Consider the following 72,089-nt stretch of genomic DNA (forward strand, 5'->3'; position numbering starts at 1 on the left):
ATAGAAAACCCTTTTCTTGATTTAGCTACATACATAGTGAATTAATTCCACTTTTCACTCTGAGTTGATCACATAAAATAAGAGTACCAAGATGTTAAAATATGTGGTCTCTTTTCTAGAAATGTTACTGTTTGCTTCATTCATAGTAATGATTTTCCTCTGTTTTGAGAGAAATTATAATAGAACTTGGCATGAGTCTGACTTTTTAAAACCAAAATACTTTGGGTCAATTTATTCCTTTTCTTTGGGATTTATTTAAAAACAAGAGTTGGCTATTTGGTTATTGGTTTAACAAAAAACCCATGTTTAAATTTTATTGTCCATATTTGCTCTCCATATGTATCAATTGAATTAAAGTGACATTTTCCTCTGCCTTCTCTCCAGGGAGCACTGTCTCCATAGAATCAAATGTGACCAACTGTCTCAAAGTAGGGCAGTGCATGACACTATTCTCATCCCACCCTCATCCCTGCCCATACACTTTAACTCTAGCTACCCTGCTAACTGTTGGATGTTTTCTCTCTGCAGCTCTTTGCCCCTTAAAACCTCATTCCACATACTCCAGAGGCTATTCATCTGATAAGACCAAGCAATTCTACAAGTTTTCAGATCTAAATTCTTATCAAGGCTTTGCTTAAGAGTTTAAGTAATCACCTTTGTGACTCTTAAAGATATGAAGTACAGTATAACAAATGTTTATGGACAACAATATAGATTGGTAACTTACTCACACAACAGATAACAGATTTCTATTTAAAATGTTGAAGGTTTGCAGGAAAATTTATGGTCCAGATTTTGTTGATGGTACCAGATACAGTTAACTTACCCACCCAGAACCTTTCTACATGTACATTCCATATGTGATTTTGGATGATACTGGTTAGTCTGAAGTTATTCAGGTTGTGTGTACTCCATTTTCTTAAAGTGTATATTAAATGATGCAAAGACAAGTCAAAACTCCTAGACTCAGAGTCTTAGAACTGAAAACATCTAAAACATCTTCTGGTTTAACCATCTCATCTTAGAAATAGCTTAACTAGTTGTTGAGCCAAGTTTTGTGTCACACACATATTGTCTTGTGCAGTGTAAATGTGCACATGTGTATATGTTATAATAGTATCTGAGCCACTGGTTCCACTATTAGATTGATAGGAATGGCTAAAATGTGAACCAATCTTTAGCTACTTGTAGAATTTTGCCTGGCTGTTTTTCCACTTCAAAGTCTGTTTCATTTTTGGAAACAATATGTTAGCCCATTTATTTCTCATTTCTCAAAGAGCTGCTGGGAAGGACACTACTGTTGTTGTTCTTCTTATGCTAACATATGAGAAAACCAAGTTCACATAGAGCTTGACATTCTTTTCCTGGAACTATATCCTTAAAATAGCCCAAGCCACCCAGCTCTCTGTCACTCTGGTCCCTGCCCTTCTAGCCCTAGGACCTATCCCATGGAAGAAATTGATGGCACAAAGAACTTCACCAATCACCAATCTAAAACCTCCCATGGGACACTGGGAGGCATGTTCCTCACCCCCACCAGCTTCTGTGACTGTTTCTGAATATAGAATTCATTTTAAATGCCTGGTAGATCCAGTTCATCTTTCTAACTAGGGAATTATTAGAAATACAGATCTCTCCCCACCACATAGGCCTTACCCTATGTGGTGTGTCACCATTCTATAATGAGAGACACTCAGGGCCCATTAGACCTTGAGATTGTGCCATCTAGCAACTTAGACTCTATAAGCATGCTGGCATTCATTTCATCAGTATCTGCTGAGGCTCTATTTTGAGATTTATGGCAATCAATATTAAAAAAATATAGATCTGGGAGACCAGAGTGGTAGCATGGTAGGTATAAATCTGCCCTTGTCTTTAAGAAACTCCAAGTACCTGATGCATACTGGTAAGTCAATAGGCGATCTTAATAGGGTGAAGTTCATTGTGACGTGGACAAGAAAGGGCAGTTATTATTAGGCAGTTAGAAAGATTTTCTAGAGGTAGGTCAGAGGGACCATGGACACTGTGTCCATTCAGGCAGTAAAAAAAGAGTAAAAAGAAACAAAAATATAACAGAAGGAAATGAAAAAAATCACTCCGCCTGGAGCAAAGAGTGATCAGGGAGGAAGGAAAGAAAAGAGAGAGATACATAGATAGAGAAAGAAGGAGAATAAGAAGATTGGACCAAGTATCAGGATACTGTTAAAAAGCTGAGTGGGACTATATTTGTGAGAGCTAACTTGTTAGATTCCTTTTGAAATGACTTAACTAATGAATCATTCATTCATTCAATTCACTACATTTTGTCCAGCGTTCACCCAGCACAGCAGCTAGTTTGGGGGATAATAAACGAATAAAGAACATGCTTCTCGGGCCGGGATGGTGGCGCTAGAGATAAGGTGTCTGCCTTGTAAGCGCTACCAAGGAACGGACCGCGGTTCGATCCCCCGGCGTCCCATATGGTCCCCCAAGCCAGGGGCGATTTCTGAGCACATAGCCAGGAGTAACCCCTGAGCGTCAAGCGGGTGTGGCCCAAAAACAAAACAAAAAAAAAAAAGAACATGCTTCTCAAGAAATTTCCATTTCAGGAAAAAAGAAAAGGGCACCAACAAACAAATGATTGCATTGGATATGCAATATGGCAAGAGGTAATAAATACAAAAGAGGGCAAAAACTATATTTCCAGATGCTTCTCATTTCATGTGGAGTCAGTAGGCCTCTTTGAAATTCTGGTGTTCCTGACAGAGCCAAGTGCAGAGGAAGCTATGTAGCTATTTACAATATTTATTAAGGGAGAGAGAACATCATGGAGCTCTGGCTCAGCCACAGTGTATTTGCTGTATTCTTGGGGAATCAGCTAATATCCTGATTTGCAGCAACAAGAGAGGGGATGGAAAATGAAGTCTGCAAAGGGGAACAGGGAGATCATAGAGAGATTTGTTGGATGCCATGGGACATAAAAGGAAAGTTCAATAGACAGATAGCATGACCCCATTTGTATAGTTCTGGCTGCAAGAAGAAAAATAGTTTGAGGCTGGGGATAGAAAAAAAGGGAAGTACAACAGGCAGGGAGAGCAATTCATTGCAGAAAACCAGATGACTAATGATGAGCTGATCATGGAGATGGGATTTGCTCCAAGTTAGAGGCAGCAGAGAAGAATGAAGGAAGTTTGAGATACTTTCCTTTGACTCCACATATCTTTTTTTTTTTTTTATCACAACTTGTACCCTGCCTGATGTTTCCCTTGCATTATCTCATTTCATTTAAAGATTTGAGGAGTGGCAAAGCAATTGCCTTTTGGTTTTATTCCCTCTTAAAACATAGAGTTTAGAAGAAAAAGTAAGTAGCAGAATGATTTATGTCACACAAATGATTTACATACATTAAAAATACATGTACTCAAAATAACGCTTGGGAAGAAGAGCACAACACAAAACCTACACAATACACAGACTAGGATAGTTGTCTGCAGTGGGGAACAGCAAGAACCAGAATGTTAGGAGTTCAGCAAGAGCGATGAGTTTTCTTTGGGTTTCTCCTTCTATCTAACCTTCTGTTTCAACCCTGTTTTTCCAAATGGCATCTTAGTTCAACACTTAAGCACGATTGGAGTGTTTTCTGTGTACAGAGTGTTTCTGTGTACAGAGGAATTTCACCAATTTATTTGGAATGACAAATGTCAGAAAAAATTCTGCAATTGCCACAACTTAACTGTTCCAGAACCTATGAAGAGTTAAATTCCCACAAAAAGAAAGCTTATGGCAGATTAATGGAAAGTTTAAAAAAATGAAAAGAAAAGAAAATCAAAGCAGCCAGTATACTTGGTTTTAATCTGTTTGTGTTGCAGACAATAATTACTCAAAACTTAAGTATCTCTGAATTATTTCTAAAGCATGTTTACAATCATGAGTCTAGTTGACCTCCATAGCCACTTTTCAAGGCAGTGAGTTGTTCTACCAGGGAGAACATGAAAGTTCAGGGCATTTGAATGACTTATTATGCTTGCTTAACTTGTAATCTGTCTTCTGTCCGTGTTTTGAGGTCAGCTTCTTAATATGTCTTTGTTTCCCATAGTGATTTGTTTATACACCTGCCAATTAATTTTATGGAGATGTAGAAATAAGATGATAGTATATGAATGATGTGGTTATTGGAATAATCATGCTGAATATCTTAATGCAGAAGGTTATTTTATAAATTGAGATATTTTTATTATTGAATTTTGACTTACAATTCTTAAAACATTAGATATACTAACATGCATTAGAGTAATATAATTTTAAATTAATGCATACAGGGTATGTTAAATAAGCATATAGAGATAAATTATATATGAATATAGAGAAAGTATATTCTTTGTATGTTTGAAATATTCTTAAGCCCTGCACTGTTCAGGGGCATTTCCCAGTATGTTATTTGAGGTCACTCCTGGTGTTCAAGGACCCTGAAGTAGTGAGGATTAAACACTTTGAGCCATCTCCATAGCCCTGGTTTATTTATTTATTTATTTTAATATTTGCAACTAAGTCTTTGTAGTTAATGAATAGATTTAAAGGTATGATATTTTTTAGGGTCCTGAAACACTGAAACTGGTTCCCCATCAGGCATCTTCTGTGAATATCCAGAAAGTAATTGGGTAAAGATCATCTCACCTATTCTGAAACATTGACCCCAAATTTACTCTCCATAGTGAACTTAGCTGGAATATAGTTGACTTTATAACAACTCTTTGGATCTTGACATTCCATGGAGGAAGACAGAATAATCCAAAGCCCATATGCCAAATTCAAGAGGAAGTATGTGACTAGGGGGGAGAAAGGCAGAATGAACATGGTGTTCTTAATGTACATAGTCTACGTGCCCAATACTCCTGCCAAATAAAGACATAGCATTTGAGCACAAATACATGTGTCTTTTGACTTAAGTCACTAGACCTGGAGATTTAGCCTAATTGATCTTCTTGAACTGGACCATATCTACATGGGTTTTTCTTGAGAGAGTGCTAGGTTGTGAGTTTCTGAAAGTTCTCCTTTGTAACATTTCCCTGAATAAGAACTTGGACCCCCAAGAGCTGAATGATCTCACTGATATGTGATTTATAGAAATACAAGACTAGAAAATGAAAATCATGAAATGATGGCAAACCCTTGGCCCTGGATTACAAAACTGAGATAAACAGAGAGTGGGAAAAGAGAATGACAAGATGGATTGGATATAACACAAGAACATTGAACTCTTAGTATAGAGAGATAACTGTACACCAGAATCATAAATGTTAACACTGTTGTAAACATGTGACCTCAACTATAATAATTGAATTTTTTAATGAGTATGCTGGGCCTAGAGAGATGGTACAGGGATTAAGGCTCTTGCCTTATGTCTAACTGACCCTCATTTAATCAATCAGTGCCCAACATAGCATATGGTTCTCTGAACACTGCCAGGACTTATCTCTGATCACAGATGGAGAATAAGTACAAAGCACCATATAAATTAGTACTAAGACAAAATGTTTTACAACATTTTATAACACCCAACCCAATTCAACCCTTTCAAATGAGTTTTTCAAGGCAGAGAAGGGGAGAACCTTGATGGAGGGAGGCTATTGGAGGGTGTGTGTGAAGCTGAAAAATTCTGTTTCTAAAACAATATTGTAAATCACATTGCCTAAATGATAACTAGTGAGCAAAAAGAAGAATCTCCAAATTTAGAAATGATAGTAGAAAGTTTAAATTCTCAAAAATGCATTTATTTGTTCTGTAACATTTGTGTATGCATTACACTGGGTACTAGGATACAATGGTAAGAGTGTATATGTATGTGTACATATAATATTATACTATATATATTTTTCACACACAAGGAGAGTGAGATTGACTGTGAATAACTAACAAATAAAATGTCTCCTAAAGGATCTACTCAACAGAGTAATTAAAAGGTATAAATATCATCTTTCTAAGAAAATAATTTCTAAGGGCACATATTGGTCAACAATTCCAAAAGATACTCCATGAAAAATAATACATCATCTGGCTAGGAAGATGACTCAGAGGAGTAGGGCACATGCTTTGCATTCATAAGACACCAAGTTCAGTCTACCACTGACCCTGTGAAGTCATCTGGAGTAACCCTGGTGTCCCCTTAAGTATTACTGAGGATGCACCAATAAATAAATATATTACCTTTATATCTTAGGTTGAAAAAAAGAAAAGTTGAGTGTTTTAGAGCTTCTGCAAGAATATACTTAAAATTAAATATCCAAGCCAAAGCAACAACAGTAGAATCAAGAGACCCAAACTTTAGTAATCGAAGCTTAAAATGGGCCCGTTATATTGGCCGGCTAGGGCACAAAGGGGGTTGGAATGGGATGCACTTGGGGATCATTGATGGAGGGAGGTTGACACTGGTGGTGGGATCGACCCTAATTTATTGTATGTCTGAAACTCAACTACAAAGAAACTTGTAAAACACAATGGTTTCAATAAAATTAAAATTGTGAATAGAATATACTCATAATTATACTCTTACAAGTCTACTTTAGAAGTTCTAGCAATAGGCTATCATTCTTCAGATAAAAAGACTCCTATCAAGGGACAATGATTCAGCTGCCTTTCCATACTATCCTCATCCCTCCAAATGGTCGGCCTCTGAACACCTTTCTGTATCCTGAGGAGGAAAAAAATCAACTGGCCTCCTCACAAGATATAACCTTATAATTTATACATTAATTTAGTAACTGGCACTCTAAAATCAAACTCAACTTTCCACTGTCTTTTTATTTTACTGTGGTTATTATTTTCCTCCTTCCAGAAAGATTCATGTGAACCAAATGTCCCCAAAAGTCTATACATGGATGATTCTCTTTCAGGTATGCTTGGTATTTGGAAGTTTGTGGGAGGACTGTAGGCCTTGATTCCCCTCCCCCAGACACCTGCATCTCTTAATTAGGGGAGCAACAATGAAACTCCAAGGCTTCTGGCTTACACCCAAGTCCACACTCACCCTTTCTCCAAGCACTGACTTGAATTCTCCATTGGATACTGGGTTTGTCTTCAGTAGAACACAAATCATTTTGTGTTACAGTTTCTCAATATGTTCTTTGCTTTTAATCATTTTTATTTGTTAGCTTTTTTGGGTCACACCTGGTAATAATTAGGGGACACTCCTGGCTCCATGCTCAGGAATCACTCTTGGCAGGCTTAGGGACCATATGGGATGTCAGGGAACCAAATCTGGGTCAGGTGCATGTAAGGCAAGCACCCTAACCACTGTAGTATCACATCAGCCTTGCTTTTTATTTTTAAATTTCAACTGAAGAGAAGAGAAGAGATATGAAAAGAAAAGGGGAGGAAAATAAAGCTGGTGACTTTGGAAGGGGAAGTTTGGGGCCACACCCAGTGGTGCTTAGAGAACCATGTATTCAAACCTGGATTAGCTGTATGCTAGGAGAGTGCCTTCTCTCCTGTTCCCCTCCAACCTATGGCTGGTAATTTGAAAGAGACCCCCTATCTTGAAAAGTTTATTCTATTCAAATTCCTCAATACTGACTCTTCAGTATGAGCACACCAAATTAGCTGGGAAAGTATCATAGATACCAACTAATTTTAATAAACAAAAACAATACAAAATGCAGAACTATCAACAAATAGCTTAATAAACCCCCCAAAAATGGCTTAATTACACTGTTAGGTAACAAGTTTCACAAATTTTCTCTTACTGAAGTATTTTTTCAGTAATTCCATTAGCACAAGCAATATAAAATAAATTATTTTGTGTTTTTCAAGGGAGCAGGTGAGGGTTGGGAACTGGAAACAATGGTGGAGGGAATGTTATACTGGAGGTAGGAGTGGTGTTAGAACATTGAATGCCAGAAACAACTATATTATGAGTAACTTTGTAAATCATGGTGTTTAAATAAAGTAATAAAAATTAATTAGGTTTTGGATGCACCTGGGGAACATTGGTGGAAGAAGGTCAACACTGGTGGTGGAATTTGCCTTGATTTATTGTATGTCTGAAACCCAACTATGAAGGACTTGTAAATCACAATGGTTTCAATAAAATTAAAATAAAAAAATTAATTAATTAATTAATTAAAGAAGAAATTTTTATCTATCCTGAATATGTCACCAGGGCCTAAGAGAATAATGTGGACTCTCAGAAATGTTTTATTAATAAACTAATGCTGCATGAACTTTTTTTAATTTAAAAAAAATGCATCACATAGTTGTTCATAATACATTTGTTTTCAGATAAGTAAAATCAGTTATTGAAAAAATAAAAAGGAAAAATAAAATGGAAGAGTGGAGAAAAAAGAAAGAAAGAAAAAGTACAGTGTGCAAGAGGATGCAAAGTGATGGTTATGATAGAGTTAGGGGGAGGGAACTGGGCTTGTGTTGGAAGTTACTGTGGAGGTCTGAAAGTAGATGATTCTAGGTAACCTAGAATGCTGAGCCAAGTTTGACTGATCTGGTTGGACATAAGAATTTGAAGATTCCCAAGCAACAAAATTCATGAGTAAAGACAAAGATTGGGAGAAGGGGGTGTAAATATATTTATATGTCTTATCAGAGAACACCTTTGTTGAACTCAGGAGCAAGCACAGATGAGTTTTTTAATCTTTCCCCAAAGAAATGTCTTCCTCCTAGTTTTCCTGGTATGACTCTCACAGTTTAGAATGATGATGTCAATAACTTCATTTCCTTTATGCACTTAGGTATCTACAAATATCTGCCAACAAAAGGCAAGCTGATGATGAAGAGTCCAATAAAGGCTGGTGTGCCTCTTTACATTGCTGGCTGGTGTGCCTCTTTACATTGCTGAGACCTAAAAAAGCACAGAGAAAATGTTATAAACTTCTGTCCCAGGAGTAAATAGATTAACATGTAGCTCACAAAAAAATTAAATATGTTTTATCTCACCTATGTAATTTAATTAAACCTTACTATAATTTAATTAATACAGTTTCATCCTAAGTAATAGTTATGAGAGAGAAGTATAGAGAGATGGAGGGGATGGAGAGAGTCTGGCCACTATGCCAGAAAGGTAAATTGGGCTAGATATCAGTGACAAAAGCTACTGAAGATTAAAAAGAAGAGAAAGAGAGAAAGAAGGAATGAAGGAAAGAAAGAGAAAGGAAGGAAGGAAAGAAAAGAATGAATGAATGAATGAAAAGAAGAAAGAAGGAAGAAAGAAAGGGAGAAGGAAGGTAGAAGGAGAAAGAAGAAAGGAAGGTAAAGAAAGAAAAGGAAATAAAAACGTAATGAAGGATGAAAGAAAAGAGAAATGGAAAACAAAGAAAGAAGGAAGGAAAAAGAAAAGAAAGAGAAAAGAGAAGGAAGAAAGAAGAAAGAAAGAACGAAAAAGAAAGAACGAAAGAAAGAATGAAAGAGAAAGAACGAAAGAAAGAAAGAAAGAGAGAGAGAGAGAGAGAGAGAAAGAAAGAAAGAAAGAAAGAAAGAAAGGAAGGAGGAAGGAAGGAAGGAAGAAAGAAAGAAAAAAGAAGAAAGAAAGAAAGAAAGAAAGAAAGGAAGGAAGAAGAAAGAAAGAAAGAAAGAAAAGAAGAAAGTAAAAAAGAAATAAAGAAAGGAAGGAAGGAAGGAAGGAAGGAAGGAAGGAAGGAAGGAAGGAAGGAAGGAAGGAAGGAAGGAAGGAAGGAAGAGAGAGAGAAGAAGAAAGAAAGAGAAAGAAGAAAGAAAGAAAGAAAGAAAGAAAGAAAGAAAGAAAGAAAGAAAGAAAGAAAGAAAGAAAGAAAGAAAGAAAGAAAGAAAGAAAGAGAAAAGAAAGAAAGAAAGAAAGAAAGAAAGAAAGAAAGAAAGAAAGAAAGAAAGAAAAGAAGAAAGAAGAAAGAGGGGCGGAGAGATAGCATGGAGGTAAGGCGTTTGCCTTTCATGCAGGAGGTCATCAGTTCGAATCCGGCGCCCATATGGTCCTCTGTGCCTGCCAGGAGCAATTTCTGAGCGTGGAGCCAGAAATAACCCCTGAGCACTGCGGGTGTGACCAAAAACCACAAAAAAAAAAAAGAAAGAAAGAAAGAAGAAAGAAAAAGGAAAGAAAGAAAGAAAGAAAGGAAGGAAGGAAGGAAGGAAGGAAGGAAGGAAGGAAGGAAGGAAGGAAGGAAGGAAGGAAGGAAGGAAGGAAGGAGGAAGAAGGAGGAAGGAAGGAAGGAAGGAAGGAAGGAAGGAAAGAAGGAAGGAAGAAAGGAAGAAGGAAGAAAGGAAAGAAACGAACAAACAAAGAAAGGAAGAAAGAAGAAGAAAGAAGAAAGAAGAAAGAAAGAAAAGAAGAAAGAAAGAAGAAAGAAAGAAAGAAAGAAAGAAAGAAGAAAGAAAGAAAGAAAGAAAGAAAGAAAGAAAGAAAGAAAGAAAGAAAGAGAAAGAAAGAAAGAAAGAAAGAAAGAAAGATAAAGAAAGAAGAGAAAGAAGAAAGAAAGAAAGAGAAAGAAGTAGGTGTGGAGCGGTAAAATGTCTGCCTTGCCAGCTCTAGCCTAGCTGTAGTTGAATCCCCCAGCATCACATGATCCCTCATGCCAGGAGCGATTTCTGGGCCATAGCCAGGAGTAACCCCTGAGTGTCACCAGGTGTGCCCCCCCCCCAAAAAAAAAGAGAGAATGAAGAAATAAAAAAGAAAGAAGAAAAGGAAAAAAAGAAAGAAGGAAGGAAGGAAAGAAGGAAGGAAAAAAAAGTGAGGAGATAGGAAGGAGTGGAGGAAGGAAGAAAGAAGAAGAGAGGATGAGTCTGAGAAGGAAAGTAAAGAATTCAACCCCACAGTCATCTCAAAAGCCCTAAGAAGAGCATGAGGAAAGTTTGCAGTTTGCATGTTCTGGATCCAAGATGTAAGTGGGATCTCATGGAATTATTTTCATCATAAATGAAACTTGGAGAGTTGATGCTAAATGAAAAGAGTGAAGCCAGAAGAAACACACTCAAAAGAACTCTCCACCCCACCAATACTGGGATATGTTTCATAATAGAGCAATGAAGAGTCAAGATCAAGGAGAACACAGAGTGCAGAGAGGGAAAATGAAACAGGCTCAAGAAGAGAGGGTGAAGATGTTAAATTTTCTCTGGTGTCTCCCATGATCAGTGTTTTTGATAGAAAATGATCAAGCCTGTGAAATAGGCTTGGTAGTGAGTTCATTTTCTCAGTTAGATGCATCTATGTTGCACAGTTAGAACTAGCATGCTTAATTAGATTCAATCTATGGTTACTCTTCTATACTTAGTTTTCTTGGTTCCATACATCTGTGTTGCACAGTTAGCTCGCTATTCCAAGCAGCCATCTTTCACCACATACAATCATCCTCAACTATCTCTTTAAAAATGTTTTCTCTTTGCAGGGATCTTAAAAATAGTCAGCACCCCCCAACAGAAATTGCTACCTTCTTGCCTCCCAGTCAGCTAGGTTAAAATTACAGAACCTCACCCAAAATAGATCAAATATTTGAAATGTTTTCTTATTTGTACTCCTCAGAAATATGCCTGCAATTGCAAATCAATTAAGAGATTGACCTGTCCCTGTGCCAGAATGAATAAAGATGTTATCTGCTGGGTTTTGGGAAGATTATGCCACATCTTACCATACGGGTTTTGGTTGGATTTTCAGAGCAACCTTTGTGAAACACATGACAGGAAGAGGGAAGGGCATACAGTTAGGTAAACATGGACAAGCAAGAGAGTGTCTCTTGCACTGGACATTTAGAAATCCATCTGTGTACATCTGAGCTTCTATATTAAAATTAACTAACTATTTGGGCTGGAGAGATAGCGCGGCAGCAGGGGTGTTTGTCTTGCATGCTGATCCAGGATGAATGGTGGTTCAAATCCCAGCATCCTAGATGGTCCCAGGAGCCTCCAGGAGCAACTTCTGAGCACAGAACCAGAGTAATCCCTGAGTGCAGCTGTGTGACTCAAGAACCAAAAACAAACAAACAAACAAAAAATCAAAACTATTCCTTTAAAGGATGGCATGGTGCTTTTGAAAAATTATTAAAATAAAAACCTAACATGTATTATTGCATGTAATAGATGCTCGCGATGTCATTTGGAGTAATGTATGAATAAAATAGCTTACAATTTTCACTACAGCCCTGAATGACCGCAGATACTCGGTGGAGAACAAGAGAATTTCCTATGAAGTGACTTTTTTATTTTCTCCATAGGTAGAGCCAATTTCAATAGCAATGTTTGAGTGGACTGGGAGGAAGGTGGAAACCATAGAAACATCTGGTTGCCACCTTTTAATCCAAGATATAAGGGAGACAGGTATCCCGGCTAGGAACCTTAAGGGAGATGGCCAATCCTGTTCATTGCAAATAGGAAAATGTGACTCTTGCATTCCAAATCTTTGATTGCACTTTCTTTCTACCCAATGTCTCAATAGACCAGCCACTTTTTTCTGAACTTTCATCAGAATGAATCAGTGTTGACTCCACTTCATCTACATCTACTCATAAAAAATTGGCACTAAGGTTCTAAGGCAAGTTATGGCTTTAGGTATCTTTAAATGTTATTGTGATTCTGTGGTATAAAATCTTAATGCAAACGTGTGACTAAGTTGAGGACATTCAGAGCAGGCCTTTACTCTGCATGCTAGGTGTCTCTGAGTGAGTTGCACGGCTGATCGAAGGACACAGAAGTGAGCTTTCCCAGTTCTAGTAGATGACTGGATGATAGTGCCCTAGGGTCCATAGGGAAAAATCTCAGCTGTAGAGTAAATGGGAGAAAGTTCAAGGATAATAGAACCTGGGAGTACATGCCCTGCAAAATGAACTAATGTCATAATTTGGAAAGATCTTCTTTTAGAAGAAGAAATCTGGGTTCTTAAATTTTTATATTGTGCTATTACTCTTCCTGTGAGGGTAACGGCTATCTTGAATTAGATAAAGTTCTAGTTTACTACTGTGTGTCTATAAAATATTTCATTATAAATGGGGATCTTTCCATTCCTATAGGAATATAAGTTTTTGGAAACTCCAGAATACATTTTAGCAATAAAATTAATATTCCATCTTAATATAATAATCTGTATTTTCTTCTCCCCTGATTATTGTTATTATGATTTTCCCCATACTAGTCCTATTACTGGTGGGCATCTCAAATGATTAAACCTTTTACATTTTCTTGCTGAAAAGGTATGGGAGTTTCCAATAAGTATACATCTAAAATTAATGTTTTTAAATATAGAATGCATGTGACCATCACTAAATATTGCCAATTCATTATAAAATTGACTGTACCAATTTCTCTCTTATTCTAATACTTTGAGAACTTTTTATGTACATCATTAATAATAATTCTGCAAGATTCATTTTCTTGTTTATTAGTTTGGGTGATTGTAGACTGTATCACTTGCATTTCTGAATTACTAATGAAGTTGAACATCATTTCAAATTGTCTTTGTATCTTTTCCATGTAAATTTATCCTATTCCATCTGTTTAAAAATACCATATTATCTCTTTTTCTATGCCTGAGACTCTTTTTCTTGATTAAGCATTCATTAATCAATGCTTAATCCTAAATTCTAAATTCTAAGACTTTGTTTTAGACATTGCGCATTTTTCTCTTTCCTTTTCTTTCTACTTTGCAATGGTGTTTCACCAAACAGATTATTTTACATATCAGTTAATCAAAATCTCTTGAGTTTAATGTTCTTTGGTTTAAGTCTTAATGCATATAAATCTCAAGATTTTATTGGTTAAAAAATAATCTTCAGGGCCAGAGCATAGCACAGTGGGTAGGACATTTTGCCTTGCAGGTGGCGTGATCTGGGTTCGATTCCCAGCATCCCATATGGTCCCCTAAGCTTGCCAGAAATAAAATCTGAGCACAGAGCCAGGAGGTAATTTCTGAGTGCTGCCAGGTGGTGGCTATAAAAAAACTTCCAAAATCTCAGAGAGTAACAACAGTAATCACTTCTTACAACCTTGATATGAAGTCCTGTTGCAGTAGCCTCTCATGTGTCCTGGCTGGACTCACTGACCCATCTCAGTAACCATGTCTCTTCTTGTAGCAGAACTCAGTCCTGAAAAAAGTGGCCACAATCTGGAGTATTTTACTTTCCTATGGCTGCTATAACGAATTATGACATACTGGGTTGACTTAAAACAATAAGCAATTTATTTCTTCTAGTTTCTGGGCCACCAGAAAGTCCAGAATCCCTGTGTTTGACAATGTTGTTGCTTTTCTGGAGACACAGAGGGAGATCTGGTTGTCAAGTCTCTCTGTTAGCTTCAGTTGTCACTGAGTCCTGAGGCTTCCATGTAGGATGCTTCCCTCCAACATTGCCTAGTTTTATTTCCCCTTCTCTGTGTCTTATGAGGCTCATATCTCCCTCTTGCCCCCCCTTTTTTAAATTTTTATTGATTTTATTATGAAATTACACGTTCTTCATAGTTGTATTTTAAGCATAGTGACAGTGAATTAGGGGTCATTCCCACCGCCAGTGTTGATCTCTCTCCACCAAAATTCCAGCATACATCCTACACCTCCACCCTTATCCCCCTGGTCTGCCAGTGTAACCTGCCTTTTTTCTTATAAGAACATTAGTCTTGGGATTTAGAATCACTGGATAGAGATTCAAGTATGATACCTTTATTTTTAAATATATATCAGATTATGACTTCCTTATCCAGTCATGTGTCCATGAGGATTTAGTTGGAGTTCATGTTTATATTACTGTGAATTATGATCCTATTACTAGAGATATGAAAATACCCTTTCAAACAAATTTTTCTATATTCTCTAGATAAATGCCTAGGAATAGTGTTGCAAGATTATATAGAACTTCCCTTTAATTTTTATTTCTTTTTGTATTTTTTTTAAGCCACACCTGATGGTGCTCAAGGCTTACACCTGGCTCTGTGCTCAGGGATTGTTCCTGGTAAGACTTGGAAGACCATATGTGGTTCTGGAGATTGAACCTGGTCTGGCCACATACAAGGCAAACTCTAACCTCACTGTACTATTATCTGGTCTCTCCGTGTTATTTCTTAGGGACTCACCATATTCAGGTTGTCTTGATGAACTCTCTTCCTAAAATTTCCTTTTGCTATTACCATGGGACTATCTTTAAACTCTACTCTGGATTTTATCCTCTATTTTCTGATCCTTATCTTCCTTCTTGGTTCTCTGGTTTCAACCACAACATTACCCTCCCTTGGGGGCCTGGCATATAACCTCAAGAACTTGAACTTCAGAATTAATTTGTTTTTTATTCATTGTTCTGGCCATTTGAATCTAAAACTTGTTTTGAGAAATTTTTATGTATTAACTATTCCTTTAATAATTTACCTTCCTTAATTTTTTTAAATCTTCTCTTCTCTGGAACATTTAGGAGTTGGAGTTTCGATTGAGTCTCTAATCTTATTGTCCTCTTTTGCAAGTGTTGTTTCGGTTTAGAGGGAAGATTTTTCTCAACTTTATTTTCCATTTTTTATAATTTACATCCTATTTATAAATGACATCTTATTGTTCTTTTACAAGTGTTTCTTGCTTCAGAGGGCAGCTTTTTATAGCACTTTTCTTTGATTTGATGCATCTAATAACTTACTTTTCTTTTCTGAGATTAGTAACTACTAGTTAATAATAATTAGTAATTATTCCCTTTCACAGCCAGCCTCACTTTTTGCTGAAATTCATTTTTTCTTTGTTTGAATCTCCCTTTAAGCCTTTTCTTAACTTGATGTACCTGCTTACATGACAGTGCTTTCTGCATTGCCCTTTAATTGTGAGATGAAACTAGAGGATGCTCCACATCCCGACTTCAATGTAAGATATGCAGATTCCAGGATCTTTAATACAGAAACATGATACCAACAACAGAGACTGTGTGAAAAATAAAAGTGTAATGGCACTACAGACAATGACCTGGATTGGACAAACTAGCTTTCCTGGAGCCTAGATTTGGTCTTATGCCAGGAAACTTCAGAGGTAGGGTCTCCTTATATTTAGGCCAAGGTTTTTCCTTTCCATGTCCCTCATATTTTGGTGGGCCTATGCAAACAATAATTGCCACTCTAATACCGTTTTTACTGTGCTCCTTTAACTCTAATCCTTAAGAAAAACCCACTTAACTTTTTAGGTTAACTTAAACTAATATGCATGTGCATGGAAATGTAAAAAATACTATGCCTTTAATGTTTAAGGAGTTACATAAGTTTTATGGCTTTAGATTGCTTTGTGTGCTGCTAGGAAATATTATAGTGTATTACAATTTGGGGACTTGAGGTACAAAGTAATTGTACATGAGTTCTGTTTTATTTATCTTAATGTTCTTTGGCTGAAAGATTAAAGTTAAGATATCAGCAAGGGGACTTCTTCTGAGAATTCTTTGTATGGGTGATTATCCTTCCACTGTAACTTTACCTTGCCCTCTTTCTTTGCATCTTTGTTCTCATAATTTAACATAAAAAATAATGAAATAAAATAAAATAAAAGTGAGGCACTGAACTGCCTATGGGAAGTTTCTGCACAAGTTTACTAAGAGCCTCCGGCTATAGGCCAGATGTTTCAGGTACTTTTTAAAAGTATCTGTGCCTTTAAATCTTTTTTTTTTTTTATCAAAGGCAAGCCAGTTACCCCAGAGTGGAGTCCTCCAATTTTCTTTCTATAGAGCCTAAAGCTGACCAGTGGTGTTCTGGGAGCTACCACAGGGCAAGGAGATAGGGGTGCTTCAGTGCCCATTGTTTCCAGCACCCAGCCTCTTCCCTGCCTTCTGTCAGCCTCTTTGTCTGACATTTTGAGACCAGCTCTTGTCTCCAGAGAATAAACTTTCATTTTCTGTCTAATTGTGGGAGGGATGTTTTTTAGTTTGGCATACCTGGGTGCCTAAGAGCATGTAGTTGGGTCTCTAAGTGTGTCTGACTCAGCTTTTCAGAAAAAACTGATTTCTGCCCCCATCCCTCACCTTCCCAGGTCCCCAGCCTTCTTATTGCTGAATTTTTCCTGATTTTGAAGTCTGTGTCGGCTTTCTTGTCATCTGGCCTTCCACTTCTAGGGCCCGAGTTCAGTTTCCCTGGTCTGCTAAGTCAATTACCAACTTTCCATCCATTTTCCATATTCCAAAATTTAGCTGACAGCTGAACTCCTCTGTTGTCCACTTGCCAGCAGACTTTGCCTTGCAGGATTTATTTATGCTTTTTGAGTCCTTTACTATCATTTTGGTGAGGTTTGGGGAAGGAGCAGAAATAAGTGTGTATACTTGATATATTTGATATGCTGACTCTAACTATATCCTTGAATTTTTCCATTTTTGCCTTCGTAAGGTGTTTTTTTTTTTAATGATTTAGGCATCACTCCATACCGAGTCATGAAAATATTCACCTACAATTTTTCTGATTATTTTAAGTTTATTTTCCACATGGAACCTAGTTTTCCTTTGGTGTGGGCTGGAAACTTAGAGTCTAATTTTATTACTTCCACTTAGTAATCAATTGCAACCTTACCATTAACAGAATAGTCTAACCTTCCATGCCTGCACTTCTATTGTGTCTGTGGTTATTTTAAGTTTACATATATGCTGGGCCTATTTGTAGGTTTTCAATATTAATCTATTAATTTATTTGTCTAGTTTTGTGCCAGTTGTACTTACAGTTGTCCTATAAAAGCCTCAGTACTGGCCCAGAGAATATAGTGGAGAAGGTGCTTGTCCTGCTCATGGTCAACCCGGGTTTGATTCCTAGCACTACATAAATATCAAGCCTTGCCAGGAATGATCCCTAAGCACACAGCCAGAAATAATTCCTAAGCACTTTCAGGTATGTTTAAAATTCAAACAACAAACTTTCTAAAAAGAAACCAACAAAAACAAGACCAAAAAATTCTTTTCACACAATTTTACTTTTGCATACCAATTTTAGGAATATTTTATCAAGTTTTCCAAAGTGTATCTTTCAGGGATTTTAACTGAAATAATATCTGCATAGGTTAATTTGAAAGGAATTTACATCTCCCAATTTTGAGGTTGCTATATTTTTAGCATTTATGCAGGCCTTTATGTCCTTCAATCTATTTTTGTAAATTTTGCACAGATTTATTTTTTATATTTTCATGTAATGTACACATTTGCTTTGCTATAGTGTATTTTCCATTGTATTTTAAAATTAAAATAGACTCATTACAGGAACTCTGAATATTTTCATACTGAACTTGATTTCTTTTTATTGCCAGATTTTAATTTATTGATTATTTTGAATTTTCTATATGCATATCATGCCTTACAAATAAAAATTTTTGTTTTTATTCCTAATTCCTAATAGTCCTCTCTATATTTTTTCCTTCCTTTGTCTTAGGACATCTAGCCCATTTTTTAATTATAGAAGAATAGTAAGTAATTATACTTGTCTTCCATGGATATTATTTATATAATCTATATCCTAAATAGAAACACTTAAACATTTCACCATAAACATGTCTATTCTTAATTTATTAGTAGTATCTCTTGTGTTATTAAATATTTTAGGGCTATAGAGATAAAACCTTGTGTGTGCCCCACCTGACTTCAATTCTCAGCACCACAGATGGTTCCTAAACTCCAGTGGGAGTGATGCCTGAATGTAGAACCTTGGGCAAGTCCTGAGCACTGGCACATGTGACCCCCAAACCAATAAATAAATACAAATAATATTGCTAGTTTTTCAAGGATTTTAAACTGTTTACTAATTTTATCAAGTATTATTCTTTACAGATCTTTGTGTATAGACATATATACATATACATTATATACACATGTATATGTATATACATACATATATGTATGTATATATATATATATATAAAGATTTCAGTGTTAGAGCCTCAGAACTGCACAATAAAGGAGAAGGTTTAAAATAATTAATATTGTATTTTGATGCATTTTTCAGTTTTGAGTCATGTCTCCTGGTCTTATAACATGTTTAGATTTAATATGCTAATGTTTAAATATAACTTCCTAGGTAATCTAATGAGGAAATAAAATATGGCCTATTTTTATTTTATTTTATTTTTATTTTATTTAAACACCTTGATTACATACATGATTGTGTTTGGGTTTTAGTCATGTAAGGAACACCACCCATCACCAGTGCAACATTCCCATCACCAATGTCCCAAGTCTCCCTCCTCCCCACCCGACCCCCGCCTGTACCCTAAACAGGCTCTCCATTTCCCTCATACATTCTCATTATTAGGACAGTTCAAAATGTAGTTATTTCTCTAACTAAACTCATCACTATTTGTGGTGAGCTTCCTGAGGTGAGCTGGAACTTCCAGCTCTTTTCTCTTTTGTGTCTGAAAATTATTATTGCAAGAATGTCTTTCATTTTTCTTAAAACCCATAGATGAGTAAGACCATTCTGCGTTTTTCTCTCTCTCTCTGACTTATTTCACTCAGAATAATAGATTCCATGTATATCCATGTATAGGAAAATTTCATGACTCCATCTCTCCTGACAGCTGCATAATATTCCATTGTGTATATGTACCACAGTTTCTTTAGCCATTCGTCTGTTGAAGGGCATCTTGGTTGTTTCCAGAGTCTTGCTATGGTAAATAGTGCTGCAATGAATATAGGTGTAAAGAAGGGATTTTTGCATTGTATTTTTGTGTTCCTAGGGTACATTCCTAGGAGTGGTATAGCTGGGTCGTATGGGAGCTCGATTTCCAGTTTTTGGAGGAATCTTCATATCGCTTTCCATAAAGGTTGAACTATAACTTCCTATGTAATCTAATGAGGAAATAAAATATGGCCTATTTTCACTTTTTTTTGGGGGGGGCCACATTCGGTGACACTCAGGGGTTACTTCTGTGTGCTCAGAAATGGCTACTGGCTTGGGGGACCATATGAAACTATGGGGGATTGAACCATGGTTTGTCCTCTGCATGCAAGTTTGTCAGCTGCATGCAAGGCAAACACTCTACCACGGCACCACCACTCCGGCCCCCGATTTTTACTTTCTTAAATTGACATAAAGCAGAATCATTGCTCAAGACTGGTGGACATGATTGCAAATATTCCATTGGAGCTGATTAAAGGACATCCAGAATCTTCCGAATGACACTTCAGATTTGTTATGGTTTTTTAAGGTAAATAAACACTATGTTAAATTCTTTTTTTTTAATGCTTGAATAATCTAAGTGAGAAATATATTTCACAAGAGAATTTCTATATGAACTCTGTAATTTTAGTGCTCTTTACTAACAAGTTCTGGACAAATGTAAATACTGTGAAAGTAAATTTATCCATGGCATATTGGATAATATATATATAATATATATATTCTTTTTATACTGTTTCTTTTTTATTCTCTGCTTCTTAGAAAAGTAAAAAGATGGAGAAAAATAATTTTTCAAAGTCATGGTGTATATACATGAGGCTTGTTAAATGATTTTTTCCAACTCTAAAGTTTCTCCACAATATTTCAAATACACAAGCTAAGTCAACTAATTACTTACACCTTACAACTATATATGAGGGATTCAGAATTTATCTACGAGCACATACTTCTATTTTATTATTACATAACCCCAAAATATTTAGCCATTTATCTTTTAAAAGCCATACAAAAATGCATGTCCTTTTCATGTTTCCTGCTGATAATATTTCCCCCATTTCCAACACCCATTTTCTTTTCTCTGGGAGACTGATAATAACTTTATTCATAGATTGAAATTTGTGCTTGATCCTGGCCAACTCAAGGGCATTATGTCTATAGGTAGAGAGAGTGCTTCTTAGGATGTAATTTGCAGTGACCATGGAGAAGAACACTGTGTTAAAACAGTACTCACTAAAACCTGAAGATCATAGGCATCAGAAATGACTGGATCCAGGCATATATTCACACAGATTATCTTGTGTGCAGGACTATGCCTTGCTATCATAATCATGGGCAGTCATTGACCAGAATCTAAATTCTTATTCTATCTTTACAACCTGGCTATGGGATGTACCCTGCAGCAAAACTGGTTATGTTTCAAAAAGTTTATATCCAATCATCTCTTTGGGATCAGGAAACATTTTCCCATAGGAACATGTAATACATTGTGGTGTGTCTCTGCTGTCTGACTGAGCCACAATGTTCTTGAGACACAGTTGTTCTCTTTGGTTCCCACCAGCAATTATTTATCCTGTTTCCCTGGGAAAGTGTATTCTGAGTTCTAAGTTGGGATGCCTGGACCCACTGCTTCCCACTTCCCTGGCAGCCTTAGCTGTAGCTGTTTTGGGGCCTGTGGCAATCAGGATAGGGAATGAGGTAGCCTTCCCAATAAAGAGAGAAAGAAGGGGATACAGAGACCTCTGGATAACTTTCTCAATTCAGAGTCTGAAGAAGGAGAATGTTATGTGGATCAGCAACTCCTTACATCTTCTAAATAAGACACAAAGCTCAAGAACTTTTCCTAAGGAGAAACTTTTTTCTGTTTATTTTTTGAGTCAGACCCAGCAGTGGGCTAATTCCTAGCTCTGTGCTCAAGGATCATTACTGGTGTGGTTCAGAGGAACATATATGGTGCTGGGGATTGAACCTGGGTTGGTCACATGCAAAGCAAGAGCCCTACCTGCTGCACTATTGCTCTGACTCCGGAGAAATGATTTTTTAAAATATAGTTTTAAAAAATGCCACACAATTGACATAGTTGACCATAATACATTTGTTTCCAGAAAAATGAAAGCAAAGTTATTGAAAAAGAGAAAGAAAATAAAAGAAAGAAAAAGTATAGTAGCAAGCACAGTTGTGAACATTATTATATCTCCAATGACATCATTAATACAATGGCAGAAGGTTTAATAAACTCTTGTTAGCTGTCCATTCTGTTAAATTGATGTCTTCCTGAAGTTTGGTCAGATTAGTGTCCTGCAGGAAATGGTAGCGGGCCAGTGATAGGCAGGGCCATTGGGAAAAAAGTGTTTCTGAGTGATGGAGGTAGAGGAGTGGCTTCAGCAGGGCAGGGGCTTGACCCACCCTATCCTCTCAAGATGGCCAGCTTTCTACTGTATGGACCAGTGTACCCAGATCTTTCAAGCTTGGCTTACATCTCTTCTGAGAAAAGAGTGAGTCTATGGAACTGGCTCAGTTTTATTAACACACTATCATGTGCTCAGAGACTGTCAACTTGTTCTCTTCACTACACAGCTTGGCATTGGGATTGGTGACTCTGATGGCCAGCCGGGTCACTCTTTCTACAATTACTTTTGTGATTCTTGGAGACATTGTGAGTGATCTAAGCACAAACATTGTGTTTATTGCACATAAGCACCTCTAGATTCTTGACATTGTAGACCAGGAACTCCTGGAAGCCACTAAGACAGCATGTACTTCATCTTCTTGTTGCTGATGTTGGACATCAAGAGGTAGCCCTTGAATCTTCTGCACATCCTACTGTCAATGCCTCTGGGCTTTGTGACATAGTGGTCGGAATAGTGGCTGATGAACTTCTCGGTCCTCTTTTTGATGACCTTGGGCTTCACTAACCGTCTGAGGGTGGCCACGGTGACTTCTAGCAGCAAATGGCAGCCACCTTCATAGCAGTGCCAAGGAAGGGAAGGGACAAAAGGTCATTTCTTTGGGCATCAGTCTCATTCTAAACCAGTCCCTAAGGCAGATGTTCTTCATCTCTTCTTGGAGTGTACACTTTCTAGCAATATCTCCCTGTGTTGATTCTAAGGCAACTAAACACAAGAGGGATAAAGAAGGGTGGGGTTGGGAACCACTGGGTTTTAAGGAAGAGAACTTGATTCATAGACCCTGCTCAGCTAGATTCTGGCAATGCCTCTTTATTCTGCCCAACACCCAAGTCTGTTATTGCTGCTACTGTTGTCAGTTGTACTTTTAACACACATAGACCTATCTGAGGGGATTGTGCCCCGTTCAAATTCAAAGGGAGGCTGTTCACCAGTCCCAGGTGCTTGCCATTTCAGGACACAGCTATTTCCTTTCTCTGTGTCCGTGCCCCCACTTGGGAAAGAAAACCATTCATTAAGGCGCCCTCCGGTAAAGGAAACATCCCCACCCCCAACCCAATAAACTGCTGCTCTTTCTCAACTGACTGTTAACTTGGAGAGTTCCAGAGACGAGACGATTGGGTTGCTTTCTTTTCTTTTCTTCAAGTTTTCGTTGTGTTCCACAAGACAACCTCTTTCTCTAAGATTAACATTGCTTATGATCGTTCCTGACAATGGACTCACTTCCAGAGGCCCTGCTAAGGATCACCAAAAAAGGGCATGCAGCGGGTTTTGGCAGCCTGCTCAGAGTTTCAGAGCTTTTTAGGTCTTGCTTTTTCTGATGAGTGATTTCCTGAGCATGCCTAGGGAATGACAGGCATCTCCACGGGCAGGCTGCATCCACCTCGGCCCGGGGTGTCGTCATTGGCTGCTTATTAGAAAAACTACAGGACAATGCATACCACCGACTGCCGACTGTAAACACAGGGGGATATGTGTTCACTTAGCATGGGCTTCTGGGAGGAGCTAAGGAAGGGCGGTCTGGTGTTTTATTGAATAGAGCTGTGTGTGTTCGGCTGCTTGCCCTCTCGCTGTGCTCCTGCTGAAAGAAATCACTCCTTCCTTGCTGCCTTAGTCCCCGGGAAGAAGTTGCGGCCAGAGAGGTAAGGAAGGGCTTTCTTGGCTCCCTTGGAGAGAGATGGGGGAACTTTTCTCCAGATTTGTCAACATTCAGGCCCAGGTAGTGAACATGGGAGACTGTTAAAGGCCATAAATCATGTAGATTCTGAGAGCCAGATGGGGCTTTACTGCCCTACAGATGTTCTGGGAAGACAAATAGAAGGCAATTCCAAGTTTTGCTTTGAGAGTTAGGAAGAGGGGAGGGGTCCTGGTGGAGACTACTATTCCAGGACCACCATTGGCAACTTTGATTCAGGGAGAGCCTTTGTTTCAGAATCTAGCGGGGAAAGTTCTACCTGAAAGCTCTGGGCCAGTGTCAGAAGCAAGCCAGTATTCTCGTCTTGGACTATCAGAGACAGAAAGAGGTTTTGCTTTTAAAGCAGCAAACTTTTTAGGTGGAGAAGACAAACGGTGCTGATTTCAACCAAAGACTTTTTTTTTAGACTAATTTGTTTTCCTAAAGGGTACATATAGGACTAGACTGGCTCCTCAACCTGCAAGGAAAGGAGGTCTGAGGTATAAAGAACACACGTAGCACTAATTGGGTTGATGTAACTGATCTGATATTTGCTGAGATGGAAGAAGCCTGCCATGATCTGTTTCCTATAAAACCAAATAATGTGAATGTGGCTTTGCTAGTGGGTGTGTTTCTAGAAATTGCCTTGAACATCCTACCAAACCGCTGCTTTAAAAATCTTGGTTTTTGTTTGAAAATGCTGCTGCTGGTGATTGTAGACTCGGAAAAAGATGTAGGCTAGAAATATGTTGCAAAAAGGGAGGAAAGAGACTTTCATTTCAAGATAGTCAGACATATTTGGACTTCTTAAACAGTAGTACAAGACAGCTAGTTGGTTTCTTTTTAAAAAGAGCTGATTGTAAAGGGTGGAGAAATTTAAGTGCTGCCTGAATATGTGGTTTTTAAAAAGTGGATGAGGACAGAGTGCTTGGAATTCATAGATCCCTTCTGTTAACAGGGCAATGCAGATGGATTTAGAAAATGAAATAGTGCAATCTTGCTAGGCTCTCTGGCAAACACGGATGTGTATGGCTAGAACTTAAGTGAAAAGTATGTGGCAATAGAAGAGATCTGACAATATTTTTAAAATAAACTTGGTATTAAAGGTTTCTAGCTCCAAAGGACTAAGTCTGTTTGATTTTATTCCGTGAAGTGATGTGATTCTTTGCTGAAACTCAAGAAATAATCTTTGATCTTTGTATTTAGGAGCTTGGGGATAATTTTCTTGAACATGCCTCCCTTTCCTTCTGAAAGTGATATATGAGAGCAGAATTCCCTGTGAATTTCTTTTCCTGGAACAGTTCTGAGTAAGTGTGAGAGAAAGGCTGCAGGCAAAAGATATAGTTTGATTATTGTCCTTTGCCTTGAAGGGATCAGGTTCCAAACTATTTTCACAGTGTTTTTTAACGTCAATCAAAATATAGAAAGCAAGTTCATTTTCGACTGTTCTCTGAAACCACATAGGGGATGCCGTTTTCAGGGAAATCTATATTCTTGGGATTTGAGGATAAATTCCATTTTGAAACTAACATCTTTGACTCCCTGAAAGTTCAAACTTCACTGTCACCTCTCTTTCCTGCTCTCCTTATATGCTCCCTGCCCACCCAATAACCACAAATCACTTTTTTCCAAAGTTACACTTAGTATTTTGCTATGTATAGTCACAGAACAAACGGATTTGAGATTTAAACTATTAGCAGCGACTTTACTTCTTTTATATATTAGCCAGCGCATATCTCTCCATATAGGGAGGTAAATTGAGGACAGTGAAACTTCAATCAAGAACTTTTATTTGATAACACTTGGGGAAAAAACTACAATGGCAGAAGTCTGGAACAAAAAAAAAATAACTAATAAAAGCTCAATTGCTACACATGTAAGAAATCTATCAATTGATCCATAGGATGTGTTGGGTTGTTTCCATTGTTCAAAACCAATTTAATGTGCAGTTGATATGATTCAGATCAAGTCATATTTAAGTATATAAACACTCTGTTTAATAAATAAAAGAACTAGATTCAAATTGAAGCCTAAAGGATTTAGATAACATATAGGAAAACATTCTGATGGTGAGTTTATTAATAATTATACTTGACTCTTTGTCAAAAAGGTCTCTTGCTCTGGGATGGGTAGAAGAAGTTGGACTTTTGTCCAGTCATGCAAAGTTCTAGAATTCAGACTTGGTAGATAGTTTCTATTTTGGTAAGTCTTCTTAGAAACACATGGAATAGTCTCCATTTACCTATTCTTTGGCAAGACAAAAAAGTGACAAAGAAATAGATATGGAAAGGACTTTTCCTATTTGCTACAGTCTATCATATATCTCTAAAATATGTCACTATGGTGAAGCCATGGTGGGGGACCCCAAGGAAAGTGCTGACCAAGTGGTATGAAAATAGTGTGGTAGGAATATGGAATAGAAAGATTCTGCCAACAAATTTAGAGACTTAAAAATTTTTCTGGATAAATTCTCTCAGAGTCCAAAAATAGAACCACTAGTTCCATACTGAGAGGCTTTCAACTGTCACTCTAACCCAAGTTTGTTATTGGAGAATTGCCCATAGTTCAGAGAACTGAGCAATTTCAAGAGATACAGATCCATTTGGGCAGCATGAAGAGAAATTGGTCCAGTGCGGGTTCCCTTACAAATAGTCCATATCTTGGAAAAAATCATCATCTATAGAATGGGTATTCATATGTTTTTCCTACCTTCCCTAGTGGTTAAGATGTTTAAATGAGATAAGGTCATATGATCATCATATTAGACAACTTCACATCTTATCTAGTGTCTAATTATCTTTTTTACCCTCATGCCCTCAATCCTTGAATAGTGCCTTCTGGATGCTGGTTTCTAGGAGCCTTGAGTTCAGGGCCCAGGGAATACTGGTCTACCTCAGTGTTACCTAAATTTTGTCTTTAATTATCAGCGTTCAGGACAACACATGTATTAGGAGGCAGGTTTACCCAGGAACCAGGAAATCTGAAGATCCAGTTGAGCAGAAGACCAATGACAAGGTGTTGACAACAGAAAGGCCTTGGTAAATGAGGCAGCTTCTCTGCCTCCAGCCAAAAGCATGGAACTAATCCCAGCATGTCAAGCCTGGGCCTTGCAGGGAGGGTGAGGTAATCAGGAGCACCTGGCTGTGGTTCCTGTTGGTAGTGAGACCAGACTGCTTCATAGATCTTGCCTCCTACCTCTGTTTGCTCCCATGTTTCCTGTCCCTGTCATATTCCCCCTTTAACAAATTCTAGTGGCATTTTTTACCCCCAGTGTCCACCTCTACAAGCTTCCTTTCCCGATCCCTTCCAAGCACACACGGAGATTGTTTGAGTCAAAGTGACAACACTCAGCTCTAGCTTGAGGCCAAAGGAATGACAACAAGTTCAACCCCAGATATGCACCTACCAAGGAAAAATTTTACTTTTTTTGACTAGAGAATAGACCTTAGATTTATTTCTGTAGCAAAGAGTTACTCATAGTGGGCCAGAAGTGGATGTGTTGAGATGAGGATAGGATGGAGGGATGATCTTGAGCAGTGAGGAGAAGTGAGGGAGCTGGCTTAGTTGCTTCTTGTCCATGGTGACGGTGGTGATATGGAGCAGAGAATCAGAAAAGATTCTTGGACAGTCTCTTTTAGATTCTTAAGAATCTGAAAATCACTCTAAGCTTTTAGGAGTTCACACCTTTCAACTCTTCTCTTGTGCAAATCCCTTGTGCTAGGAAATGTGGTGAGGAGAGAGGTAAAAAGTCTTGATTTCGGGCCCAGAGAGATAGCACAGCGGCGTTTGCCTTGCAAGCAGCCGATCCAGGACCAAAAGTGGTTGGTTCGAATCCCGATGTCCCATATGGTCCCCCGTGCCTGCCAGGAGCTATTTCTGAGCAGACAGCCAGGAGTAACCCCTGAGCAACGCCGGGTGTGGCCTAAAAAAAAAAAAAAAGTCTTGATTTCAATGTGTGAAGGAGATCTGAGTGCTAGTGGAAGTGTCCTTTCATCTTTCCCAGATTTTTTGGTAACAGGAAAGGATAGTGTACCTACGAGAGTACATAGAAGCAGATTCCCTCCTCTGGTGCTGAAACCAGATTGTTTCATGGATCTCACCTCTGCTGACTTCCGAACTTACTTCCTTATAATCAGCCCCTGCTGACACCTCCAATCTCATGGCCCCCATCTTCCATCTATACCAGCTCCTCCTTTTTCATTTTGAAGACAAAGAAATGTCCTCTTCTCTTGGAAACTGGTAAGGGCTAGTGCAGCCCTGAATGCTGGTGACCTCCTGCTCAGACAGCAACAGAAACTAAATGAAGAGATTGTTAAGGGGTCATGGGGAATCAGTGGCAGGAAGATCATTGTTTTAGATAGTTTAAGTGTTTAATATTTAATTGGGTGCTCTTCATAGGCACTCTTTTTTTAAATTCACAACATGAATACATATGCACATGTCTACTAGTGATAAATAACTTGGTGATCAATTGTTTTTTAATAATTTCCTGAGGCTTCTTGACATGATTTTGTGACTATGCAGATGAAAGCACTTGATGTGAAGGAAATTATTTAACTTGGAGATTATCACATGAAGTAAGAATATATTATTAGGATTAGTGCTTTTCCTCCCACATGAGCCATTCTTTCTCACATGCCTTACAGATTGATTGCTGGGGAATGAGACCAGTTTTGCCTGATATATTAAAGATGGTTAGGACCATTTGTTCTATTGGGCTCAGTAGAAGTAGAAGTCAATGTAAAGAAAAAAAGCTATCTAACTTTGTGTTACAGGAAAGTAAGTAAAAGACAAATAACACAGATTAGAGGCCAGACAGTTGTTTAGAAGAAACCCAGATCATTCTTACTAAATCTGAGCATGATTGAGACTGAGACTTTTGTGGAGCACATGAAATAGGATACTTAGAATCAGTAGATTGGTGTTAATAAGCCTCAATAGCTTTAGCAAAGAGAGAATATTCTAAGATACATGCAGAATAATACAGGGATGGAACTACAAGGAAATCTAAGAATAGAAGCCAAAATGAGTCCAGAGTCTAAAGAGAATGGCGCTGAAACCAAGGTGTGTCAAAAAAATCTCAGCAGAGTTCCAATAATGTGTTTCCAAAAATGTAACTCAGCTAAGACATATAAATTTGCTTTCTGTTGTATTAGTGAGTCAAGGTTTCTTCTGGGGCCAGAGAGACAGCACAGTGGTAGGGTGTTTGCCTTGCAAGCAGCCGACCCAGGACAGGTGTTGGTTCAAATCCCGGCATTCCATATGGTCCCCAGTGCCTGCCAGGAGCGATTTCTGAGCACATAGCCAGGAGTAACCCCTGTGCATTGCTGGGTGTGGCCCAAAAACCAAAAATCAAAAGAAATAAAATAAAAGTTTCTTCAGGGTTTCCAGTTCAAATTCTGAGAGGGGAGATCTCATTAGTTCAGCTAATAACTAAGGTCTTTGGCAATTCCTGATGCTGAAGGGGACTTTAGCAGTTAGCAAAATATCTGGGGAATTACCAATGGGGCTGGAAGCATAATTACTTTTGGATATAAAGGAAACCAAGGTCCAAGAGATAACTTAGAGGTCTGTGTTAATGATTTGTATGCAGAGGGCCCAACTTCTTTCCCTGGCACCACATATTGTCTCCCTACCTGCACCCCATCCTAGCATATCCTGAAGTAACCCTCCAAGCATAAAGCTCAGAGTAGGCTGGGTGTATACACCACTGGGTGTTTTCCACCTCAATTCCCAAAATAAAAAAGAAAACAAGTCTCCTGGAAATTATATTTACAAGAAAAACATTGATGGGTATGGAGACAATATTAGATGAATGTCTGACAGCAATCAATAGATAGCATTAGGATTTTTATGTGATTGAATTCCTAGAAAGGCAAGCAATAGAGTTAGGCTCATACAATGTTTGATGAGATTAGACATTTGTACTACTACTGATAATTGAAAAAGATAACAGTTAACGCATTTCAGAAATACTGCATAAAAGTCCCTAAATGTTTTTGTTGGCAAGAAACTTCAGATGAGTCATAGGAATGATAAGGTTGCCCAAACTAGGTAGTCTTTAAGATTTACTAGGTAATGACTTAATTATAAATAAATAAATAAAATGACTACATTTCAATTTAAATAAGAGCTCTTTAGAAAGCTTAACAAACTGAAGCATAAATACGAGTATATTCCTAACCAGTGGACATTTCAGATCTTGCAATATTTTCATTCTTTCCTTCTCTATTATGTTGTCTATTAAGGCAGGTAGCAGGATTTGTCCAAGACTCATTCTTTAAAAATGCATTGACAAATATACATCAAGAGCTAAATGGTAAAGGCAGAAGGAATCAGAAGAACAGACTATAAGGAGCAGATAAGAGATCTGGAATTGTTTATACCCAAGAAGAGAACATGTCAGGACCACATGGCTGTGATTCAAATATTTGGAGTACTTTTGGGTGGTGTTTCTTGAGACAAGAGAACTGAATACATGGATTCATAGAATTTTCAGGTTGGGCATGGCCTCAGGAGTCATTTAACTTAGGGTTATGGCATATATATTTTTACCTGTTATCTAACTATATTCTCTTAGTAGTGACCATGGTGAACAGTGGGTTGAGAAAAATAGACTGTTTACCTGGGAGAAAATAGTTTTGTTATTGATAGTGGTGTTTGTTGGAAATCTTTCATTTCAGCAACAGCCTGCTTGCAGGGCAGATAGCTCCACATCTAATGGTGTGCTGAAACTAGAGGATGCTCCATATAAGCCTGACTTTGATGAAAGATATGCTAATGGTGTGCTGAAACTAGAGGATGCTCCATATAAGCCTGACTTTGATGAAAGAAATGCATAGAATCCAGAATCTTTAAATATAGAAACCTGATACCAACAACAGCTCTTTCAGATTATTATTGCTCACATCCCACATAGCTTACTCGCTGTTGACCCAACATTATTGCACCACCATGCAGAGTTCCTAACGTACACACCTGAGATCCTAAGGAGACCACAAATTTATTGCAAAAGGCAAACAAATCCATAGATGCCATAGCTATTTTGGCAAACTGCAGTGCACAATATCTGGTGCAAAATTTTGGTGCAAATTTTCTAATTCCAAAATTTTGGTAGGATGAACTATTAATTTATGTAAAGGAGTCTTTCAATCTATAATAATTTGATTTTATAAAGTAATTTTTGATACTTTATTTTCTCAATCAATGGACTTTAAGCATCTATGGTACATGACATGGGAAGGTTGGGTAAGGACTTTGAAATCTTTTTTTTTTTTTTTTTTTTTTTTGGTTTTTGGGCCACACCCAGCGTTGTTCAGGGGTTACTCCTGGCTGTCTGTTCAGAAATAGCTCCTGGCGGGGCCCGGAGAGATAGCACAGCGGTGTTTGCCTTGCAAGCAGCCGATCCAGGACCAAAGGTGGTTGGTTTGAATCCCGGTGTCCCATATGGTCCCCTGTGCCTGCCAGGAGCTATTTCTGAGCAGACAGCCAGGAGTAATCCCTGAGCAACGCTGGGTGTGGCCCAAAAACCAAAAAAAAAAAAAAAAAAAAATAGCTCCTGGCAGGCTCACAGGGGACCATATGGGACATCGGGATTCAAACCAACCACCTTTGGTCATGGATCGGCTGCTTGCAAGGCAAACACCGCTGTACTAACTCTCTAGGTCCAGGACTTTGAAATCTTAAAAGAAATCCTTAAGGAAAAAAAGAGCTAGTATTTTGTTGTTGTTGCTGTTGTTGTTTGTACTTCAGATTAGTTACCTACCCATATCAAGTAAAATTAACATTAATTTGATCAATGTCCATTTATTGGTTGGTAAAATTCCCAAGGGCAGAAAGCCCCTTTTCAAATGTATATACTCACTGCCAGATACATCAAAGTAGCCCAATAAATATCTGTGGAATGAAAGAGCAAACCAGGAGACTCAACTGAGGTCACTAAGTTAATGTGAAAAAGTTTGTCCCAAAATACATAGCTATATAAGCCCTAGACCTAACCAATTCAGTATACTTGATTGCAAAAGAATGTCACATTCATGGATTGGTTTCCTACAGTCCAGCAGTTCTTGACCAGAGTCTCAGTGAGAATCAACTAGAGCTGATTTTCAAAATTTGCACACCCAAGGCCCATCCGTTATAGATTCTGACTCAGTGGGTCTGGGGAGAGGTCCAGCATCTGTAGTTTATAAATAACTCCCTAGTGAGTCCGCTAAAACATTCTGGCTCAGACACAATTCTATATATCTATGCTAAAAAGAACCAATAGTAGACATATAGAATTACTTATTGCTCAGAAGCCCGTTTTTTTCTGTTTTAAATAATTTCTGAAATACTAGTATGTATTCCAAATAATCAATTTTACCTGAATCTCTCTAAAAATGCAAGAATTCTTATCTGAAAATATTTCTAGCCTCCCATGTTTTTTTGATTTGAACACAAAGCAATCAACTCTGTATGGTCTTGCTTTCTGATGAGATTTTCAGCATTTTCTTTTGTACAGCATTGAAATTGTGGCAAGAAGAAAATTTCTCATGGTATTTCCACTTCCTGTTCCAACTATCATTACTAAGTGAAATTTAGGCTTTGAGGAAGGAGAATAAGAGAAAAAAAAATCCTCTTTAAGTATTTCTGTCCCTAAGATGTTCTGAAGATTATTTACTTTAGATATTTAACTTACCAGGAATAACAGAAGATGTTTTTCTTTTTTCTCCACAAAGTGGTAAGGAATGTTTAAATCCCAAGTGAGAAGAGGGAGAAACTTCCTTAGTCCTCACCCTCTATATACTCTTAAATTCATCTGGCCAGGGGAAAGTGGAGGACACTGGGAAGTTTGGACCCATAATAGATTAGAGGACTTGGGTACATGGAAAAGAGAAGAATTTACTTTTGCAGAAAGAAATAAAATGTATTAAGGTTTTTAAGAATTATCTCCTACAAAACCATCATTAACAGTACTGTAAATCATAGAAACAATAAATATTTTTTTAAAGAGTAACTTCCTCTGGGGCTGGAACAACAGAATAGGGCTTAAAGTACTTTCCTTGCTTGATGCAAACTTCAGTTTGATCTCTGGCACTACATATAGTCTGTCAAGCAGTCAGGTCCCTCAAGCAAAGTGACCCCAAAAGCACAGAAACAGGAGTAAATTCTAAGTACCACATGGTGCTTATTCAAAGCAAAGAGTAACCATCTTTGAATTAGGTTGTATTCAGAGCACCAAATTCACAAATTATATTCAATGAGGATTGCTGATCTAAAGTTGTCTGCCTGAGAGGCCTAATACAACAAGAAAATGAGAGTTCTTACTATATTTGTGCCAATTCAATTGATTTATAGAATTGTACTTCCTTTATGTCCATGAAATCTGGACTTGCTGGAGAAGTGCTTTTATCAAGGAAGTAGCAGTAAAATCTACCTAAAGATAAATCCCTGACTTAGTCTCGTTTTCCCTTTGAACCTGTCCCCCAAACAGCAGTGTGGGGCATCAATTCACAAAGTGGCTCCCACTAATGAATTTAGTATTGAGATTTTGAGCAATTTGTATTCAACATGATAATTAATAAGAATACATTTTATAAGTCTATCCTTAATAATTATTTTTGAACACCAAGATAATAGATACTCAAAACTCAACCTTTCCAAATATTATAATATGCTTATTGTCTATGCTCTTGAAGTTAGTTGTATCTTTTATAGCTGTTGGCTGGAAATATTATACAATGCTAAGCAATTAGTGTCTCTTTCCAATTTTTTATTCATTACTGTCTTGTTAGGGGCCCAAGATAAACCATGATAGAAATTAAGCCTTGATATACATTAGCATATGCTAGAATTTAGACTCCCTCTCCCTTGGAAAGGGAATGTTATTGCCAACATTTAGAAACAAATCTCTGACCAGAGAGTTGGTAAAAATTAGCCTCTATACAGATCTTCAGAATACTCTGTTGAGTTGTACCCATATTCATAATATGCACTTATCACTGAATCTTTATTTATGTCTTATGTCCCTAGAGTAGAAGCATCATGGAACAGGGCTTTTCAGTTCTGTGACTTTATCTTAAAATAGTGCCTTCCTCTCATGGAGCTGGTGCTGAATATGGAAGCCACACAAGTAAAGGAATTAACATTAATAATTGCTTCTGACTGAGATAACTAAAGCCATCATTCATACTTTGGCCTCACCAGTTTCTCTCTCTTTCAACACTGAGAACTTAGAATAATGACTGATACATGTTAAGTAGTGTATAGATGTTTATTAGATTTTAAAAATCAGAAAAATAATCAAAAGAAATCATCTTTATCACAAATGTATAGAGGGGAAAAATGAGGAAAGTTATAAGTAGGTAAAGTAATGTATCTAGGTCAGAAACATAGGTTAGAAAGCTAAAAATTGCCCAGGGCCTGGACAGTTGGTATCTCTCTCTCTCTCTCTCTCTCTCTCTCTCTCTCTCTCTCTCTCTCTCTCTCTCTCTCTCTCTCTCTCTCACACACACACACACACACCACCACCACCACCACCACCACCACCACCACCACCACCACCACCACCACCACCACCACCACCACCACCACCACACCAGCAGGAGCTGCTCTGGTCACTATCCTAGGCCCCCAACCCACAATCCAAGTTTTCCTTGAAACTAACTTTGGAATAAGGATGACTTGAGTTTGAATTTTAAGCTTATAATTTTCTTTCTTTCCTTTTTGATTCCCTCCTTACTTTTCCCTGCTCCCCAGTTTTTAGGGTCTATTCTTTGCTCTGTACTGAAGGATCACTCTGGCCAGCTTGGGGACCTCACATGGTCCCCCAGCACCACTGGGAGTGATTCTTTTTTTTTTTTTTTTTTTAGTTTTTGGGCCACACCCGGCGATGGTCAGGGGTTACTCCTGGCTGTCTGCTCAGAAATAGCTCCTGGCAGGCACAGGGGACCATATGGGACACGGGGATTCGAACCAACCACCTTTGGTCCTGGATCGGCTTGGTCCTGGATCGGCTGCTTGCAAGGCAAACGCCACTGTGCTATCTCCCCGGGCCCCTGGGAGTGATTCTTTTTTTTGGGGGGGGGTGGGGGAGTGATTCTTAAGTGGAGAGCCACTAGTAAACCCTGAATATCACTAATGTGATAAAAATCATTTATAAAAGGAAAAAAAAAAGATTTAGTCGGAGAAAAAGAGGGAGAATTCAGAGGGAGAATGAATAAAATAGAATGGCTGCTTATAGCGTGAGCCCTTGTAATTTCTTGAAGTTTGAGAACATAAGCTCGTTCCTTGCCTTTCTGCTCTCTTGACCCTACATGGTTGCTTCAGGGGATATACAGCAAATGAAAGCATTTGCCCAACATCACCCAAGATGTGAGTGGCAGTACTGGTGTGAGGGCTCTGCTGGTTCCAGCCCCCTTCACTTTCCTGCTCTGTGTCTCTCTGAGGAAAAGCCACAGAAGCCTGGGCAGAGGATCGCATAACCAGTCATTATCATTTGTCAGAGAGCCACAAGGCACTTCCAGAGACAAGCTCCTTGTCGTTCCCTGCCATATAAGGCAAAGGGCTAAACACCATTTCTTTCACTACCAACCAGAGGATGATTCAAGTGAGAGACAGGATGAGAATCTAGGCCTACAACAGTTTAAAAAAAAAAAAAAAGAAAAAAAGAAAGTCTCAGCAGCAGGCTGCAGAAATACTTTGGTGTTTTCCTTTCCTGGTAGCAGGAGAATTTAACAAGCAGTTTTTACCCTCTCCTTTCCCTGACTCAAGGGAACAATATTTTGGAATTTGGTATTGAAGGATTAAATTCTTTGTCTGAATCTATCCCACTGTTTCAGTGTTTGCATCTATCAAAATTGCAAATTTAAAAGCCCAAGGCAGAGTGATTCTGAGAGGAGGAAGGGTGGGGTGCCAAGGATATTACCTCTGAAGTGATTGGCTAAAGAATTTAGGGGTCTTCTCCCTGATTCTTTTGCCAGGGCATCTCAGCTAGAGTGTTTATTGTTAAGGCTTTACATTTAAGTTTTACCTCCCTGCCTCCAAACTCAGATATCCTGACTCTTTGCCTTCCTGATCAAGTCACAGTAGTGATTTCAGAATCCTAAATTCAGCCACCACGGAGGGAGAAACTGAGGCCATAGCAGATGAAGCTATCTGACTATGGCTTGGCATTACTATGAGGGATGCCCCTCTTTCAGATAACCAAAGAAAATTTATTTAATCCTCTCAATAAAATGAGAAAATAGGAAGTCTGGTTATATCCTAACTCTATTCTTCAGACAACTTGTTTCTAGGGATATTTGTTTCCCAGAGTATTATATGCAAGGTGGACAAATAAGACTGGGAGGCAGAGATCAATAACTCTCAATGGGGCTTCTTTTTTTTTTTTTTGGTTTATGAGTCACACCCAGCAGTGCTCAGGGGTTATTCCTGGCTCTGTGCTCAGAAATCGCTCCTGGCAGGTTCAGGGGATTTGAACCACTGACTTTCTGCATGCAAGGTAAATGCCTTACCTCCATGCTATCTCTCCAGCCCTTTAAGGCCTTTGAAGCAAGTGATTTCAAGCCTCTGTCTTTGGCCTGCAGGTGGCAGTTTTCAAGTTCGGTGACATAGTCCTTGTCTGTGTCAACGCCCAAGACACTTCCTCTGTTAAAGACTTCTATCTTTTATCTATCAAGGGCCTCTTTCCAATTACAGCCACAATCTGAGGATCTAAGGAGTGGAATTTGCAGTGTAAGAATTTTGAGAGAGGGGCTAATGAGAGATAGTACAGGAGTTGAGCCTGCCTAGCATGAAGTCAACTCTCTTTTTACCTTTAACACTTTTTATGGTCCCCAGCACCTCTAACAGTAATACCTGAGCACAGAGCCATGATTAAGCCCTGAACACCATCAGGTATAGGCCAAACTAACTAAAAACAAAAACAAAAAAAACTCTAATGGTAAGAATTTTGAAAGACAATTAAACCTACATGTAACTCCCAATCAAAATGATGGTAGAAATCCTTATGGCCTCCTTTTGAAACTTGAAAAACCAAAGAAAGACTTTTGCCTTTGGCATTTCATCTTCCCTCTGGGTCTAGAGAATGCTTTGCTAGAAATCCCTTGGCCTTTGAACTTGCCCTTGACTTGGACTCACAGGCTTTCACAACACACAATTCTGATCCAATGAAGAGTCAAAAAAGGTCTCTGAAATGACGCACTGAGGAGCAGCCACACAGGCTGTGGCCACTCTGTGGCAGCCAGTGAAACTGGGTGGCAGACAGTCTGGTATGTGGCCATGAGGAGTGGGGCGGCACTAGGCAGGAGGAGGTGAGCAGTTCAGAGCCTCCAGCTGTGTGTGTGTGGTGGTGGGGGGAGGAGGGTGGGTAGCCACAGAGATAGGATTTGAGTGCATGCTGTAAGCAAGGAGGGGTTTAAGCATTTTCTTATTTGCTAATTACAGTCACTCATTCCCCCCATACCAGGAAAATGTTAGAAACTGGCACATATTTGTGTTCTGAATCATTTGTCTCCTGCTTTTGTATTTTTTCTCTATTCTCTGGTGCCTCTTCCATCCTATACTTTGTTAGACACTTTGCAGGCCACCATGCTGCCAACTTGAACCATGTTGAGCTTGTGGGTGACTAGCACCCTTGTAGATTCTTTAACCATTATTCCCTTTGCCCCCTCAGTTTCTTCTGCATGTTCATTTTCTGCTTCTGTCAGAGGTGGTCTGTAGGGAGAGAGGCTGTCTCGTTCATTTCCCAAGCTAGGATACTTTTGAGAGGAGAAGGAGTCATAAATAATTTCTCTAAAATACCAAGTTTAAAGTGGGAAGGGACCCAGACAATCTGGGAGGGACATTGAGCCCACATGGACTATTGATTTCTGCTTTGCCTTGCTGTTTTGTACCCACACACCTTTGTTATTCTGAATATTTATATTTCTATCCATGAGCCTAAGAGACTTTTGTCAGTATGATTTTCTGTTTTCCCTTTTTCTTCCTCCTTTCTCTTCATCTTTGGATTTTATCACATCATTTCCTCTTCTTCCTACTCCTTCTCTTGTTTTTGGTGTAACATTGGCTGCCTCTCAGGGAGGTCAAGTGTCTGCCATGATATATACAGGACATATGCCCAGAACTTCTGAACACACACACACACACACACACACATACACACACTTGCACACACACATGCATACACAAAACCACCATTGTCTTCAAATATTTCAAGCTGCTTTGGATCTCAGATGAGACCTGATTAGAGTGGCCATTAGTTCAGCGTCCAGAGTCTAGAGTCCAGAGTCCAGAGTCTAGAACATTCTGTGCAACTTAAGCCATAACCAGAACTGTCCTGTGGACATATTCTGTGTCTGTGTGTCTCACAGATTCTGTGTTCTATAAGTATGCATTGCTTGCTTACACTTGAAAATCCATAGCCTGAAAAAAAAATAACATGAAAATGATGGTCAAAGCGAACCAGGCACTTACTGTCTTTCCGGTCATTTGTCATCTGGATTGCTTTTACTTCTAAAGTGGTCCATACCAAAGACTTAAGAAAATAGTTGCTCTGAGTGCAGCATCAGAAAAAATGAATATTTAGACCAGGAGATTGAACAAACATTGTCTTAAGTTCCTTTATGATTCATTCATCTACAACTTACGATTCATTCTAAAAACTATCTTCCGTTGTCAACGAAAACCTTGCAAGTAAGAACTGAAATGCCTTCTCGGGGCTAAAACTTGTTAGAGAGGCAGAATATTTTCTTCTTGAAAATGGCTAGAAACAGACCCAGGGGTGTCTGGAATGCTTGACAATGTAGCCTTGTCAGCTGGAAAAAGCTGTTCCAATTTTTTTTGTTTATTTCCTTGGTGAAGGATTTAAGCATAGTTGCCCCCTCCTCTTACAAGTACCTTGAAAATTAATAAAGGGGGAAATTAGTGAAGAAAGATGTTTTAGGAAAGAATACAACAGTTCTGTTGTGTCTGTTATCTTATCCCTCCTTTCCTTCAATCCATCTTTCTATCCATCCATCTGACAATCCTTCCTCTGACTATCCCTTCTCTTCTCCTTATTCTTTGTTTTCTTTTATTTTCTCCCCATTGAGATGGTTGTAGTTGTAAACCTATTGCTTCTGGGAAGTCATCTGCTTTAAACCATGACCATCTAGATTGTTCACTTAATTCTGTCTTTTAAAAAAGACTGATGATAACCAAAGGAAAAATCAAAATCCTGTACTGAAGGGTAAATACATAGTCATGGCAAAGGCAGATTAGAAATATCACTCTGTTGCAAATATTGGGCAGAGTTTCTATTAGCCATCTGGGTACTATAGACTCTCCCTTGTTGAAATAGAAAATGAGGGGCCGGAGAGATAGCATGGAGGTAAGGCATTTACCTTTCATGCAGAAGGTCATCGGTTCAAATCCCGGCGTCCCATATGGTCCCCCGTGCATGCCAGGAGCAATTTCTGAGCACGGAGCCAGGAAAAAACCCTGAGTACTGCCGGGTGTGACCCAAAAAAAAACACAAAAAAAAAAAAAAAAAAAAGAAATAGAAAATGAGAAGAGGAAGAGTTTGAGGTGTTTTTATTTTTAATTTTTCATGATTTTCAATGTTCTGCTCTTATTACTCTGTTAAAATAAAAATAATTCATTTTTCATTGGAAGTAGTTTTAATCTTGTTAACTCTTTCTCCCGGATTGGTATGAGACTTATAGGTTTTTTGGTTGTTTTTTTGTTTGTTTGTTTGTTTTATTTTGGTTTTGATTTTTGAGTCACACCCGGCAGCGCTCAGGCTCTTCGCTCAGAAATCGCTCCTGGCAGGCTCGGGAACCATATGGGATGCCGGGATTCAAACCACTGTCCTTCTGCATGCAAGGCAAATGCCCTACCTCCATGCTATCTCTCGGGCGCTGAGACTTATATTTTTAATATCTTGGTCCTTATCTTTTGTGGGCACCTCCTACCTAGGTACTGGTCTAAAAAAAAAAATGTGTCCATAGTAGATCACCTATGTGATTTTGAATAGTTCATTCTGTCTCAAGCTTTTAATTCTAAACTGACAATATATATTTTTTTCTTCTCTCTATACTTGGGTAGGAAGCATTGGGTCTTAAAAGTAAAACAAATTTAGGTGTTCATGTCTTGATTTTTGTCACAAAATAAAATTGTGGTCTGAGGGTGAGGGAGCTGGGATGGAAGGGACATTGAGGTAATGGTAGAGGGATCCTGGCACTCTAGTTGTGAGGATGGTATAGCAGTATCCCATGTTGTTTCTTTTTTCTTATTTTGGTTTTGGGGGCTTACCCAATAGTGTTCATGGGCTATTCCTGGTTCTCTCCTCAGGAGTGATCTCTGTTAGTGCTAAGCACCATATGTGTACTGGAACATTGGAACATGGATCAGCCACATGCAGAGCAAGAGCCTCATATCTTATGCTATCTCTCAAGATCCCCAGTATTTTTTAAGGACAGTTGGTAGAGATCTTGAGCATTTTGGAGGGGGAGGAGTGGGTGGTGCAGTAATTTATACATCAAACCTATAAACACTAGCACTATTGTAACCATATTACCTAAAACTACAAAAATATGTTTTAAAAATTTAGGAAGATGTGGTTTCTTTTTCCTTTCCAACAGACCTTTGCTGATTTGGTTTTTTTTTGGGGGGGGGTTTGGTTTTGGTTTTTGGAAGATATAATGCCTATATTCATAAAGGAAACACTCTAGATTCAAAGGTCAGAATCTGAGGTTTCCCATAATTATGCCATGCAGAACAAAGTCAGCTGGGGTGTGCCTCAACTCTAGTTCCAGCCTTCTCCTTCTTCTTTCTTTTCCCCGCCCCCCATTTCTAGGACAAGTATGTTCCTTCCATCCTTGCCTTTAAAAACCATATTGGTCTGGAAAATATTTGAAACTTCAACTGGCTGAATAGGGATGCCTAAGACAGATTCCCACCCAAATAAAACATTTGCTTTCCTTTTATTTTTTTTTCTTTTTGTTTTTGGGCCACACCCAGCAACACTCAGGGGTTACTCCTGGCTCTTCACTCAGAAATCACTCCTGGCAGACTTGTGGGATTATATGGGATGCCAGAGATCCAACACTGGGTGGCCACATACAAGGCAAACACCCTACCAACTGTGCTTCACTTCAGCCCCATTTATTTTAAGGCATCAAAAAAGTGTCAGAGGGTTTAGGAACCACTTCTGACAATATTCACTGCCCAAAGACCAGGCATTTCTGGGTATAAAACTCAGAACTTCACATTCTATACATACACTCCAGCACTTTGATCCCTCTTCCCAGTTCCAGAAAAGTGTTTTTAGACACTTCATCTGAAACCACAGTGCAAGTGAGCATCAGCAGATCTTATAATTTTTGTCACTCTCAGATCCACCTCAATTGTCTTTGCCAGCATTTAAATTTTTAACACCTAAGATCACATATCTGAAAAGCTGTGCTTTATAATCTCTGTGATTACAATATCTATAGCCAAATGCATTAAAGGTTTAAAATGCTCAAGGAACTCAGGAGGAAGAGGAGGAGGAAAGGGTGTTGTTGGTCCTAGCAATTGTGCTTGGGCCAAACTTGCACAAGCCTATGGGTGGGACAAATTGTTTATTCTTAGTGTCTTTAAATAAATTTCATTTCTGCATTGTTTTTAGATTAACAGAAGTTACAAGAATATTATAAGGTTCACACTTGCCCCACACCCAGTTCCTCTGGTTTTAACCCTGTACATTTCCCACATTTTGTGAAAATAATGTCAGAATAATTGTTCAGGGGCCAGAGCCGTGGCACAGCTGTAGGATGTTTGCCTTGCATGCCGTTAACCTAGGACAAACCGTGGTTGATTCCCCATCATCCCATATGGTCCCCCAAGCCAGGAGTGATTTCTGAACGCATAGTCAGGAATAACCCCTGAACGTCACTGGGTGTGGCCCAAAAAGGGGGGAAAAAAGAACACATCAAAAAATAAAGAATAATTGTTCAAAAACAACGTCTTTTTATCTCTTTTTTTTACTTAATATTTTTATTTTTAAAGATCCCTAAGACAACAATATTTTATATGGCAGATGAAGTCACACATTATGGTGATATTGATGGAATTCTGAAAATTGCACTAGAAACTCCTCTTTTCTGGAAAATTATCACTGGACCTACAGCACTAAGAAGTTGTCTTCTGAAATACCCTTGTTCTCTTTGGTCTCTGCTTTGTTTTACTGCAGACCACTAACAGATTGTTCAGACCACTGTACCCGGATACTAGATGCTGAAGCCTCATATCTGCTGTGACTGAAGTTTATTTACAAAATGGAGATCTTCATTATAGTCTGCTGAATCTCTCATTACTATTTTGCTGATTTTAGGCAGCAATATTAGGTTGAAAGATTGACCTGACCACTGTACTGCTCCTATGAAGTTATCCCACACAACAATTACTTGTAGGCGTCTTACACTAACAAAGTCACAAATAATAAAGAGGGCTGGTGTGATAGCAGAGCGGTAGGTTGGGCATTTGCCTTGCACATGGCTGACCTGGGATGGACCTAGGTTTGATCCCCAGCATCCCATATGGTCCCCCGAGCCTGCCAGGTGCGATTTCTGAGCACAGTGCTAGGAGTAACCCCTGAGCACCATTAGGTGTGCCCCCCCAAAAAAAACAAAACCCCACCAAATAACAAATAATAAAGATTCACAACACTAACCAAAGAATAAGAGATAAATAATAATAAAAATATAATTTATGGACCCCCCCCAAATCTTGAAATTGGTTTGGTTCTATTATACTATCCTAACTCTTAAAAAAAAAATGGTGCCCTTAGGTTTCTACAAGCCTATTTTCAGTAACACCACCCCAAGCTACCTGGCCATACCAGAAAAGGACACAAGGGAGCAGTAGGTACCCCTTGACAATAGACAATCATTTTATAGATCATCAAAAAGCTAGAACCCTCTTATATCCCTTTCCTATATAATCCTCTTCATGACATTGGGTGGGGTTCATCTATTTCATGAGATGACCCTGACTGGTCAGCTTGGGGCTATTTATTGGCAGACAGATAAAGTTTTGTTCAACTTTAAAAAAGAATGGTGCCTTGCTATCAAATGAATAATGGAGGGATTTAGTTTATAGATATCATCTCAACAACATCCATTCATAAGCTGTTTCCAAACTTTATTTGACTATGAACTTAAGACAATAGCAGAAAGAACCCGTTTACTTAAATTGATAGCACAGTTCTCTGTAACATTGGTTCCTGTCATAAGAGGCTGTGGACTAGAGAACAAGGAAATGAGTGTATGCTTTCCTTGCTGTAGGCCTAGGTTTGATCCTCAGTGCCACATATCTCCACAAGCACCAACAGGAGCAACCCCTGAGCACATAGCTAAGAGTAATTGCACCCCTTCCCAAAACATAACTTGATGTTTTCCTTCTCCCCACCAATATTTTTGCGGGGGCTAGATACAGCCTATCCTAGTTCTCACACTTGGATTTATGGCTTTCTAACTTTGCTTCCTAAAGTTACTGATCTTTCTGCCAAGATTATTTCTTAATATTTATTGTACATTTACTGACAAATTAAATCAGTATAAAGTTGGGGTGTTAGCAGATTTAATTTCAATAATAATTATGATGAATTAAAGAAAGTAATTATGAGTTAAGTAATTATGATGAGTTTAAGATAAATCAAGAAAGCAATCATTTGATTTATCACAGTCTGTTTGCCTTGAAAGTTGATTCTGTATAGAGATATAATTTAATGCTTACAAATGAAATCAGAAAAATGAAAAATATATTTGTGGAGACATGTATTTTCTATGATATATTCCTTCAAAACTTTAATTGGAAGGATCTTTTTATCAATGAGTAATGTTGACTAGATTCATCTTTAAAATTTTCTATTGTGTTGCAACAAACATTGGAGTGAAAATATACTTTCTGAAAGTCTTTGGGTTCCTGGAGTAGATGACAAGAAGTGGGACTGTTGGCTCATCGGGAGGCTCAATTCCTAGTTGACATTTTCTCTAGCAGTAGATGAAGCTAATTTATTCCCCAAATCAAAATCCACTTCAATACTGGTAGGTTTTTTTAATGTGTTAGTTTCATTGGTGTGAGTTAATATCTCTTATTGTTTTTATATACATTTCCCTGAATACCAGTGCTGTCAAGAATTTTTCATATACCTATTGACCATAAGTTTGTCTACTCTGAGAAAGTTTCTGTTCAATTCTATGCTATATGCTAATACCACACCCTCACCTGAGTGTTGGTTTCTTTCCACCATTGTTTCAGGGTTCCCTCCTTATCCCCCACTAGGTTTCCTCACTATGATAGACTCAATTCTGTAAGACCAGTTCTGAGATTGTTTCTCTTGGCCACTTGTTATTCCCTTACTAATGCTTCTATATCTACCACATGACTAAAATAAAATTTGAAAAACAAAACTTTGTCATAACAACAATATCACTTTAAATTGGGTATCTATGAGAGATAAAGCTGGCCAAGAAAAAAAAGAAGAGGAATGATTGAATTGATTCTCTAATAAGAAGACATCAAAGTCAAAGGAAAGAGTGAGAGATTGGGATGGAAATGGTTACTAGGTTTAACCATCTGCTTTGGTCTTTCCTGTTCCACATGTAGCTATATAGTTTACATGAAAGTATATCTCCAGAGGATCAGAAAAAGCAGATTTATGGAACCAGATGTGGGTTAACATTTCTACAGGTGTGGTTCTGCAGCTGAAAGAACATGTTGTACCAGGGATGGAGTTTCTTATTATGTAATCAATATAAATTACCACTAGACTTTTACAGAGGTTGATAAAGCAAACATGTGTCACTGGATCAGCCTTCTGGTATATAAAGAGAACTTGCTTTACTTGGGGCACACTGTGAAAAAAATGCATAATTTAGTATTTATAAAAGACTTTGTAGAGAATACCATCATGGTGATCATGCAAAATAAATCCAGTTTGCACATAGAGTGAATAGTTGATGAATAAATAGAAATGTTAGTTATGTGTTTTTCTTCGTCAGGAAAGACAGGAGCAATTTGTAAATATTTATGTCTCCCAGGATCATATAGGAAAGAACCTGAGGATGATTAGAAGATGGAGGGCTGGGGGAAAAGGCATAAGAAAAGATGAAAAAGAGACCAGAGTGATAGTACAGTGGGTAGAGCATTTGCATTGCACATGAACAACCCGGGTTCTATTCCCGGCATCCCATATGGTGCTCCCCACCTATCCTGCCAGAATGATTTCTGAGCACAGAGCCAGGAGTAACCCTTGAGTGCCGCTGGTGTTGCCCCAAAACCAAAAGAAAAGAGAAAAATTCAAGATAACAGGATTAAATTGTCAAATATTTTTATTTAAATGATGCCCAAAACCATAGCTATAAAAATTAATTGGGTAAATTCCATAGTATTTCAATTACTGTAATACAAACTTAAAAGAAATCCTAGTCAGCAAGTGTTAAAATATGACTGGCGAGTTTATTTGTGTCAAAATAATGGCACATAAATAGTAACAAAATAATGTAAATGCCTAATTTGTAATGGAGTGTTTGTATGCAAGCTTATATCATGAAAAATAAATACTTCCACTTTATACTTCTTGTTTATTCTAAATTCCTGATTTGTCTTTATTGTGCATTACTCAAACTTATTGCACTTGACTTTTTATTAAGTTTCTCAATCTATTATTCAAGAAAGCTGTGTCAATATCTCCCACAAGAATTAAAGACTTATTCATTTCTTCATAAGTTTTGTCATTATTATACATATATTCAAATGCCATGCTGTTTAATAAGTATAAGTTCATGATTTTTAAATATTTCTGATGTAATACTTCTTTTGTCATTAATTTTCCTAAAATTCTTATTTCATCAGCTATTAAGCTTACTACATCTTCCTTTCTTTTTCTTCCTTTCTTTTTCTTTCTTTCTTTGTTTCTTTCTTTCTTTCTTCTTTTTTCTCTCTTTCCTTCCTTCCTTCTTTCTTTCTTTCTCTCTCTTTCCTTCCTTCCTTCTTTTTTCCTTCTTTCTTCTTTCTTTCTTTTTCTTTTCTCTCTTTCTCTTTCTCTTCCTTCCTTCCTTCTTTCTTTCTTTCTCTCTCTTTATCTTCCTTCCTTCCTTCTTTCTTTCCTTCTTTCTTTCCCTTCTTTCCTTCCTTCCTTCCTTCCTTCCTTCCTTCCTTCCTTCCCTCCCTCCCTCCCTCCCTCCCTCCCTCCCTCCCTCCCTCCCTCCCTCCCTCCTTCCTTCCTTCCTTCCTTCCTTCCTTCCTTCCTTCCTTCCTTCCTTCCTTCCTTCCTTCCTTCCTTCCTTCCTTCCTTCCTTCCTTCCTTCCTTCCTTCCTTCCTTCCTTCCTTCCCTTCTTTCACCACACCTGGCAGCGCTCAGGGGTTAATTCTGGCTCTATGCTCAGAAATCGCTTCTGGCAGGTTCGGGGGAACATATGGGATGCCAGATTTGAACCACCGTTGGTCCTGGGTGGGCCACTTGCAAGGCAAACGCCCTACTGCTGTGCTATCTCTCCGGCCCCAACATATTTCTTTCTTTTATTTAATTATTGCATAAAGTTTAAATTATTCATATTTCTGTGTAATTATTTTTAAAGTATTTTCATACATAGCAAATAGATGTATTCTACATTGACAGTCATGGCACTGTTTAGACATGATTTGGTCAGCAACAGATTAGATATGCAGTAGTGATTACTATATATAGCCCTCTGATGTAATAGATTAAACTGTCTATGTAGTGACAGTCACATGATGAAAAAAATGCCTGACGCATTTATCAAACATATTCCTGTTGTTAAAGTTACGTGATATATATAGTATGGTAGAAAATTTTGTTTCTTCGTATATGAGATAAATCCATCGTAATATTTCTATGCTTGGTGCTATAAAGGATGTTTGAAAACACAATATGTTTCCCGTATTTTCCGGCTTATAAGACGACTTTTGAAACGAAAAAAGTCAGCCGAAAATCAGTGGTCGTCTTATATGCCGAGTATATCCCGAAAAACATTTCGATAAGCCACTAAACAAAAATCGTCTGGATATTGCCATCAAATGATTTTCCAGCTCGATCTTGCACCAATCACTGCCAGGCTGCTCGGACCGCCTCTCTAACTCAGCCAATCCAAGCAGGCTTTTTATGCATGCAAATTAGACAATGTTCTGTACCGAATCTACACTGTCAAAAGCCTACTCAGATTGGCCAGAGTCAGAGAGGAAGTCTATGACAGTATAACCTTTGAACCTTTGCTTGTTGTGATTGGTTCACTGTGGTACATACAGTTGCAGCACAGGAACGTTCTGTCTGATACAGCGAATATAGGCCTAAACCTATGTTTTAACTGCAAAATTAGGGGGTCGTCTTATACGCCGGAAAATACTGTACTTTTAAACAATACATTAGATATATTATTTTCCTATTTTGCTCAAAAATGTTCTTCCTTCCTTCCTTCTTTCTTTCCTTCTTTCCTTCCTTCCTTCCTCCCTCCCTCCCTCCTTCCTTCCCTCCCTCCCTCCCTCCCTCCCTCCCTCCCTCCCTCCCTCCCTTCCTTCCTTCCTTCCTTCCTTCCTTCCTTCCTTCCTTCCTTCCTTCCTTCCTTCCTTCCTTCCTTTCTTTTCTTTTTGTTTTGTGGCCACATTCAGCTGTGCTCAGGGTTTATTACTGACTCTGTGCTTTCAGGGATCACTCCTGAAAATCTTGGGGAACCATATGAGGTCCTGAAGATCAGATCTAGGTTAGCTGCATACAAGGCCTTACTTGCTATCCTATCTCTCTGGCCCTGATCAAATTTTTTTTTTCTAAGCTTCAGATAGCATTTCATGTGACATATCTCTAAATATGAAAAAATTGGATTCGTTAATCTTTAGAAGTATAATAGGGGTCAGGAAATGTGACTCAGTGACAGGTTGCCTGCCTTTTAGGGGTTAGACCATGAATTCAATCCCAGGCAACAATCCACTTATTATTAATGCTTATTAAGATTCCAGTGACACTGCCAGCTGTGACCTTCGTCACTACAACAACGAGTGCATCCATAACACATTACAGCCAAGTACATGGACATACTACAGCTAAATTATGTGTGACTACGAGTGAGCAGTGTAACTATTCATTAGCAAGTACTGAAGTCAAGCATATGTGACCCCCTATTCTTGAGACAGCGAAGAGAATCTGGAATAGTATAATAAATACACTTTTTTCCTGAAATTGTAGATTATTTATAGGACATATTGGATATACTATCTGAAAAATGTTATAACTTATAAAATTGTTAAATCTTTATCTTTAGTAGTAAAAAGTTAATAAACAATGCCTAACATTATCAAAATTATTTTCTCAAGATATAGTAGTCCGGGGGGCTAAGGGTGGAGGTATGGAATGCATGCTGGGAATTATGGTGGAGAGAAGTCAACACTGGTGGTGGGAATGGCCCCAATTCATTGTCACTATATGCCTGAAATACAACTGTGAAAGACTTGTAATTCACAATGATCTTAATAAAATTAAAATATGTATTGCAAAGTATAGGGGAAAAAAGATATTTTGGTATAAGAATAGACAATAGAAGCCGGAACGTTGGTGCAGTGGTAGAGAGTTTGCCTTGTAAGTGACTCACCTAGAATGGACCGTGGTTCGATCCTCCTGCGTCCCATATTGTTCCTCAAGCCAGTAGCAATTTCTGAATGCATAGCCAGGAGTAACCCCTGAGCGTCACTTGTGTGGCAAAAACAAACAAATAAACCAAAAAAAAAAGAATAGAAAAATAGACAATAATAGTGAGTCAGAAGAGAAACTACAGAAGAAACACAGCCTGCCCCATCTTCTCAATGTTAGTATGACAATAAATATTGCTTCTCACTGACTAGATAGTATACTGTGAGTGTATTCCATTTCTTATACTGCTAAATTTCTTTTCTTTTCTTTTCTTTTCTTTTCTTTTCTTTTCTTTTCTTACCCTGTTTCTTTCACCTGCTTCGTTTTCTGCATTAATGTCGGCATTGAAACCTTTTATATACCACTCATGAGGAAATTTAAAGTTATTCTTCTGGAAACTTTTTTGGAATTTCTATATTTGTTGTACAGTTGCCCTTCTGTATCTTTCCTTCACAGTCATCTCAGGAATTTCCTTCCTAGGATTGAAAGGAATTTCCTTTGCATATGGGCAGACTTGAATCTTTGGTTTTCTTTCTCTTTCTCTTTCTTTATACTCCTGTTTTAATGGAGCAAATCATCTGAGAACTTTCTGAGGAGGGATCAGAGAAAGCACAACTCTGTTTTTATTGGTCTTGTACCTGATTATTTGGCTGGTCTTAGAAATTCTAGGCTAGAAACCATTTTCTCTGAAACTTTTCAGAGTCAACCTCCATTTTGTTCTAGACTCGAATGTTGATCTTAATGCCATTTTGATACTTTGACATTTGTATTATGCCTGATACTATTTTTCCTCAGGAATTACTTACGATTTTTTTTCAAGCTTTAATGTTCTAAAATATATGACAACATGCTCTGGGAACATTTGAATAGTAATTCATTCTGTTGGCTTGATCAAAGAAAATATTTTTTATTTAAAACATTTTTAAAGAAGTCATATTTTATTTAAGTGTCATAATTTATAAAACTACCAAATAATTCATTTTGCATTTTTCAAAAACTACACCCATCCCTCCATCAGTGTTTTACCATCCCTTTACCACTCTTTTACTGTCCATTTCTATCTCCCCCTTTCAATTAGCATCTTTAATTTCTGATCATATATTGATCATATGTCAGATTTGTTTGCAGAAAACTAATCTTTTAGTTGCAAGACATTTTTTCATCTTAGTTATTTATTTGTTATAAAATAAAAGTAGTTATATTATTTTAGTTATAATTTCTTTTTCATAATTTTATATAGTTTTCCCTCAGCCCTATCTCCTAAATTATTCTCTGATTTTATATTTTCTCAAATAGTTCTGTTTTATGGTATTTTATTTTATTTTATTTTGGATTTTGGGCCAAAATCCAAAATGAAAACAAAAGGTGAAGACATGGATAGAACGAATTTCATCTAAAGGAGTCTCCTCTTGGTGATTGTTTGCCAAGCTTGCTTCAGAATTTTAGGGGAAATTGTCTGAATTATAGAGGTTTCCCCATGGTATAGTTTTTCCATTTGCTCTCAAGGATTGCTGTCTTTTTCACTGATCTAAAGTTGTTCATATCATTTCTTGGTTGGAGTTTCTAAGCAGAACATTGGGATTCAGGCACCTTTGCTGACACTGAGAAGATATTATCCTTATCCAGCTCAGAGTTACCAAACACAGATCACTTTCTTGCTTATGGATTGCCATGGGAAGAATATTTCTACTGCTGTCATTGATGTGATGTGCCCCTTCTAGATTTTGATTTTTGTGGGAGTCCAGATTGATTTTTCTATCTTAGTAATGGTGAATGCAATCAAGACTAACTTGAGTCAACTTCCCTTTAAATTCCTGCTATATTTTTAAAACTACAGATGTTTTATTCTTGCTTTCAGGCTAATTTCAGTGTTTATGCATGTTTTTCTATAATATGTAGGTAATTGAAGCATATGTTTATCTGGTTAGTCCTCCATGTTGAGGAGAAACCTAATATAATTGATTAAAAACGTGTGTCTTGGAGAACTGGGTAAATTATAATGTCTGTTTGTATCTGTTATCATCCATTAGACTTTACCAAAAATGATTTAATGAAAATCTTTCCTATTGGAATTTTTATTATATTTACCTTTCTTTTTGGGGGGCACACCCTGTGACACTCAGGGTTTACTTCTGGCTATGCACTCAGAAATTGCTCCTAAAGTGTGCAGGGCAAGCACCCTACCACTTGTGCCACTGCTCCGGCCCCTATATTTACTTTTCTAAATATGTCAATTAGTTTAAATTATAAATATGCTAGAAATTTGAGGGTGTTGGTCAAACACCAACAGTGAATCTGATATAAAATTGTAATATTTGTAATTTAATTTGTTTTGTAATATTTTTAAAAACACCTTTTTTTAAAAAAATATTTTATTTAAACACCTTGATTACAAACATGATTATGTTTGGGTTTCAGTCATGCAAAGAACACCACCCATCACCAATGCAACATACCCATTACCAGTGTCCCAAATCTCCCTCCTCCCCACCCCACCCCTGCCTGTACTCTAGACAGGTTTTCTATTTCCCTCATACATTCTCATTGTTAGGATAGTTCACAATGTAGTTATTTCTCTAACTAAACTCATCACCTTTTGTGGTGAGCTTCATGAGGTGAGCTGTAACTCCCAGCCCTCCTCTCTTTTGTCTCTAAAAATTATTATTGCAAAAATGTCTTTTATTTTTCTTAAAACCCATAGATGAGGGAGACCATTCTCTCTCTCTCTCTCTCTCTCTCTCTCTCTCTCTCTCTCTCTCTCTCTCTCTCTCTCTCTCTGACTATTTCACTCAGCATAAAAGATTCCATGTACATCCATGTATAGGAATATTTCATGAAAAGGCACATGAAAGAAATGTTCCACATCACTAATCATCAGGGAGATGCAAATCAAAACAGCTATGAGGTACCACCTCACACCACAGAGATTGGTACACATCACAAAGAATGAGAACAAGCAGTGTTGGCAGGGATGTGGAAAGAAAGGAACACTTATCCACTGCTGGTGGGAATGCCATCTAGTCCAACCTTTATGGAAAGCAATATAGAGATTCCTCCAAAAACTGGAAATTGAGCTCCCATTCAATTCAGCTATACCACTCCTAGGAATATATCCTAGGAACACAAAAATACAATACAAAAATCCCTTCCTTACACCTATATTCATTGCAGTACTATTTACCATAGCAAGACTCTGGAAACAACCAAGCTACCCTTCAACAGATGAATGCTAAAGCAGGGTCTAAAACTCAATTGACCTCGGGGCTGCAGGAGGCAAAGTCAGGGTGAAACAGGGCCACATAAGGGATTTCACACACACACACACACACACACACACACACACACACACACACACACACACACAAAAGTCCTCAAACGTCATTATTAACAGTTCTAATTATTTTTTCTGAGCATGGATAGAACATTGAGTGAAGATCATGAACAGTTCTTCTGAACATGGCCTCTTTTTTTTTTTTTTTGCCTATTCCTTGCTGCCAGAGACTTGACAGCGCTTCTTCTCATAAATCTGAACCACATTTGGCTTTAGAGAGGAAGCAGTTGAGACCCTCAGTATAGCTTAAAGATGATCGTCATTAAGTCTAGACCTGTACTTTGACTTATTGAAGTTCAATGTGGAGAATAACTTTTCACACAAATATGTGCTCCCAAAAAGGTGCATGGTGCACTTGAACATTCAGGAAATCTCAGGGAAGCTGGGGGCCATTTTCTCAAAAATTGCCCATGCATGCCTGCTTTTCCACTAATCTCCCTGAACTTGGCTTTGAGATCAGAGTTGCATTGCAGGTCAATGAGCTCCATTTGAAGCACAGGAGGAGCATCTTGCATATCAAAGGAAAAGGGGTCCACAAAAATTTGGAAAGCGGCTCTGTGCTTTTTCAAGTCTTCAAATCTGTGATCAAATTCCTTCTCTTGCTTAAAAATAGAATCAACATATTTCTCGCCACTGAATGGTATGCCTGCATCCACAAGTTCCTTGCATGCTGGGAAATGGCAAAAGTTTGTCTGAGAGAGCTGGGATATCCATAACACAAGTTTTGTGGAGAATGCTCTCACGTTGTCATAGGCAGCACTGATAAGCTGCCCCGGGCCTTGTAACATCTTGTTTAGTACATTCAGCTTATGTGTGATGTCAATAAGAGCTAAGTCCATGAGCCATTTGTGATCACTCAACTCAGAAACAGCATTCCCATCCTTCTCCATGAAGGTTTTCACTTCTTCTCTCAACTCAAAAAATCTTTTCAGGACATTTCCCCTGCTGAGCCAATGTGTCTTGGTGAAATAGAGCACATCTCCATATTCTGACTCCATTTCCTCTAAAAAAAAGCACAGAATCTCCTGTGCTTTAAGCCCCTTGACCGGATTTGGTTGATACATTTCACAACAACAGACATCACATTGTCACACGGCAGGTATTTACTGCAAATGGGCCTGCTGATGGATAATGCAGTTAAGAGCAATGGCCTTCTCTACACCCTCCTCTTCAAGTTTTTTTTGAACAAGTGCCACCAGTCCATTGTTCCTCCCTGTCATCGATAGTGCTCCATCGGTTATTATTCCAACAAACCTCTTCCATGGCAAACCTGCATTCTCAATGGCATCACATAGATGCCGAAATACCTCATTAGCGGTGGTCTGGCCATGTATTGGAATTATTGTGAGCCGCACCTCTGTCAATTCAAAATTGCAGTCGACACCACAGACATAAATTGTGAGCTGCGCAGTGTCTGTTATATTTGTGCCCTCGTCAAGAGCAACTGAGTATGCATCAAAACATTTGGCTTTTTCACACAGTTGATGATAAATGTCACCTGACATGTCAGAAATGCGCTCTGCCACAGTGTTGGCAGAAAGGCTGATTTTGCTAAACTGACCTTTCTTTTCCGGACAGATAATACTTGCAGCCGGTAACATGCATTTTTTAACAAACTCTCCTTCTGTGAATGGTTTCCCTGCCTTAGCAATCATCTCACTAACCATGGAACTAGCTTCGACTGATGCAACATTCTCTTTGGTTGCTTTCTTGAAGAAATCTTGTTGCCTCATTAGACATGCTTTAAGACTGGCAACCTGCTTGGCTCTCTCATTTCCTTGATATTTTGCACATTCCTCAGCATGTTTAGTTGAATAATGGCATTTCAAGTTGTATTCCTCATGCACAGCAACTTTCTCTGAGCAAATAAGACATGTGGGGATGCCCTGTGCTCAACAAAGAAATACTGCATCTCCCACTTTTTCTAAAATTGTTTGTGCTCGTCATCAATCTTTCTCTTCACTGCAGGCTTTGATGAAGTCATTATGAAGGTATGACAAAATCTAATTCTGTAATAAACTTCTCTCCCTTTTCTCCCTTCTCTCTCTTAGGCCTCCGATAATGCAAGGGACAGTGGACAGGAGCAGCAGAAATGACGTCTGTTCTAGGCGCAAAGTATTAGCGATTATTCGCTTACCAAATATTCGCAATAAAAAATTGCATTAGTAAGAAAAATATCGCAAAAATTGCATTAAACATTTGCAAACCTCGAACGGAACTGCTTGGGGTATGTGAATGTTTAATGCGGTTTTTCTTACTAATGCGATTTTTATTGCGATTATTCGGTAAGCGAATAATCGTGAATACTGCAATATTTGAAGGCCGCCCGCGGGCCACAAAATGTTGTACGGAGGGCTGCAAACGGCCTGCGGGCCACGAGTTTGAGACCCCTGGGCTAAAGAAACTGTGGTACATATACATAATGGAATATTATGCAGCTGTCAGGAGAGATGAAGTCACCTTTTTATGTTTTAACTTTCAGTTTTTTTCACTAATCTCTTCATTAATCTACAAAATTAAGTCAGCCTAAAAGAGATTAGACTTGAACATGTTTCAGAAGGAAATCTGTTGCCTCTCTCTGAGATGAGCACTATGGGAAGTAGAAGATGTGGAGAAAGTTGTTTTCTGTGTACAAGTTGAAGACAACCATGTGATTGGTCTAGAGAGCCTGCCCCTGGATCTCCTATTTTTCCATTCTCAACCTCTTGAATATAAATGATTCTCCTCATGAGAAATAAAAATACTGCTCCTAGAGAATTATGGTCATTATAAGATTCAGAGGCCATGCTTGTATACCAATAGCTGCCCGCCATACAAAATTCTTTTTGTGATAATATACCTGATTAATTAGAGTATTAATTCATTGAGATATAAAAAGGAAGTTATTTGATGAGTGTCCTTATCAGAATCCCTAACTAATCTATGTCCAACTTGCTATTATCCCAGAACATACTAGTCTCTTATTTACCTTTCTGCCACCTTCTAAACTTAAGACAGATAAATGTGTTAAAATTAAAATATCAGCTCAAATCTGATTTAAAACTTTTTAACAACCTACATCCCATTGTCCTCAGAATAGAGTCTAGAGGCTTAGAGTTATATGGCTTGCCCTCTCACACTTCTTCTTCCTTCTGATTAATAGCTTTGGAAATCAGAGGGCAGGGAGAGGAGAGAAGAAAGAAGCCTTACTGGACTCCTCTCATTTATCACTTGATATAAGATGACTCTCACTGATTTCATGTGGTCTTTCTGGTAACTCTGTAGTCTCCAATTATTAGATAAAGACACTACTTCCTGCTAGATAACCTTTTTGAGGTGGTGATTTACAATGGAAACAGGTCTCTAAGGCTGTATTCTGAATACCCACCAACATTTAGTAGTCTGCAGGCACCAAACCATTGCAAAATTTGTTCTGCACAATTGGGAAATTTATCTATTTTTGGAGCTTCTCTGACAAGCACCTTCACCAAAGGCATCACTCTGGCAAATGTGCCAATATTCTGAAAGTAAACTCATCTTCCCATTTAGCCCAGCTCAAATGTTCCACTAAACAGAATAGAATTTGAGCCTTGTGGAAATCCTCCAAATGTAGAATTTGCCAGATTCTTAATCTCTATGCACACAAAGATGGAGATGCCTAGACAGATCTTTCTAGCTAACCTAGTCATGTATATGGAATAGCCCCTCACTTACCAAGTAAAAAATTATTTCCACACTATATATAACAGTGTTTCTTCCTATGAACAACCATGGGCCTCCATATATAACCACCACATATAGATAACCACCATATATATAACCACCATATATAAACATCATATATAAATACCATATATAACAGTGTTTCTTCCTATGAACAACCATGGGCCTCCTCTAATTATCCAAAAGGTCATAGGTTAAAAATCACATAAATGGGACCACACCATAAAAATAAAGGGTCAACAGGAAGGGTCAGAGGAAGGAAATAAGGTTAGAAGGGAACCATAGTGAGGAAGAGGTTGAGAATATGGCTTTATACTCATTAAAAAACTTCCAAGCATGAAAGGAGAGTAGTTTTAAAACATTGGTCCTATATAATGCATACATCCCTCTAGGGTGCATACTCCCAATTGAATTGTTTCTTATACTAATTTATACTTAGTTTGCAAGTTCAAAAATACTTTTTGCACATTAACAATTTCTAGAGCACAGATAAGAGTTAACTTATCCACACATGGACTATCTACACTAATGTAGTTGAAAAGAAATTTTCAATGATATAACATTGGTCAGAACATGGAACCTGAAAGGAAGTCACGAAGGACTTATTTTCCAATGACTTACAAAATTTATTGAAGGTTTTAGGATGAACATAAAATATAGAAAAATGGGACCAGAATGATAGCACAGCAGGTAGGACTTTTGCTTTGCACATGGCCGACCTGGGTTCAATCCCCAACATCCCATATGGTCCCCCAAGCTTGTCAGGCATGATTTCTGAATGCAGAGACATGTATATATATATATATATATATATATATATATATATGTGTGTGTGTGTGTGTGTACACATATATGTATAATTATATACACACAAATAGGAGAAAGACTAATTCAGAGAAAATTACTGTTGGCTAAGGAGATAATAGTAAAGCTAGAATTTTTGACGATTTTGTGTTTTTCTGTCTCAGTTTCTAATGTCTATCAAGTCTTCACCCTATATACCTTTTGTTGTCGCTGTTATGATAACCGTGGTGAGGTACACACACAGCTTGCCACAGTGTTCTCTCACAGAGCTCACTGAAGGGTGCAATCCTGGAATTGTGTTACTCTCACACATTCTACTTGTAGAGCTCTCTAGGTGTAGTACTTATACATACCTGGGTGTACACTAAAGATTGTACACACTTGGTGGCACTGAATGCCCTTACACAGAGCACACTCCTGTGCCTTATTTTCAAGTGAAAATTGTCAACAATTGTTCATGTATCATATTGAGAACACAGATAATATATCTGCTCCTAATCATGCGCCTAGTCTTTGAGCGACATTGTTAATTAAACATAGCATTGTTTCTCATGACTTCAGAATTCTTTGCAGCCCAGTGCTGTAGGCTACAGCAACTGATAGATTAGAACTGACAAGAGAACTTGGTGCCGTCCAGGAAGCAGGGAAGCTGCAGAACTATGACTGTGGTAATATTGTGAACTCTCTTGCGATTCCATTTCCTCTTGATAGAAAAGCAGTGGGTGAGGGTAGGAGTCTGCAGCAGTTCAAAAAAAATATTAGTTCCCTTCCTTTGTAGCCAGGGATTTTTTTAAAGCATGTCAATATATGTTACTTTCAGATCACATCTTTTGCAGGAGAGCACCACTTCATCTAGAACAAAATGTACATTCAACTGGGTAGAGTTGTCTATATTTTGACTGTCAGTTTTAGTCACATCTGTCATTTTTTATTTTCTGACATGAAAAGAGAGGTTTAGAGTAGTCATACTGGAAAACAAAGAAAATAAGATTAAAATTCCCTCAAATCAACTTTGGAGCCACTAAAATATTAATGCCTTGACAGCTTACTCACAATTGCAAAAGGCTGTGAGCCAACATTTTGCTTTGTATTGTAGAGGTGATGAGAACATATTTTCATTGCTAGAAAATAAAATAAGCTATAGAGACAGAAATGGGACATGGGAGCCAATTTCTACAAGAACACCCTCAATTTGAAGGGATTTCCCCTGTCTTTTGACAATATTTAGAAAACCAAAGACTATAAACTTTTAAAAGGAATCTTGGATGGTGTACAGATATAGAAAGGTCACCAAAACACTTCGAAGATATTGAATTTTTACAAAAGTATTTAAATTGATGAATACTATCCTCAGAAGTAGCACTAGCATAAAGATTATAAATGCTTACCAAAAGATAACATGTTATGACCAGTTGCCAATTACTAGTTAATCAATCCAATTGGCCTGGTCCTGCATTTTCAACAAATAGACTTAAAGCCTACCCATGTGAACTAAATCAGAAGAATAGAAGTGGAAAATCCATCCAATGGGTCACCCTTAGCTTTGACTTAGTATTTTCAACTTTTTCAACTCCCAGTTTCTGACAAACCCTTTGAACTGCCAGATCATGTTGAGTGAAGGTATCTATTCTCACTGTCTCCAGATGGTTTGAATCATACTCTGATTTGTGTATTTTTATACTAACACATTTTTTTGTTTCTGTTTTTGTTTTTGCCACACCCAGTGATGCTCAGGGGTTACTCCTGGTTATGTGCTTAGAAATCCCTCCTGGCTTGGGGGACCATATGGGATGCCGAGGATCAAAACAAGGTCCGTCCTGGATCAGCCGCATGCAAGTCAAATGCCTTACTGCTGCGCTATTGCTCTGACCCCTGTCTCCAAGTTTTAAGCAAATATCTGTTGAGCAGTCTCATGGAATCTAGGGTTTTTCTTGGACGTCTGTTCAGACCTTCATTCTATTCTCAGCCTTTGCATTCTCACCCTAAAAATTACTTCCAGGCCCTTCAGGTTGATGATGCAAAATTAGTTAATAATTAATTTTATTTAATTTGTTTAAATTAATTTAATTTATTTTAATTAATGAATAAGCTTCCTGGCATCTCCTGATACAGGCAGGAATAGCTCAAAAGACTATTCCCTTGTTTGGGGGGAGTGCTTTTCCTTTCGCTATCTAGAGATTGAAAATCAATTTATATTGATGCTCTTCTTTATTCCCACAGCTTAAGCCTCTGGGAATTATAACTGACTCACAGGGTCTTCTGCTGTCTTTACTCTGCTTCAGCATAGTGCAGAAACAGCTCTGATTGATCTTTGTATATCCTACCCTCCATTCCACAGCAATATCAAATAGAGTAGAGAGGCAAGAAATGCTGGGTTGAGTTATCTTCACTTAACTGAAGATGGGATTATTTCCTGACGCTGTGCAAATATATTATTATTAGGCAGTATTAGGCAGAATTATTCTAATATTATTCTGCCTCTCAGGGGATCCAGCTAGAAAGAGGAGTTGGTGGATATAATCAGAGTTTCCAGAGAATATTGTCAAATAAAACACGGAAAGCTAATGACTTTCCTGCTCGAGTCACTGAAATTACCCTCAACTATTTCACAACTCTTCAACCCATTGAGAACCTTCAGGAAAACTTCTCTATACTTGAGATACCATCCAGAACTGTCTATTTACTCTATTCATTTTTCAAGGAAATTTTATTAAACTAACCTGGGTTGTGTTTTCATCAAATCCTAGTTTGATTGATAGATAGCTCAGGCATGATGGAAATACATAGTTTGTCTTCGATTACATTGAAACAACAAAAAAAAATGTTTTCCATGCAGTCTAGTAAATTTCTCCTTCTTGGATGGGCTATTTTTAATGTTTCCTAAACAAATTATTGTAGGTGAGCCAATGTTCCTTCTGCTTGTCATTTTAGAAATCCATCTGGACATGTTCTGTCCCTGTTCTGAGTCTCTCACTCCACTGACTACGGAGTAGTGCGTTCTTGTTTGAAAGGGTCAAAACATTTAGAATCTGACATCCAAAATATGTGTGCTTTTTTTTTTCTTCTTCTTCCCAGAGTCAAAACCCCTGAAGTATAAATCCTTTTTAAATGAAGAAAACAGTGCCAAAAGGAATGAAACATTTTTGGTCCCTCTCCAAAACAGAGAGATAGCTCTGAAACAGGAAGTAGATGATTTAAATAGCCACTCTGCATCTTGGCAACATATTTATGTTCAAGGGACTTAGGGTTAAAAGGTTTGCGTCTGGCCTGGGAACACTCTTTTCCCCCAGGGTTTGAAGCTTTGGGGAAAACTTTCAAGTACTTATCAAATATTTGCAATTAGCCCTTTTTCTGAGACCAGACTCTTGCTGGGGCTGATACAAAACTGTGTTCCAACCATGGCATGCTGTGTACCCCCATTACTGTTTTGCCTCTTCAGATCATCACTTTAGCTAGCTGACTTGAGGCTGTAAAGAAAGAAAGAAGACTGCAGTCTTCTGACTCATTTCTGACTCCTTCACCCATAGGGAGGTGGGAACTACAAATTATGAACAGACATCATGCAAAATTGGTGTTGGGGTGATTGTGTTTCTGCTGCCCCCAGTAATTCAGGGGGTAAAGTCTCCAGGAAACATCCCTTAGGCTGGCTGTCTCTTGTCACAGCAGCACTCAACCCCAATTTCATTTTATTTTTTCTTTTTCTCTTTCCACAGTTCTTCCAAATTCCTTCTTTTTTCTCCTTTTCTCCTCTTTTGTTACTGTCAGTGCCTTATAGGTCATTTATGAAAGTTTCAATTTTATTCTGGATGAATCAGGAAGCAGCTAGAAAGTTGTGAATTTAAGAATGATGGGAGTTGACTTAGAGTTTACTGGTGGCTCCTGCATTGAAAACAGAATAGTAGGGAGTGGGCAGACTGGGGGCTGATAATAATGCTTGAGTTGGCATGATAGTGAGAAAGATTGAGATGATAGTGCTGATAGTGAGGAAGATAGGGGCTGATAATAATGCTTGAACTGGGATGATAATGAAATGATTCCAGATATAAACTGTAGAGCTCTTAGCATTGGCTCATGAATTAAAAGAGAGAGCCATGACATATGTTGGAGCAAGCTCTTTAGGGTTCTCAAGAATGAAAGGCTAAGAGCCAGAATGATGTCACAGTGGGTAGGGCATTTGCCTTTCATGCAGCTGACCAGGGTTTGATCCCCGGCATCTCATATGGTCCCTTAGCCCGCTAGGAGTTCTGAGCACAGAGCTAGGAGTAACCCCTGAGCACTGCTAGGTGTAGCTCAAAGCCCACCCCCACCCCCAAAAGAAAAGACTGAAAGAATAAATAACTACTTAAGAGTTCTATGAGCTGGCAATAAATAAACATAAACCACACTTTAAATTATATACACTTCTATTTAAATGTTCTGTATTAAAAATGAATATTTAAAATTTTGAATAAAAATTTAAAATATATAAAATGTACACTTATCTAAGGGAAAAATAGAACTACATTTAGCTATATGTTTGAGTGCTATCTGTAGGAATATATCCGTATTAGGAAAGATGATGGGAAAACTTAAATATAAAAATAGAATGTGAAAGCACAGAACTATCAAGGACTAACCATTTTTATTTACTTGTCTTTAGGTAGATAATTTTATATCAGTTATATATTTCATAATCAATAGTTTCTATAATCAGAGCACCATTGAATAAAGGACATTTAAAAAAATGGGGGGGGCACGTCTGGCTGCACTCAAGGGTTAATCCTTACTCTACACTCAGAAATCACTCCTGGCAGACTCAGAGGACCTTATGGGATGCCAGGGATTGAACCCAGGGTGGCTGTGTGTTAGGCAAATACCCTACCTTCTGTGCTATCACTCTTACCCCAGGAATTTAAAAATTTTTTAAAAGCTTTATTTAATTAAAAAAAATTGACACGCCTGATCCATCTGATTGAGATGATTTAAAAAGTAGCTGAATATAAAGTATAGTGATTACAAAAGAGATCCTGAAGATACATATATAAAGAGAAAGATATTGTTAATTGCATGATATTTAACACTAAGAGACAACACCTGATCAAGAAAGACAGTGTGTTATATAGAAGAGTACAGTCATAGGACAATTTTTGGAGTCCTGCAGAATTTAAAGAGTGAAACTCAAAAAACAGTAGTGAAGCCGAAGAAGAATAGCCAAGAGTAGGAAAAGAACCAGAAGAGGAGAGTTTCTTAAGAAAAAAAGTACTGGGCCGGAGAGATAGCATGAAGGTAGGGCATTTGCCTTGCATGCAAAAGGACAGTTCAAATTCCAGCATCCCATATGGTCCCCCGAGCCTGCCAGTAGTGATTTCTGAGCGTTGAGCCAGGAGTAACCTTGAGTGCTGCCAGATGTGACCCAAAAACAAAAACAAACAAACAAAAAGTACTCATATTAAATGCTACTGGATCAAGTGAAACAGCAACTGAGAATTGATCATTTTAGCAGCACTGCAATGTTGATCTAAAAAATTTCAAAGGAAATCTGACAGAAAGTCTCATTGGTCAGATTCAAGAGAGATGAGAAAAATAAATAGGTCCCTTGAGTCTAGATCACTCCAGAAATGTTGTTCAAAGTGAAGTCAAGATTTAAGTTAGTAGATGGTGTAAGTTTAATTTTAAAAATGCCTTTTCTAAGTTTCTGATGAAATTATATTTAAGCATGTTATATTATGAGTGGAAGAAACGAGTGCAGATGATTCTGATGATACTGAAAAGCAAATGACAATAGCTAGAACAATTCCATAGATCAAGAACAAATCAGGCATCATTAAGAAGAAAAGGCAGATTCAGTCATAGGTAGATTTAAAAAACTGGTGGTGAGGATGCTTAAGATTTTGTGCTTTTTAAAACTGTTACTAAATGATTTCTCATGCACACAATTTCAACACCACACCCATTAGTACTTTACCCATCTCCCTCTGAACCTGTAAACTTAAAACTATGATTTTCCTCCTTTCTTGATGAAATAGAAACTAAGTTTATTAGCTATGCAAAGGAGGTAAGGAAATGTTTTGCAAAGTTTAAAAGAAGAATGTGTGGGGGCTTAGAGCCTAGTACACAGCAGATAGGGCATTTGCCTTGCACATAGCCAACCCGGCATTTGGTCCCTGGCATCCCACATGGTCCCTCGAGCCTATAAACAGTGATTTCTGAGTGCAGAGCCAGCCAGGAGTAACCCTTGAGTGTGGCCAAGTGTGGCCCCAAAAACCAAACAAACAAACAAACAAAAAAATAAGATTTTTAGACTTGAGAGACTTGAGAATTGTCAGGTAGCACAAAGGATTTATTTGGCATAAAAGGGAGTAGATTTTAAGTATAAATCAGCCTCTGTCATATCTAGCTTTTCAGCCGCCTATCCTCTCCATGGAGAGTAGAGTTTAGAGTGATGAAATTAGAGTTTAGAGTGTATGTCCACAGGGGAAGAAGGTGGGTGGTTTCGTGAGGTAAATTGGAGGACATAATTATTGGAGGAGCAGAGTTCAAGGATCTGAGAGGTCAGGGTCTTAGAGGACCACCTACATGAATATTGAAATTGCTAAGAATTATGGCACAAGATTGTACTGAAAAGAATTACAGCTGGAAACTAAAATCTCCTAGATAGGAATGGAAGTAAAACAGGGCTCAGTAAATGCAACAAAGCCGGGTTAGTGGTATTTTAGGGAGAAATGAGGGATGAAAAATGGCAAAGAGGAGCAAGTCGCCCACCTCCTACATTTCCAGGCTCTGTAAAACAAAAGAACAGATGTCAGAGGGCTATATATTATGAAGAGGTCCCACTGAAGAATCCTTATTTGAGAAACATCAGTGTTTGCATGTTATTTTATAGCATCAGAAACATACAGTTGAAGGGACTATTTAAAGAATAATTTAAGGGATTTAAGATAAAAAGATCTTGGCTGATGACTAATCCAGATTCAGGAAGTCAGGAAGGTATATGACTGGATACACAGAGCAAGAAGAGCATGGAAATAGAGATGATGCAGTAAGGCCAGGAAATCTTTTACATTTTGCTGAATGTAGAGCATGATTGGCCTTGGTGTTCTCTCCTAACACTATAACCATGAGACTGGCACTGTTTCTAGAGAGGAAGGGTTTCCTTTCAGGAGCTTGCAGGATTCTGGGTCTACTTTTCAACCCTTGTCAAGAACGTGGTGGAGCACAGGGAAACCTTCTTTTCTGGTATCTTACAAGGTTCCAGAAACTGTTTCTACTTCAACATACTACTTATTCTTTCTTTGAAATATTCATATCACCACTAATAACCTATAACTCAACCATCGCAAAACTTGAACATCACTTCACTTGATTCTGTGTCCTTGGTATTAGCATTCTCTTGTACTTGGGTCAACGCTGGATAAATGGTGAATAAATGCAAGTTTGAAGTGAGGGTATGTCTGTAAAGACTTCACATTGGTAAAAAAAAAATACAAAGAAAAACGAGGGGGGTGGGGAAAAAAAGAAAAATGAAGTGAGAAGCAGCTTTGCTTCCATCTTCAATCTCATTTTAACAGATCTCTGTTTTAAAACATACTCCTTCCTCCCTGTGGTTTCAGCTAATTTCCTTTCCTCTATGTTTTTGCTTAGATTTCACTATGATATATAACTGGGTATAACACACCTAATAGAAGGTATACATTAGTATACTCAACAGTTGAGTATATTCCTTTAGTAAACTTTTGATGAGACAACCTTATTTTATAAGGAAATAATCATTCTTATTAGTTTCCAAAGTCTTAAGCTTGAAAACTTAAAATATAATTGGTGGACCAGGGGAGTTTGATGTGTCTGATATTAACCTACCCAAGACTTTAACAAAACTTAAATTCCATATTCAGAATCCTTTTCCTGAGGCCAGCCACCTATGATCCCCAAGACCCACCAGAAGTGATCCCTAAGTGCAGAGCCAGGAGTAAGCCCTGAGCAACTCTGGGTGTGGCCTCCTCTTCTTTCCCTCCAAAATCTTGTTTTTCTAAGAATAATATTCATTTTCATTTAACTGTATTTTTGATCACATGCATTGTGACATGTCCTGAGATTATAAAGAGGGGTAAAAAATAAGGTACTTTGATATTATTAGAGCCTGAATGAAGCTATGTAATCACACACAAGATAATAAAGAGGAGAATATGATATGTCATGAAATAATAGAAGATAGAAGCCATAACTTGTTCAAGGATAGTGAGATTAGATGGAGACCATGACCCTAGAAGATATTTGGGAGAAGCAAGGTGAGGACTCATCTTGGAAGAGCTAAGTTTGTTGTTGTGTGAATAGCGTAGAGTGTATTTATATCATAGAAACTTAAGTGATATGGCCTTCTACACAACTTTGGTAATTTATAGAGTCTACCACTATTGACCAAAATGACTCTAGTACAATACTTCTGCCTTTTTTGTACCACTGCTTTTAGGATTTCCCAGATCATTGCCTCCTCACAAGAAGTTTCTGTTTGAGACTTTGACAAACACCCCTCTTATTTAGTGAATGCACTAAATACAATGTTGAATGTATAGAACTACTTCACTTTTTTTTTTTTTGTGGTTTTTTTGGGTCACACCCGGCAGTGCACAGGGGTTATTCCTGGCTCCAGGCTCAGAAATTGCTCCTGGCAGGCACGGGAGAACATATGGGGTGCTGGGATTCGAACCGATGACCTCCTGCATGAAAGGCAAACGCCTTACCTCCATGCTATCTCTCCGGCCCCAGAACTACTTCACTTTAATGATGACATTGACTTATCTGAGTTCTCACTGTTGGACTTTCAACATCCTTCTGGGTTCATAATTGCTAGTAGTATTCCTCAGATGAACTTCTTTATTATCCCCAGCTCCTCTGGGTCTTCAATATTATAGTCTTATCAATGATAAGTCTATGCTCTTATAGACTTATAACTTATCATTGATAAGATTATATTAGATACAATGCTTCTATTAAGTCAAACTTAAGGAAGCTGTTGCTTCTAAAGATTTTAAGGTTGAGAGTATAAGTGGAAGTCAGTCTAGAATCTTTGTATTAGCTTTCCAGAGGCTGACAAGATTTAGAGTTTTTACTGTTCTGAGCAGATATAATGAATTAGTTGATTGGGTAATCTGGTGTTTGAACCAAATGCAGATAAAATGAAAGTAAAAACAGAAAACTGGGGCCCAGAGAGACAGCACAGCGGTGTTTGCCTTGCAAGCAGCTGATCCAGGATGAAAGGTGGTTGGTTCGAATCCTGGTGTCCCATATGGTCCCCCGAGCCTGCCAGGAGCTATTTCTGAGCAAACAGCCAGGAGTAACCCCTGAGCAATGCTGGGTGTGGCCCAAAACAAACAAACAAACAAACAAAAAACAGAAAACTTTTAATTTATAAACATATCATATCCTCTAAATAACTTATTATTAAATTTTTAAATTTTTTTTTTTTTATTTTTGGGCCACACCCAGTGGTGCTCAGTGGTTACTCCTGGCTGTCTGCTCAGAAATAGCTCCTGGCAGGCACGGGGGACCATATGGGACACCAGGATTCGAACCAACCACCTTAGGTCCTGGATCGGCTGCTTGCAAGGCAAACGCCGCTGTGCTATCTTTCCGGGCCCTAAATTTTTAAAATTTATGTTCTAAGACTCAAGGTCTATATATTATATATATAATTTTTGTATGTAAAATATATAGGTATATATATACTCAAGGTCTATATATTATATGTAATTTTATATATAATTATATATAATTTTATCATATATAAAATATATACTTTTGTCATATAATTTTTGTTTAAAAAACTATCCTCTAATTAGCATATATTCTTTATTTATGAACTAGCAATTCCTAAGGCTCTTCTTTTACTTTAAATTGTGTTAACTAGGGTCTTTCTGTTTTAAATTTTTCTAATCTCATTTTGACCAGTGTATAAGTCTGGTCTAGTGTAAAGGGTTTACTGTTCTAGTGCTGGGAATTGAACCCAAGACTTTCCAATTTCATATGTTCATGTTTTGCTCAATGTTGCTCTGTGTCCTTATAGCCTGGCTAAGAATTTCATTTCATTTCATTTCACTAAGTTAGATATTTTCCTTCCAGGGGCAATTATCCTTCAACCATATTATTTTATTTCTTTAGAACATAGACTATAGGCTTTTCAAATAAAACCAAATTTTCTGTCACATTGTATTTTACCTTAGTGTCTGATTATATGTGTGATCTTTCACATCAGTACATGTGTTCCTTGCATTATATAAGGTAAGGTTGAGGAAAACACAGACCCTACTAAAGACCTCGGCACATGTTAAGAACCATTTTCAAAAGGAAATTATTGGACTTCCTGCATTTTTCATTTATGAATTTTTATTGAAGAAGGTAGCAACTTGACTCTCTTTAGTCTATCATTTAAAAGTGACTTCAAAATATTTTAAAGCACTTATCATGTTATTCTTAGGTCCTGTGTATACTCTCAGAAACAAACCCATTCATGAACAGTCTCTTTTTGGCCAATTGAAGTTGGCTGTTGCTGCTTTGTATATACAACATCAATTAGCTTGAAGGATTTGTATTTATATTTATTTGACTGAACTGGCCAGAGAATTTTTTTGGCATCCTCAAATGAGTGGGTAAATTTTAGAGAATAGGGACCCTTTGAAGTGAGCTTGGAAATAACAAGCTCAATATCTTTAACAAATACTCCACAATAGGCAATTATAGGGGCTCCAATTCAGTTGCATTTATTGCTGATCCCATGGCTTCAACGGGGGAGACTATAGTGTCAGAGGTTCAACAGAAAATGTGTCTCCTCCCAACTTCTCTGATGAAAATTGTTTTTAAAATAATAATCTCCCTTTCCTTTGGAAGAGTGACTCTTAGAGGAGCAGAGACATGATTCATGGAGTTGAAGTACCCATTGTTGAGAATGTTAGTGTTATAACAAGAACATCAAAATGCTATTTATACTTGCTAGAAAGTTGGGATTATTTCTATGTAAAAATTTTAAAAATGTATTTGTGTATCACTTGTCTTCTGTGTAGGATCAAATTTGTCGAGACCAGAATACTCTACTTTGTCTGCACTTCTTTTTATTTTTTTAGAAAAAAAAATTTTTTAACTAAATCACTATGAAAAATGATTACAAAGTTGTTCTTGATTGAGTTTCAGTACACAATATTCAACACTCATTTCTTCACCAGTGCACGTTTTCTGCCACCCATGTCCCCAGTTTTTCTCCCACTCTTCCCCCTGCCCTTTCCCCTACCTGCTTCTATAGCAGTCATTTCCCCCCTCTTTCTCTCTCTCTCTCTTTCTCTCTCTCTCTCTCTTTCTCTCTCTCTCCCCCTTTTTCTCCCCCCCTCATATACACACCACCTTTTCCCTTTTTCTCCCTTTTAAACACTGTGGTTTGCAATATTGTTACTGAAGGGGTATCCTGCATATCACTTTATCTTCTTTCATTTCTGTAGGCAGACAAGGTAGACAAGCTTCTACAAAATCTATCAAAGCCAGAGTTCTGTTTGACAATGAGTTCATCATCTCAAAAGAAAAGACTTGTACTTTCTTGTGCAGGCTAGAAAGAACCTTTCTCTTTCTTAGTTTTCTTTTGGCCACAAACATTTCTTTTCATTATTTACATGTTTGTCTTTTTATTTTGAAATAATTACAAACAAGAAGCTATAAAAATAGCATGGGAGGTCTCAAAACTATCCCCCAGTTTTCTCTCACTGGTGGTATTTTATGTTACCACAGCACCTATTAAAACCAGAACATTCACAATGTCAAATCTAGAGACCTTATTTAGATCTGAAGGACTTTTATAAAACAGGAAGTCATTTAGAACAATCTTCTTCTAGAACTCACCCCGGGATGAATCCACGTGCTATTTATAGAGCCCTATTGCCAAACCCTATTGCCAAACTTTTAGAAGTATACTCACCTGAAACTAAACTTTTCAAAGATTGCATTTTTTTTCTAAAAGATCATCTTCATACATCCGGATCTGTTAAGAACATTAAAAAGTTATTGTTCTGTTTTACAAAGTATTAGAAGCTTAATGATAAGACCAGATGGCAAAGCAGAATCTGTTGGCAAAAGTATTTAGAAAGCTAAGTGTACCAGGAATTCTCTTATTCATTCTATTAAGGGGCTATTCAAGATGGAAGATATTATGGGTTTTTTTTCCCTAAAGGATTTGCCTGATAAATAACACGTACATGGCAGCAAGATAGCAATTTTCAAACATGTACATGGCAGCAAGATAGAAATTTTCAAACAATAGTTTTCCTCATAGTGACCTTCAACCTGTTTAACTTTAACCTCCTGTAAAATGAGGCACAGGAATATATCCATTCCCCTGTTTCTTGATTAACTGTGTTTGAGTTAAACATACATAGATTATATCCCTGTTAAAAAAAGGACAGATACATGCTCACGCACACAACTTTTTTCTCACATTGTACTTATGCATTTTAATGAAATCATAAAATATTTAAAAATAATACAATATCTTACTTTTCAAACTCTGTACTTTATTTATAATAAATTTAATTTTGAGAGCTACAGGTAAGAACACCATATTGTGAAAAATTTCCATCAAGGTCAACATTAATCCTGACACTATGTAGAATGGATTGTAGATTGATTTGAAGTTGCAACACACAATCCTGTGTACATTTTACTTCTGGGATGTTAATGCTGATTGGTGGAGGAAAAGTAAATGTCTTTCTGATAAGTAATCACTGCAGAAGGCCTTGTATTTAAAACATAGTTAGATTTTGTTTCAGTGTGCCTCTGTTTTTGAAGGGTTCAGTGTTTATTTTAGGGAGGTTTCTGTCAATTATCTAATCAGAAGCAGACCATAGACTTTGCCAAAGATATTTTGGAATATATGGTCTTACTTCAAAGGAAGGGTCCAGGTCTTCTTACCCAGATGAACCCAATTTTTCATCGAGAAGAGCAAGGTAATTAGATTTTCTTTTTTTAAGAACAAAAATTATTTTTAGGGCAAATTGAATGGGTCACATTTCTTTGCTCAGTAAATCATATAAGTAATCACTCAATCTGGAAAATGTAACTCAACAACACATTGCTGTGCCAGAGCTTCTGTGGGTCACCACAGAAACAGGTCGGATAGCAGTGGCACTCCAAGAGGCAACTGGATGAATGTGAAGTTGGTGTCCCTGGAATGTGCCAGGATGGAAATCAGGCAGCCAACCTGTGGCAGTTATCCATATGCCAACATTTTTGTTTATTTTTATTGGAAAACACAGGGTACTTGTTGCTAAGGATATATGGTAGGGATTTCAATCATGTTCTGTCACTGAGGAAATTTCAATCTGGCCATCCTAAAGAGAGTTTTTCTTTGGTAGGTCAAATAGTAAACCCAGCCCTTAACCCCCTATTACCTCTCCTCTCTTCTTTGGGAGTTCTGGTTTTTCACAAAATAAAAAGAACTGGGGAGAATGAATTTAACCAGATGGAATCTCAACTTCAGGTAAAGCCCAAGAGAAACAACCAAAGACCCAATGGACCACACATTTGAGACATGAATAACACTTTGGGGAAATTAATAAGGACTCTCTGTTCCACCCAGCTCCCACCTGCTCATTAAACCACTGCAAGTCTCAGCTTCAATGTCTTTTCCAAGAAGGCTTCACAGACTCAAATTTGACTAATTCCCTTTCTCTATGTTCTAATGATGCCTGTCACTTTCTCTAGAACATGATTGTAACACTGCATTATAATATTTTCTTTGTGTATCCCATTTAGACTATAGGCCTAAAGACTAGGACTGTCTCCCATGTTTAATTATATCTGCTCCACTATGACAATGACAATGATAGTTGGAACTGATCACTCTGAACAAGAACTGAGTGCTGAAAGTGTTAAAGTGATATGCATGATACCCCATCTGTAAAAATATTGTTAAAAGGAAGGGGGAAGTGAGAAGGGGGGTGGGGAATGTCTGCCATAGAGGCAAATGGGGGATGTGGAGGACCAGAGAGAAACTGGGGGCATTGGTGGTGGGAAATGTGCACTGATAAAGGAATGTTGGACATTGTATGACTGAAACTCAATCCTGACCAACTTTGTAACTGTATCTCACAGTGATTCAATTAAAAATTTTTGTTAAAAAGTGGGACCGGAGTGATGGCACAGAAGTAGGGCATTTGCCTTGCACGTGGCTGACCGAAGTCTCATATGGTCCCACGAGCCAGGAGTGCTTTCTGAGCAAATAACCAGTAGTAAACACTGAGCGTCACAGGATGTGGCCCCAAAAACAAAAAACAAAAAAAATATTAAAAAGTAAATTATATCTGCTTTGCACAGATAACTAGCGCATAGAAATGCTGAACATGTTGCTTTGAGTTGATGACTTGAGGCTAAAAATACCTTTAAATGTTTGGAATAATATAACTTGCTTAACAGATTTCTTAAATACCCTCACAATCTCAACCTGGTTCAGCAGTGTTGAAATCAATTCTACCAACTTTAGAAGCAACAAAGAAGCTTTTTCAGAAAACACTATAGCACAGACTACACATAAGACCCATAGCTTTATAGAAGATATAAAGATCACCATGAATATATAGTACATACCTGCTTATAAACTCAAAGAATAGGAACTGAAATAGTGGATCTATTAAAAATCAAGCAGCTTTAATATTTCATTTAAGATTTACTTTAAAATATTTATTAAAATATTAATAGTATTAAAGTTAAATATATTTTATTTAAATATTTCAACCTTATTATTTAAAATATAACTTTTATTTTATTTTTTAAGTATTAAATAATCTATATATTTGTAACTGTTGACTCACTTTCATTTGATTTTAATAAAATTTGGATCTGAGGGCAATTTTTTTATTTTTTGTTTTGGGGCCACACAGAGAAACGCTCAGGAGCTATTCCTGGCTCTATTCGTAGGAGTAACCTCTGCAGTGCTCAGGGGACTCTATGATACCAGGAATCAAAGTAGAGGTGAGGTTCACAATAGGTAAGGCAAGTGCCTTAACCCCTATACTATTTCTCCAGCTTCTAAGAACTTTAAGTTCATGTCTGCACTTCTAATAACTTCGTTCTATTTTGATGAGAGGTATCTGTCAACATTGTAGTAAGTCCATGCTGAATGATTTGATGATCTTGAGCCAGTGTAGATAGATGGAGAGTGACTTGAAGACTGTCTGTGGAGCTGCCATTTTACTCCTGACTATTGGTTTCTATGGAGAAATACTCAGTTTCATGTTGAAAGAGGAATGATACAATCTAGGAGAAATCTGACACAGGTAAAAAGAAAGTATAGCACATTTAAAATGTCCAAAAAGATGCTTATAGGCCTAAAGACTGCTGAAAGATATTTGAAAGTCTAGTTGTTGGTTGATCTTATCCAGACCCCATGATGGATATATAAATATTTATATTGTGGTGCGTAACATGTATTAAAGAACAAAGAGAAAAATCTTCACTGCTATTGAAAGAATTTGGGGGGGGCCACACTTTACCCAGTGCCAACTTGTAGATGATCTGAAAGTCTATATTGCACCTTTAGTAATTAATATAACTTAAATTATATTCTCCATAAACACTAGAAAATCAGTTACCACACTTTCAGAAAAAAAAAAAACATTATTACTAAATAGTTTTCCTAAGATGGAGAATGGAGGAAGCTGGGGGTGGTTGAGACACGTGCTGAATTTTGATTTCAAAATATAAAGTAGCGGGGCCGGAGAGATAGCATGGAGGTAAGGCGTTTGCCTTTCATGCAGAAGGTCATCGGTTCGAATCCCGGCATCCCATATGGTCCCCGTGCCTGCCAGGAGCAATTTCTGAGCATGGAGCCAGGAGTAACCCCTGAGCAAAGCCGGTGTGACCCAAAAACCACACAAAAAATACAAAAACAAAATATAAAGTAGCATTCACATTATTAAAAAATATATAGAATACAATGCAGTAACAGGACAAGAAATGAACTCCAAATAAAATTCCAGGTTATAGAGTAA

General features: G+C 37.9%; 1 pseudogene; it reads right to left on the bottom strand.

The window, feature by feature from the left end:
* Positions 1 to 22,053: 22,053 nt before the first annotated feature.
* LOC126020752 (60S ribosomal protein L32-like) lies at positions 22,054 to 27,780 on the bottom strand (annotated as a pseudogene).
* Between the last annotated feature and the right edge of the window lie 44,309 nt (positions 27,781 to 72,089).

The sequence above is a fragment of the Suncus etruscus genome, chromosome 1 (assembly GCF_024139225.1).
Source record: "Suncus etruscus isolate mSunEtr1 chromosome 1, mSunEtr1.pri.cur, whole genome shotgun sequence".
Taxonomy (NCBI): domain Eukaryota; kingdom Metazoa; phylum Chordata; class Mammalia; order Eulipotyphla; family Soricidae; genus Suncus; species Suncus etruscus.